This window comes from Cebidichthys violaceus, unplaced genomic scaffold (assembly GCF_023349555.1).
Source record: "Cebidichthys violaceus isolate CVI_PGR_0920_01 unplaced genomic scaffold, fCebVio1.0.p SCAF_6, whole genome shotgun sequence".
NCBI classification, from domain to species: domain Eukaryota; kingdom Metazoa; phylum Chordata; class Actinopteri; order Perciformes; family Stichaeidae; genus Cebidichthys; species Cebidichthys violaceus.
Genome location: NW_027176816.1, coordinates 18,274,743 through 18,346,831, shown reverse-complemented (window position 1 = coordinate 18,346,831; position 72,089 = coordinate 18,274,743). Strand labels below are relative to the sequence as shown.

Sequence of the window (72,089 nt, the reverse complement as noted above, 5' to 3'; positions counted from 1 at the left end):
TTGCAGTATACAATTTAAAAACCCCGGCTCTGCTGTGCCGTATCCATGGAGATTAATTAGATTCATTGGGGCTCTCTCGTTGTCTCTCTAGACCCTCTATGTGTGTAGAGAAAATAAAAAAAGAGGTAGAGAGAAGAAGAAGAAGAAGAAGAAGAAGAAGAAGAAGAAGAAGAAGAAAAAAAAAAAGGCAAGCGAGAAAGTGGGAGAGACAGTCCAAACAACAGACAGGCAGATAAAAACGCAGCGGTTGCCATGTGACGGCGGCCATATAGAGCGGTGATGGCCGTGGTAATGCTACCTGGCATTCTGTTCAGTGATTTAATCAGCTCGCCCAGCCAGCCATAAATCATCATCAGGCCGAGTTCTAAAAGCTTAAAGGAGAAACACGGACAAACACCAGAACTCAACGTCACTGCTGAAGGAGAAGCTTGTTGCTTTGACTTCTGTGTTTGAAGTTAAACTCTGGTTTCACAATGGAACAATTGCATGGTCCAGTGTGTGGCGAGTGGTAGTCCTTCAGATTTGTCTGCAGGTTTTGAGACCTAGAATTTCAATACATTTTTTTCTGAAAGAAATCTGTGTATATATCCTAGATTGGTGCATTACTTGTGTGGGTGGGCGCTGAAAATAGTTTGTAACACCACTTTAGTTCCCGAAGGCCACACAGCCAGTTAACCAGCTGGGTGTTGCTACGTTGTTAGCCGTTGCTCAGTCCCATCTGTGATTTCAGCACCCCTCACGTTACTCCATGACTCCATATGTTACTCCGTGCCCAGGATTAAAACCATGGGATACTTCGCTGAACGCTGTGGGTTTACAGGATTCTACTTGTTGCTGTGAGTTTTGACAGTCTGGCCATTTGCCATCACTGGACCCATGAAAAAGAGACAGGTAGCTACACCATCCTTTCTATCACACAGGACAAGCACAGCGCAAGTGTGCCAGGAGCTGACATGACTCAACAGGAGTTGAAGTAACATCAACGTTTATTTTCTGAGACAACTCAAACAACACAGAGTAAAGCAGGGTTTACCAGGCCAATTTTACACAGCTAAATCCAGAGCATCCTGTCACTTCTGATTACTGTCTGGTACCTAGGCGTCAGTTTATGATTTTGTCTTATGGGTGCCCAAATTAAGTGAATACCACCAAGGCAGGACAGAGCGCCTAAAGCGGAGCCTCTTTCCTAAAGCGGAGCCTCTTTCCTAAAGCGGAGCTTCTTTCCTAAAGCTATGTCTAATTGTGATTGTATGTATATATGAGGTGTGCTCACAAGTCGTTCCATCTCTCCTGAAATTAATTCCACCAGCCTAGCCGTGGTAATCAAAGGAACTTGAACATTGGGTGGGAATCAGTGCTAACCGAAGTTGAAAAATAACCGCAATAACCGTAGAATCAATCTATACTTCCTTACACAAAAGGTGATGTCCGTTTGTCCGTATTGTTGTAAAAGTAAAAAATGCTTCACGGCATAATTTCATTCTATCTATCACTGCAAAGGTTTTGAGCAATTGCCACAGTAAGACTCTGGTTTCTGGTACATTATAGTGAAATGTATTCAAATCTCTCAAGCCAATTACTGAGGTGAAGTTTTAACAAAGCCATCTACACAGTTGCCAGAAAAAATTGTTGGTTTTACAAATCTCTGCAAACCACTGGATACATTGAATGCCGACATTTCTGAACCCAAAGTTTCACGATGCGTTTAATATCAGCCTCGTATCACGCTTGCAGAAACACGTAATGCCACATGGTTAACGTTGTGAAAATGATTGGTTAGGTTTAGGAGACAAAGTCATCATGGTTTGTGTTTAAATAATAATGTAACAATGTAATGTAGCACCAGTAACAATGTAACAATGTAATGTAACACCAGTAACAATGTAACTAGCGTAAATAAATAACAATCGCCTTTAGCGTACTTTCTTTCTTACATAGCGCTACGTAACAAGCGCAAAGTCAACGTCTACTTTTGGTTTCGTACAGGACACGGTCTGCGGTCTGCTGGGTGAAAGTCTTGTGTTTGTTTGATCCATCCACCATCCTTCCAACCCACCTATTGTGGACTTTCTTGCTTGTTCTCATACCACGTAACTTTCAATAACAGTCGCTCGATAAACTGTACTACATCACTTTCTCTGACGATAATTATCATCATGAACTCCCTAAATGTGTAGGGAATTCCCCCTCACTACTTCCAAAGTCCTCACCATCAGTCTGCTGTCTGTGTGTCAGCTCCTGGCACCTTGTGTCAGGCTTTGTTTGTGTTTATCAGTTTATGAAAGACTCACTGACGGGATGATGGGAACAACACGAGAAAATTGAATGTCAGCTGTGATTTGTAATTAAAAACCCAACCTAATGGCCATTTTGGCCGGTATCGCACTGGGCATGGAGATGAGATACTTTCCTTTTAATGCATCTGTGGACACTGTTAGCCTGTGTCTGACTGTTGTTTATGCCTTGCTTCATCTGTGACACAAGATAAGATGTCACAGTAGCTCACTTTCACTGCCAGACTTTAAGTATTTATTGTCATCATAATCACAATCATTCTGTCTTGTAGTGGTGAGATTTAGTGTTGTTGCTGTTAGGGTTTAAAAAAAAAGAGTAATTGTCATGAGTCAAAATTCTACTAGTACAACAAAAATAAATTTCGTTTTTTTAAGCATTTCTCTGCAGTGTAGTAACACTTAATAAATGGTTTATATACAGTATAACACCCTCTACTGTAGTTGTAAGCAAATAAAGCCATTGTTTTGTGTATCAATGTGTTATTATAATTTCTCCTATGAAGAATTCATAAGTGTTTAACAAGTAATAAATGTTTATTACACAGCGTAAGGATTTGTCCATGGGTGAAATTTCTTGATGCTTCATAGGATATTTTTCGTATTACTGAATCCTAAGGGGGAAAAGCATTATAGGGCTTCTTAGGTTAATACGTTCTTAAATCTGCTTACAACTAAAAAGTAGTGTGTTAACTTTTTATTAGGTGTAGTTTTGGGGAAGTTGAATTCAAATGGTACCATTTTTGTCTGTTTTATTCCTTTACCTCTGTAAATGTTACCGCTAAATGCCATTTCAAAGCCTTCTCCACACTTTCGGTAGCGAACATACCCCAAAGATCACACCTCCCAATCTATAGGCGCTCTGTTCATCCTGGCAGACCTTTGCCTCTACATGCATGCTATGTCAGAGAGACTTGAAATCCCTTGACAACCCCACTCAACAGGCATGCAAGCCACCCCTGCCTGCAGCACCCATCAGTCAAGTTCTCAAATGTACCTCTTTGAGGTAATGCCTCTTTGATCCTGATGAGGAAGAGGCGGCTACTGCGTGCCCAGATGCCTTTAGTAAAGCACATTTCAAGGGCTTATTAAATAATCTATGGCCTTCGTTGTATATTGTAAGGGTGCTGCACTGACTTGAACAGAACTTTTATCTAGCTGTATATCAGAAATATTGGTTTATGTGATGTTTGATTGCGTATAATAGGTGGATTCACCATTGGGCTCAATGAAATCATCGTCTCTGTCTATAAAGTAGCGTCCTCCAACTCCCCTTTAAGTACAGGACAGATGGCTCCTGTGTCAAGTAAGCTGTTTCAAGAAAGAAGGCAACGCACACAAACACACGCGTGCAAACAAACACACCTGCAGGTAGACTTGAACCGTAGGTCTTATCGGGTTGCCCCAGCTGTGATGCCAGACGCTGGCCTCCACTCGCCGTCTGTCTGCCGGAGTTAAACTGGGGGTGTTTAAAATTAGATTTAACATCGATCATTTCCCCAGCCTGAATGGGGCCCAATGTCAGGGGCTGGCAGGGCCCATCCCTCACCCACCGTCCGTCTGCCTCATCTCAACACACCATCAGTCAGGCCTGGGAGAGATTGAGGGAGGATTGGGGGGAGAGACAGAGAGAGAGAGAGAGAGAGAGAGAGAGGGAAAACAAGTGAGGGACGCAGTAGGTAGAGAGGTAGGAAAGAGGATAAGACGAAGGAAAGGAGACAGAGATAAGGAGCAGATGGTGGAATTGATCGGTGAAGGAGAGAGGGAAGGAATGAGTGATGGAGAGAAATGGAAGAGAGAGGTGGAGGAAAAAGAAGACATAAATAAAGTCGTCATGCTCTCATTCCACCTACAAGGTGGATCAATTTAGCATTCTATAATTATTTTAAGAAAACACTTATCCTTTGGAGCAAACGTAGGTTTGGGGACAGAGATTAAAACAATAACTTTTATTCATCATATGCCTGTGAATGGTTAGCAGAGATTATACAGCAGTCATAGAGATTGCAGGTTCCTACAGTGGTGTCATTTACATGACTTATTTGCATGGTAATTGTATTTTCATGCTACGTTTCCCTTTATGCAGTGTCACCACCGAGCAAGAGGAGGAAGGTGATCTGCATATTAACAAGTTACATGGTGGGTAATGGTGCCACAATGTTGGATACCAGAATAAGTGGGCTATATAATCTAAGTTATTGCTGTCCCTGTGGCGTACCTTTGTTTGAAGGAGAGTTAAAAGGTGCTTCAGTTGAGCAGGTGGAGGAAATGTGGTTAAAGACGTGTTCAATTTAATGTTACCTTGAAAATGTTCAGCTTCCAAAGCAGCACCAATGCTAAACAAGTCCAAAAAGCATTCCCTACAGAAGAGGTGAAGGAAATGAACCATTTTGACCTGTTCCTCACAATGCACCCCCAATCCTTGAACCAAACAAAGATGGCCATTGCCATTTATAGCTGCTTACTTAATGATGCCTTGTTTGTTAAGTTCATGGAACACGCGTGGAGAAATGGGATACAATTCTACTAACTGTAGCCTAAGCAAGAGGGATTTCTTTTTCAGTGGCAGTTTGGAAAAGTGTTTTGCGAATTAGGGATTGTGTCTTCAAAAATAAGGTACCGTGTTGGTGTTTTAAGATTTACTTAAAAAAAGAAAGATTTTTTGTGGAGAACAAAAGAGTAATTATTGGATCCGCATTCGGCAGGTCGCCAGAACCATGACTCCTAATAAACGCTAACGTAGCTCGATGTCAGCAGTTTACTGTTTGCTAACATGTATGCTAACACATTGCTTATAATGATTGTAGAAGCCCATTCTCTTTTTCTCCCTTATGTGTTTTTTTCTGCTGCCCTCTACAGGCTTGGAGTTTGCCAGCGGTGGATAAAAGTCTGGCCAAGAGAAAGCCAGGTGTTTCTGATTGGAGGCTCAACGTATAGCCTATATTTTATTTAAAGACCCTGGGATCTGAAATAAACATTTTGTGTTCAACTTTAAATGCATTCTTTGGACATTCCTCATGTCCTTTTTTTTGTTTTTGCTCAAAGTCAGTATTAATCTAGAGAAGTGCTCTCAATCACTCACCACAAGGGACAATATAATAATCAGTGTTTCAAACCAAAAATAGCTTGTAAAATAAATGATGTTTAATAATTAAGCATCATATGTCATGAATAGAGGGATAAAACAGTAAAGTAATAAAGAAATAAAAGCAGAACTGATAGGCAAAAACATTTTAGTCACATCTCTAATATCTGACTCTTTTCCAGGCGAGCAGTACATCCTTTTATGAAACACACAATAAAGTATTTTCAAGCATGACATTCACTCTGTAATGCCATCCATCCACCACACCCCACTTATGGCCTTGCAGCCATAATGCCCACTCATTGGGCTGTCGCTATTGCCATCAGCATCCTTGTTATGTTTGTGAAGCATAGACTTGCCAAATGCAAGCAACATTGATTTTTATATCCCTGCTCCCAACAAGGTTCATAATATCTTTAGTCTTCCTAGCTGGCCTTGCATCTTTACAGGGACAATATTTTTGAGTGAGTATGGTAATTAAGACGTTAACGTCTTTCTGAAATACATTTGATCAGCAGTATGATCAACTGTTTCCACTCCATAGAATAAATACCCGACCCTGTTTCTGTTCAGTTAATTCTTGAAGTGGCTTTCTCATTACTGTCTTGATGACTGTTCAATTAGAGTTGCCATCACTTTGAATTGAAAGTGAATTAGCTCAACGCTGCAGTCTCTGAAATGCAGTCAACTCTTTGTACAAAGGGGCCATTCAGGGCGTGAAAATGGGTTATACCTCAGGGATGAAATCATAGGGCTGTTACAATAATGGGAGACTAGACAGTGAATGTAAGATAATGTAGCGTGAATCTATGGGCTGCCAATGTGTACAGAATGGGCCAAAAAAATTAACTGTTTCTCTGCACATACTTTATGTATTATCTCTCTGCACACACTTACTAAAAACACAAAGTTGTTGTAGGTTCCATTTCTGCGCCAATTGTGTTGTTTAGCGTATATCTTATTTCCACTTGTGCAGTGCAAGTTCGGAGCAGGCCGATTGCTTGGTATTGCTGCTTGCAGTGTTCTCAAGTACAAGAGTGCTGTTCGCTTGTTTATTCAAAGTTTATTAATATTGAACGTGTCATGTGTTTTGACATGGCCCTATCTTGGGTCCCCAGCAATACACCCGCCAAGTGTGAGGTAGATCGCATAAACGTTTTTTGAGAAATACGAAGGACACGCCCAGATACAGACACAGAGACAGATGGACAGACAGAGATACATTGCTTTATAGTGAGATTGATAGCTACTAGTGCAACAGCACAACAGCACAACTCCGCACTTGACACTGCGCTTCCTTGGGTTCTTGGCAATATACCTGCCAAGTGTGAAGTAGATCAAATGAACGGTTGTCAAGAAGGCAAAATTGGCATCAATGTTAATAGAGTGGAGCGGTCCTGTGTGTTGTGATCTACAGTGAGGATTGGTCTATGTTTAGCCGTGCTCCCAGCATGGCTCTAGGGGTTGCAATGTCGGTCAGTAGGACATACTACCACTGTGGTCCAAACTGAAATGGATGACAGTTCATGGCGATCCATCCCATGGATGATCCATGGGATGGATCGCCATGAACTGTCATTTATGTTCCCCAGAGGTTGAAGCCGGCTCTTCCTACTGTGCAACCATGACCTTGGCTTGGCTTTTAGTGAAACATGTTGACAACTATTGGATGGATAGCCAAGACAGCTGGTGCCACCAGCAAATCAGTAATCCTGAGAAATGTTTTCAACATCTATTTCATGCAGTGGCATCAAATTTGGTACAGACATCATGGTGTCCTTAGAAATCCTACAGACTTTAGTGATGCCATGACTTTTCCTGTGGTCCTTTCCTTTTGTTAGCCTAAAATGTCTTATTTAGCATTCGGTTGTACTTAGCTCCACCCTCTCTTGTCACTTCTGGTTGCAAAAGGCCAAGATGACGATGGCCATATCGAAGATGGCGTCGATCAAAATGCGAACTGAAGGCTTCAAAACCACAGTCCATAAACCAATGTGTTCTGTCATGATGACTACGACCACTTCTTACATTATGGTCTATGCTAGCACCTTCATTGGGTTGTAACGTTAGCATGCTATTACACATTAGATGGTGAACATGGAAAACGCTAAGCCTGCCTAGCGTTAGCATTGTCATTGTATGCATGCACAGTAGTGTATGACAGAGGGCTCTCCTGTTTAATCATTTATAAGGCGTATGAGCTGTCTCTTACAATACCTCTCCTTTACATCCATCCAAACTAAGTTTATTTTCTCTTTTTTCCATCACCGTCTTCTTCCCTCTCGACCCCTCTGCGATACCCATCAATCCTTAACTGTTGAGGGACACACTCATTTCACAGGTCAATTAATTTTAATCAGAGTGTGTCAATTTAATCTGAGTTCAAACCACTAGACGGACACTTTGTAAAAATCTCATTAACCTTCCCATTTCCAATCTGCTCACTTCATCAGCAGGGCAGAGCAATGACTCAGTCATTTTAAAACCCACATTTTTTTTTCTGTAGGTAAACAAACTCCTGAATTTGGATAATGTCACAGGAAAAGAGACGCCAGGGAGGGGAAGCACACAACATCCTCTCACACCAAAAACGACACTGACATTGACTTATTGTCCTCACGTAGGTTTTTTAATAGCAATAACACTGGCAAGAAAATCAATGTGATCTCAAGATAAGGTTAAGGTTAAATGATTGCCGTGAGGATAAAGGATGACTGCAGCAGGAAGACAGTCAAATATAGGAAGCACTAAAAAGAAGACAATGCTATGTAAGATAATGTAAAAGAAGGTACTGTAGTTTAAACAGCAACAAATAATACAAGACATGTGTCTTCATCAGACAAACAAAGAGTAAAAAGGCTCACTACTAAGTCCACACTGCAGATAAAATGATCTTACAAGGTTTTCTTTCACTCCTACATGACACACATCAGATGTTTACTGATGGGATGTTTTCTGATTTCACTATATCATTCTGTAACTGTTATTAAAACTCTGTTTGCAATCCGGTCGAAAGACACACACACCCCTGTCATCCATCGCTGAGGTGGAGTAAGTAAAGAGTTTTAAGTTTCCGGTTACTTCTTTAGGAAACTTAAGATGGCAAAATGCCAAGTTGTTGTTAACTTTTAGAGAGGAGCAATAAAACAAACGTTGATACTTGATTGAACTTCATTCAGTGATATTGGTGACAAGAGGTGCCTGCGCAGAGCCCATGGAATCAAAGACAATACCCAATCGCCGTGTGATAAGAATTACAGAAGTACAGCTACCGTACCATCACCCTCCACCCACCACATATGATATAGTTTTGGTTTTTGTGTGTTTTTCTTAAGTAGCCAAATGGGACTACAAGCTGCATTTTGTTGCACAGCCCTGTTGAACAATGACAAAAAAAAAGTTATTTACCCAGCAGACAGCAAGCTCATAACTATAATTGGTATTTTTTTTTGGGGGGGGAGAGGGGGTGCTTACATTCACACTGAATTACAAGGGATACTTCTGAGTGTTTGAAAAATGTGCAATTACCAAAAGGAGACCAATTAAAGCAACAGCAATTTCTTTGCTTCAGCATAAAAAAAGGAACTTAAAAGCTGTGCTAATCAATAATTTTGTATGAACATTAAATGAAATGACTTTGTGTATTGTAGTAGTGCCAAACCACAGATACTTGTCAACTGACTCTGCAGTTCCCCTCAGTTCTTAAACATAAACTTTATTACATTTGTCATATAGCCTACGCATATGAAATGAGACCTTATTTAACCCAACCTAAGCATATAGGACCAGTGGGCTGCTGTGAAGTGCTCTACGAAGCAGTTTAACCTCTTTAAGCTCACTGTTTTGGTTTTGCTGCACAAAACGTCACTGTGTTGGTTCAAGCCATACGTATGAAAGCAGCAATTATACCAGAGCAGATGTGCACGTGTGCATAATTAGCTTATTATCATTAGCAAATTTGCAGATGGAACAACTATACAGTTGGTCCAATGCTGTGCTGTTAGTTATTCACAAGATCATATTGCAGCTTTCACTTAATGGTTCATTACATTTACACCAGACTAGAAAATGAAACTTGTACTGAAAAATATTGTTGATATATGCTGACTCTTTATGCACAAAGATTACATCTCATCAGTCGAGGGTACACACACCTCATTAAGCCTGGCTCTCATTGCGACTCCGGCTTAGTGCTTTTTATTCTAGAGGTTTCAATGTGCTTGACAGACCAAAGCAAGCGCACCCGACCACTATGGCCAGTATTCATTATTTGGACTTGGGTGTCGTGACAAGCTTGATAAGATGCAAGCTCATTTGCATGAGGGGCCAAGACACACTTCAGAAACCACAGAGCCGTGCAGGCCAGCCGCTATAGTGAACACTGGCCTTTCATCTCCATCTCCATCTCCATCTCCATCTCCTTTACTCTCATATTCTCTTTCTTCACACAGGCACACACTCACACTGCCAGGCACAAAAGAATAATAGGCACGCACTGCAAAAAAGATGTTTGGTTGGCAAGAGATTTTATTTGCTATCAAAGCTCATCAGCTTCTTTTTTAAGATGGTTTCAGTCAACTCACTCTACTGCAGAGCAGCATGATGTGAATTGTTTCAGGACAAAAGGGGGAAAAAAAGAGAAATTGTCTCAGAGTTTTTTTTGTTTGGAGACTTTATGATTATTCCCTGTAATAGGTCATTTGAAGTGAAACCAGAGGAATTCAAGAGAAGGAGAAGCATTGTAGTTTCACGAAAAAATACCCATGGGCGAGGGTGATCATTCTCGCTACAAAATATAAGCCCTCACCAAGCTTGTAATTTTTACAGTGCGGGAAGGACACGATCGCTCACGAACACACACACACACACACAAACACACCCACACACTCCTGCTCTCTTTATCTCTCTCAGTCTTTCACATAAAAACACCCTCTGGCCTCTTTAGTATTCTGATGTGGTTCGTGATTCTCTGTCAACATTTGACTTCACAGGCGGTGGGGATCAGACTCGTACGGGGAGAGGCCAACCGCCTGTGGCGCGCCACTGCAGAGGACTGAAGGTGGGGCTGACACGGACAGAGAGACGGACTGACAGAATGACATACAGACAGATGCCGACTCTGCCGTCCTTACATCTGGAGTTGCATAATCTTTGACCTTAAACGAAGCTGGGTAATCAACAAGCAATCGGTTGAACTGCAGCATGAGTTCCTGACCCCCTGTCTCCTGTCTCCTTGAGCTGCAGTGGCTTGTAACTGTCCGATTGTGTCACGAGAAAGACGAACAAGCTCGCTAATCAGAGCAGAGGCCTGCAAGTGTAGTGCGGCCATGTTGTGCTACTCGGCAGTAACTGTTTTACTTATAGCCCCTTTAACATTCATCTCACATCCAGTTTGCTTCTGGATATGATTCAGCTGGAGTACATTTACGCCTGACATTAAAATGCGACTGCGGTATACACGGGGAAATTGGATTTCTCTTTCCCGCGCCCAAATGCAGATTGTGTCCTTTACGTCCTTCAAAGCTGACAGTAAACATCTCATCTTGCTTGTTGTTCACCCACAAGTGTCCCATATTTTACTAGTATTTTACAATCGGCGTTCCCTGTTGGCAGTTTGATTTGTTTTATTTCTGTCTTGGGTTGGCTTTATGTGGATTGGAGTTGCTTTACATTAACTATTTAGGCCACCTCAGGGTGTCTGGCAAGCGGAGGTGACATTCTGCACATGCACACACCCACGCTTATAGAGAAATGAATCAAAGACGCTGGTGCAGTAGTATCCAGACAGCAATAAAGCTGATCGAATGCTAAATATCTCAACACACATGTTTACTAATGGCTCAAACCTCTAGTGGAGGGTGACTGAACGACGAGAGCTCTGCTTCCTCCTCGTCTGCTACTCAAGTGTCCTCGAGCAAGGTACTTCAGTCTGTCTGGTGCAGGTTCGTATCCCTGTTGTGGTCATGCCTTCGAGGTGGATTTGGAATACTCAAACACTGTTTTTTCCCCAGTGCAAGCTCCCAGCTGTTAGCTCAGTGCTGACATCTCACATCTGTTTTCATTAGCCCAACCCACACTTCTATTAAGTCATAATGCATTCAGAGTAAAGGTGGGGGGGGGCATAGAATTCAGTTGTTGAGCGTCACCTGCTGCAGGAACAAATCCTAAAACCTGGTTCCCTTGTCTCGAAGTGTGTTTTTTTTATTGTTTTTTTTTCAGTTGGATGCCTGAAATAGGGTCAAGCCTAAGAGCTTTTAACTGGTCCCCGCAAGGTTAACCATTGTGGGCTTGACTTTTTGTTAGGGTTAGGTTAGGTTATGGTGACCAGACGTCGCATTTTGTCAGTGATTGTATCGGTTTCAAGCTGGGTGTCCAGAGTCCTGACAAATATCTGTTGTGAAGCACTAAAATGAGCTTTTTTTTCAGCGGTCACTGCCAAATTGTCCCAGTTTTCATCACAATCAAGATAAAAAATAATACTATACTTGTTTACATTGACGTTTATCATGTTATGTCCCTAATCAATATAAAAAAATAAACCATAAGAGAAAGTCTGTCCCCACTGCGACTCTATTTCACAGAACTTCTGTATGCTAACGGTTAGCTGACATGCTGAAGAGAAAGTCTGTCCCCACTGCCAGCACCTTTGTGTTTGACCCAAAAATGTAGAAGTCCTGGTCGGCAATAAGCCAGGCTAGCGGTTTCCCCGCTGCTTCCAGTTTTTATGCTAAGCTAAGATAAGCGCCTGCTGCCTCTAGCTTAACGTCTAGTGTACGGACATGAGTGTGGTATCAATCTTCTCATATCTTTCAACATTAAGGTACTCAGCATGTTTCCCAAGTTGTCCAACTATTCCTTTAACGTTAGGGTAAGCCACCGAGAACTTGTGCAATGTCCTCCAACTCATGCAACAATCAACACCTGAGCACATTGCTGCTCTGGTAGTGTTGCAGGCATCAACTGTCATACCTCTTTTGATCACTTTGTGTCTGTCGCATTTCCTGACGTTGACAAGGGTCAGAATTCAGCTAAATATGAAATATTTGAGTTCAAAGTGAATCATTTGTTCATGTGTCGTGTTGTCTCTCACTCTAAATTGCTCTCTGTACTTGACAGAGCTCTGATACTTTTCAAATTGTCTCATCCTTTTCCTTGTAGACAACCTGCATTGGCACTGGGGCTTTCCCAAATGATTAGAGCACATGTACAGACTTGGGTAGATTGCCCCTGGTCTCAGCTGGATAGATAGGTGATTCTGTTCACACACCCTGAAAAACAAAGTCTGCTTCCCTCTTCCTCTAATTGGCAAAAATGAATCTTTCAACCCGAAGCTTAGTGTTGTAATGTTGTGTGGCACTAACGCATAATTCAAATTTCTTTCCGAACAGCTAATCCCGCTATCAGATCTCTGTATTGTGTGAATTTGATTACGTGTGTGGAAATGTTTGAATGAGGGAATGATAAAGAGAATCTGAATGGGAATAAGTGATGTGTACAACTTTCTGTGTGCTCCCAAACAATTGTATATGCATGTGAATTTTCGTGTGTGTGTGTGTGTGTGTGTGTGTGTGTGTGTGTGTGTGTGTGTGTGTGTGCTAATGTCATTCAAGACAAGCAAAGCTTCAGGGACTTGATCCTGCATGTGAGCGCTAAGAAGGAGCGATGGAGGGATTTATCCAAAGGGATTTTCTTCTTCGTTGTTGAGAATAATTCATTAAAAATGTGAGATACTGAAACATTTGGTTTTCAAGCATCCCTTGTGTTTTGAGTTTACCTCTCAAAGCCGCCAGGAAAGGCTAGGAAGAAGAAGACCACGGTCAATTAAATGGATGTAAATAATGCAAAAATATGTTTTAAACAAATCAGCTTTGGAAATGTTTTATGAGGGAGGAAATTAACTCGACAAATTTCTCAGACCTCAAGGATACACACAGTGTGGTTTGGTGAGTAACACTGAATATAAACTTAACTTTTGTTTTTTGCAAGATCTCAACAGAGCACTTTTAAAATGTGCAATGTGTAATAAATGTCCATACTTTTTGTTGTTTAAAACCCTAAAAACTATTATGAACAGACCAATGTTCCTTATTAATTGATGGCAGATTGCACAAATAGTGCTTTTTGCTACTTGTTTTTCGCCGAAAAACAAGTTCTAGTTTGTCTGTGAATATGACAATATTGATATTGATTATTTGCAGCTTAAAGCATATCTAATAGTCCAACTGCAATAAAACAAGCACAAAGCAATAAACATGATGATACCAACCTCCATTTCTCGTCTGTCTTTGTGTCAGACTGCTGTTTGCAGTATTCACTTGTGAATTCTGAGTTCCTTGAGACCATAAAAAATCCTGAGATGCTTTAAATCTGGTTTCCACTTACTATAAGTGGGGGGGGGGGGGGGGGGGGGGGTAGATTGATTGATTTAATTAATTTTCATGCCCTTAAGGAGCTGCTAATCCACCTAAAACACAGTTTCATTGGAGAGTTTTTGTATGAAAACACACAAAATTGTGTTTCAGAGGATTTTCTGTCCGCACACATTGTGTGTGTGCAGGCTGCTCTTATAAGCTACCCCTGGTCCGCTATCACCCAAAGGCGTGGGCCACCACCACCGCGCGTGGCACACCACAGCCATCATATTCATAATGGAGATAAAATTAATTTGCTCTCCCCTCCTCTATCTCTGCCTTCCACTCTCCACCTCCTCTATCTCCTGTTCTCCTTCTCTCCCCTCCTACGCTGCTCCTAAATACATTTATCTCTTGAGTCTAATATGTGCTCTGCCTCTTGCCACCTTCTCTCTCTCTCTCTCTCTCTCTCTCTCTCTCTCTCTCTCTCTCTCTCTCTCTCTCTCTCTCTCTCTCTCTCGCTCCCTCTTTTTTTTCCTCTTTCCTGTTTCTCTACAATGTTACAGCATGCCGGGCAGCAGCCTCCAGCCTCTATCTGTGTCAGGTTTGTGTATGCCAGACAATGGAGAGGAAAGCCTTTAGACTCTTACTGGCTTCCTTGAAAGCATTTACAGAAAAAATCCTTTTTTGCTTATCAGGAGAGCACCATGCTAACACACATCCACCCATTCATTAGTTCTATCACATTGTGTTAGCACAATGCAAACAAGGCAAATTTACCTTATGCAACCTATGCAAATGAGCGCTTGCGAATCAGTTGATGTTAACATTTAAGTTACAGGACGAGCAGAAGGAGAGTGGGAAAATGAATTTGGAGTCTGAGTTGGAGTCCTTTAAAGTCCTTAAATGAGCCAACTTCTCCTGTTTTTTTTCCACAGCAGGCGGGTCACTGAAAATCTAGAACCTTTCTAAGCTGCAGCTGCGACAATGCACATTAGTCGAAATTGTAATGCTGCTTTGACGTTGGGAATTGCCCTCAGAATGACTCAACCAATTAAAGTGACAACTCGGAAGTGCTTATGCTCTAATCTGCTTTTACCACACTGAAGACACGCGGTGAGTGGGTTCAAGTTCCCCAGCACACCAAATATTGCATACACAAATAACAACCGCCGTCCAACCCCGTCAAAGCGTGACATATACTGTATAAAGGGGACTAACACAGTGGCATTGACAGATGTGACTCAAAGTACCTGTTTGTGTTCTCCTTCTTTTGTGATGTACACTGCACAGAGGGAGAGACAACTATTTGGGGTAGCTTGTCTCCTCATGTGCTGAAACTAATGCTAGCATCCCCTGAGTTTGTTGATTGCTACCCATGTGTTGTCCACATACATCAGCCGATCCCTTGTCTGTCCATGGCGGATCACAACCAGACACGTCGTCACTCAAGAGGTTCTATCTATCTATCTATCTATCTATCTATCTATCTATCTATCTATCTATCTATCTATCTACATGTCCATCCATCCATCTATCCATCAATACATCCATCAGTCCATTCACCCACCCATCAAGTACAGCAAAGGTACATACAATACACGTAAAAACAACACACTGTTAAGAAAAAATAAATTGAATTGAATTGGATATCCGGTCCAGTCATGAAGTCATGAAATAAATATATCTGAATCTTGAAACGCTGCTTTGTATCAGGATCATATCTTGAAATTCAACTCTTTTGTCAAAATGCTTCAATGTTGATGATTAAATATGAGAGAAAGTTATTATATGGCAATTTAAATGTTTCATATTAGTTTAATTTGTTAACTCCCTATTGTCAGCAAGCTGTTTTCAAGCAGTAAAAGAAAACTGAACAGAATGAGAGGAAAAGTTACAGAGAAACATGAAGCCATCACCAAAGCCTGAGGAGACAAGAAATATTTAACAACTAAAGAAATGAAATGTTTTCAAACGTGGAGTGGGTTTTAACCGAGGCTCTGTTTGTAAATGAGGAAGCAAAGTTCACATTCACAGCGCTGCTCCTCTTCCTGGAATGAACCACAGCTTGATAACACCTCCTTCTTCCTCCTGCTCTCAAACACAGCCGGCTCCACTCTGTCCACAGATTTCCTGGTTCCCTCCCCTTCAGATCTACAGTTTTAAAGATGGGTGTAACCAACATGGTGGTGAAGCGATAGAGCTGACAGGCTCCATTCACTGAACAAACACATGTAGTTCAGATCAGAAGTCAAAGCAGAGTCGCTTCTAGTGAAGTGAAACTCACACAGTCATTGTTACGGAGAGGTAAAATGGCGCAGAAAGGAGTTCAGCTGGATCGGGAAACCTTCTCTTGTTCCATCTGTCTGGATCTACTGAAGGATCCGGTGACTACTCCCTGTGGACACAGCTACTGCATGAACTGTATTAAAAGCTTCTGGGATGAAGAGGATGTGAAGAAACTCCACAGCTGCCCTCAGTGTAGGCAGACCTTCACACCGAGGCCTGTCCTGCTGAAAAACACCATGTTAGCAGTTTTAGTGGAGGAGCTGAAGAAGACTGGACTCCAAGCTGCTCCTGCTGATCACTGCTATGCTGGACCTGAAGATGTGTTCTGTGATGTCTGCACTGGGAGGAAACGGAAAGCCATTAAGTCCTGTCTCGTCTGTCTGGCCTCTTATTGTGAGGAACACCTCCAGCCTCATTATGAACCCACTGCCTTTGAAAAACACAAGCTGGTGGACCCCTCCAAGAAGCTCCAGGAGAACATCTGCTCTCGTCACGATGAGGTGATGAAGATGTTCTGCCGTACTGATCAGCAGTGTATCTGTTACGTCTGCTCTGTGGATGAACACAAAGGCCACGACACAGTCACAGCTGCAGCAGAAAGGACTGAGAGGCAGAGAGAGCTGGAGGTGAGTCGACTAAACATCCAGCAGAGAATCCAGGACAGAGAGAAAGACGTGAAGCTGCTTCAACAGGAGGTGGAGGCCGTCAATCGCTCTGCGGACGAAGCTGTGAAGGACAACGAGAAAATCTTCACCGAGCTGATCCGTCTCATGGAGAAAAGAAGCTCTGATGTGAAGCAGCAGGTCAGATCCCAGCAGAAAAGCGAAGTGAGTCGAGTCAAAGAGCTTCAGGAGAAGCTGGAGCAGGAGATCTCTGAGCTGAAGAGGAAAGACGCTGAGCTGAAGCTGCTCTCGCACACAGAGGATCACAACCAGTTTCTACACAACTACCCCTCACTGTCACCACTCAGAGAATCTACAGACTCGTCCGCCATCGATATCCGTCCTCTGCGCTACTTTGAGGACGTGACGGCGGCTGTGTCAGAAGTCAGAGATAAACTACAGGACGTTCTGAGAGACAAGTGGACAAACGTCTCACTGGCGGTGACTGAAGCGGACGTCTTACTGTCACATTCACAAGCAGAGCCCAAGACCAGAGCTGAGTTCTTAAGATATTCAAGTGAAATCACACTGGATCCAAACACAGCACAGACACAACTGTTATTATCTGAGGGAAACAGAAAAGCAACAGTAGTGACACAGCCACAGTCTTATTCTAGTCACCCAGACAGATTCACTAGATGTTGTCAGGTCCTGAGTAGAGAGAGTCTGACTGGACGTGGTTACTGGGAGGTGGAGTGTAGCGGAAAAGAAGTTCATGTAGCAGTTGTATACAAGAATATCATCAGAACAGCGTTCTGGAATGAATGTGGATTTGGATTGAATGACAAATCTTGGGCGTTATGTTGTGTCAAAAACAGTTTTACATTTTGGTACAACAATATCCAAACTCCCGTCTCTGGTCCTCAGTCCTCCAGAGTAGGAGTGTACCTGGATCACAGAGCAGGTATTCTGTCCTTCTACAGCGTCTCTGAAACCATGACTCTCCTCCACAGAGTCCAGACCACATTCACTCAGCCTCTCTATGCTGGACTTAGGTTTTGTTATCATGGAGACACTGCTGAGCTCTGTAAACTCAAATAGTCAGAAGTGATTGAAGGAACAGCAAATTAATTTCTGTGTTTTAATTCTTAAACTCATTTTGTGTCCATCATTGTTGCTGAGAGCTGATTTTTCATTATGGGCGGTACTTTGACGTCTTCTCATTATTGTTCTGTAAATGTTTGAGTTTCTTTAGGTGGAGCTCTGCTCATGATGATCTTTGTTTACCTGAACTGATATTTCTCTTCTTGAAAATGTAAACTGCTCTGAGGCTTAAATGTTTGCTGAACATTTGTATTGATGCATTTGTTTGTTGTTTCTCTTCCACTGCATGGCTCTTAAAGAGAGGAATCACCAGAGCTTCTGGTGAAACAAATTGATTATGAGGATGAAGTGAATGTGTTCATGAAATCATTGAACAAGAGTCATTTAACAGACTTTACTGATGGGATGTGAACAAACTGAAGGTTTACATGATGAATAAATTATTCCTTGTACCAAGAATGAACAAAGTCTTTTCTTCTTGTCTTATTTACCGGGTTTCATACAAAGCTGATTTAGAACATGTGAAACTAATATGAGAGTATAAGTGAGTCAGTTTTCCTCCTGAAACACCACAAAGTATGTAAGTTCATGTTTAGAGCAGAAGAACATTTGTCAGTCTCTGTCCTTTAAACTGTCCTCACTTATATCACCTGTTGCTTCTTGCAACCAACATTCTGTTTGTTCATGAGACATGAAAAAAAAAATTAAATCGTCAATTAATTTGGCCAAGTTTGGGTGTGAAGAAGTTTTATTGAGTCCTGCTCACACACATGAGAGAACAGATACTGTAGTTTTGGACTTGAGCTCATGTCATTTATTATGTTGATTTTCATGTCACGTTGGTTCAGTGTTTATATGTCACCTTGTCTTACTTCCTGTCTCCAGTTATCTGATAGCGTACTTTCGCAGCAAAATGATTGTGCGATATTCTTTAGTACAAGCGGTTAATTACATCTAAACATTCAAAAACTCACACCCCTCTCCCTCTTGTAGCGACTTTTTTCTCTGAATCCAACAGTTGTTTACACGTTGTTCAGTTCTGCTAGCGTTAGCTGCCGTATACTTTAGCTTAGCAGCAAACTGTAATGTCCCCCCCGGCAAGAGTGACTGTGCAAAGGAAGCATTAGTCCAATGGTCTAATTAAGCTAATGGGCAAAAATATTTAGAATACATGTAGTGTATTTTATGAAAAATCATTAAATTATAAAATAGCTATAACTTTGTGATTCTGTCTAGGCCAGCAGAGAAGGCGTTGCTGGCCCTGGCGGCCCACCACTGGCATGTATATACAACACATGTTGCAAATGTTGAAAATACAATTTCACTGGATTGTAAGAAATCTTGAGCTGCAAAAATGATGAGAAAGGTTTTCTCCATTAAAGTCTTCTCTCCACGCTCAACCACTAAAGGAGTCATTGGTGCCATTTTTGATTTTAGATGGTTTTGACTCGTCTGTCGGAATAAATTCTGTTTGTTTTTTTTGTTACTTTCAATATTTTCCTAATCGAATGGTTACCTAGCGAGGAGGATGGCACATAGTTGATAGAGAGGCCATCATGACCCGAACAACTTGTTGAATCTCCACTGTTGTGGAAATCGAGATAAGAAATTTATCTTGAACTGTGTGTTGGCGGCTGCTGATGTGATTCATAACTCAAATCATATCTAAGGGGAGAGAAAATCATTTGATTGCACCACTTTACTTAGCGAGGGGAAATGATAAAGCCAATCGCTCCTCATCATCTATCGCTCCTTCTCTTTCAATGATGGCATTGCCACTCTGGATTTTGAGCACACTTATGTTGGCCTCCGCAGCATGATACAATCACACTGACCTCATGCGATTTAATGCAATCAGCCCTCACAGCTTGTGTGAAATTGCATTGTTCTCTTTCAAAGGAGAAGGAGTAGGATTCTGTGGAAACGATCACACAGCGTCGCCCCGGAATAATTCTGCAGGGAAATGATGAGGCGATGTCATTTAGCAGACGGTTGTGTATGAAAAGCTTTTGGCTCCTTTAGGGATTGTGGAATGTGTTAATCATTGTGTAGAGCAAAAAGGATTTGTAATAATGGAGGCTTCAAGGCAGCTGCAGCAGTTGAGGAAATTCAGAGTTGATTCCGAGGTTCCTGGTTGACTGTATTTGACACGTTTACATGAAAATATAAAAACATAAACTGGGTTTTAAAAATGCATTATGCCACTGTCAGCTGTAATCACCTAAATAAACATCCTGCTCCCCCATCACGGCCTGACATTATGAATTTAATGTATTCATGGTCATATTTCCTCACATGCTTTGAGCTTTTACTGGCTCAGGGTTGTCCTCCACATCACTTTTCAGTTTCAAAAAAACGATCCATTCTTTGTCACTCCATTGGAGGGAACAGTGGCAAAACGTGTTTGTCTCTACCGCATGATGTGTTGGTGGTTGGCATGGTGATAGTCAAGCATCCTTGGTCGTTGAAATTATGCTTTGCTTGAAGTACTGTTTTTATATATGTGAATTGTTGAGCATAATTAGAAATAAATATAACTGGCTTTGTTAATTATCCCCCAACTATTCTTAAAATTGAGAATAGCCGATTGAAAGTATGTCTTGTTGATCATAGTTTGATATTTTGGAAAATAAGCTCATCTAATGATATGCAGAGAGTTAGAAGAGAAGCCTGCAGCTCTGGAAACAGGTAAACAGCTAGACTTGCTCTTTCTAAAGGTAAAAAAAAACCACTGGAAAATTGTGGCATCTAGCTGTTGCTGTTTCAGTTGCTCTTTAACAAAGTTCAGATATTATATTGTATGTTTCTGTTTTAATTGTATCTAATGAAATGCAGACTTCCCTGTGTGCCGGTTTACAACACATTTAACCAAACAAAGGCTTATTCATGGGTTATTACATGATGTCTTGCTGCAGTCGTTGTCTTTTGCTACACGGGCTTCTCCACGTCTGATAACCACGTGTTTCATCATCATGGTTTGAATGCAGCTTACTGGATCTGCACTGTCAGCAACACTTAACATTAAACCGTGCCTTGCTGTACACAAAACCTGTGATAAATGCTTTTGTTAGCTCACCATCAAGACTCGTTTTTAGCATCACAACATATCATTTTGAAAATATTGGTCTGATTTAATCCAAATTATGCTGTCAACTTCATAAAAAGATGTTAGGCTGAAGCTGCCTCCCTGTCTCTAGACTCGGTATTTTTCACCCCTCTCGCTCTCTTTTACTCTTTCACTCCGTGTCTCTCAGTTTCCTTTGAACAAGTGCTTCTTTCCCTCGTGTTCCCCGAGACGTCAAGCTTGGCTGCTTGGCAGTGGCTTCCCTTTTAAATGTTGTTTCTGTTGCTCCGCCGTCACAGATCACTGGCCAGAGACTGGAGTGGCAATGGAGGGCTTCCACACCATGCACCGCTCATACGGATCCCAATGATGCTCATTGAGAAGGTGATTTTCTGCCTGTCTGGAACAATAAGACAGCTTGGCATGTAAAGCTCTCCTGCAAAGAATACAGCAAAATTGAGCCCTCAAGAGTGGGATTTTATTATGTGAGGTCTGATGAGGAAACGGTCATGTCTAATTTTACCATGTATCATTAAGGGGATTTATTTCAGGATTGGCGAATGAGGATGAAAGGATTTTGTTGCAGGAAAGACAGTTTTGCATTTGTGTCAGGTTATATTACTTTGAGAACAACATGTTTGTGACACTATAATTGACAGTATCATTTCTGAAACGGTACATGTGGAGCTGTAACATGTTACAAAGATCACACAAACATTAAACAGCTGTACTACTGTTTATTGCAGTTGTCTTTGAAACTGTCAATCGAAACAGTTTAAACTTCACGAAAATGATATTTATCGCACAGCTGTATTGTATTATGTTTTACGTTTATTCATTTCCCTTGTACTAATTATTATTCACACCCCTCCAGTCAGAACACTTGTAAATATATAAACACACATGTCACAAATAGTATGAATCCCTTCAACGATATGAGGACCCTCTGCCCTGTCTGCTAGTATCCTGCTCTTGTTTTTGTCAGGGATCATTAGAGACGTGACACACATCTGGGCACATCTGTTCCACCTGTTATGGGGATTTGACCCACTGACTCGTGGCTTGTGCAACACGGAACTACTGCAGTAAATAAATTGCTTTGTTGTTGTCCATGCTCGTGTGTCTCCTCCTGTCACAGACCAAGACCCGAGTTGTGACAGCTGTTATCCTCTGAGGCAAAACCGGACTGGAAAATCTCTCAATCCAGTCTGCCACCACATGACGCATGAATAAACTACGCTGTTATTTGTTCACAGATATTTCAGGATAAGGAAATCCGATTTTAAATCTTGCTTGAAGCACTTCTGTGCATTTAAGCTTTCAACAAAATAGATAATGTGACATTGTATTATTTTATTATTGAAAAAATATATTAAAAAGTGACTGACCAAATATTTTTCCCAGATTTACAGAAACAAAAGTGAATGGTTCATCATGAGTTGAAATCATGGCTGTATCATATCATGGGTATCAGGCTTCTTGTCAGGCAATGTTTACGGCAGTCACAAGCTACGACAGTGAAAACAGGCGTTTTACGGCAAGCGTGTGTACGTCTGGAGAGCTTGTTGTTAGCCGAATAGCTAACTGCCGAAGTGCAACTTACGCTCTTGTTTCTTTCAAGAGCTTGAGCAAAACATTCTTACGTTTAGGTTTTTAACCCGGGGACATGGATGTCGGAGAGCTTCTGAACTATCAGGTAGCCATTTTATTCCGCTCACCAATGAGCAACTGGAATCTAGCTAGCTTTAACTTCTATCATTCTTGGGCTGCTAGCATTGCTAGCAGTTACTGATGGCCGCTAGCGGGCTTCAGTTCAGTCTCGTTATCTACTTTGTTGTGTCTGTTTAAGTCAGTTTGTTAACTGCCAGGGACTTAACGTATGCTAGCTTTGTGTAGCGCTGCGTGATAGCAGACCAACCTTTTTGTTTATCGATAAATAACGTTAGCGGTTAGCGTGGACAGGTTGCTGTGTGGATGTGGTGAATGAATGGAGGAGGCTACGACACTAACTGACACTTCAGCTTGCTACAGTTGGCCAAACTAGTTTACACACAGACGCAGATAGACTAACACGTAACGAAATGCATCTGCTCACACCGACTCAGATGGCATTACGTCCTCTTGTAGGAGAGATCAAACTTGTTCGTAAAGTTGTCGTTTTCTCAGAGCAGTTGCTATCAACGGATCGACTGCTGCTGTGTGGAAAGTGTAATTTACATATGGGAGTACCTGTCTACTTTTTAAGTTCCTCAACGTTTACTTGAGCTACACCTTGGTCGTCTCGAGACCTTAACAACATCCCTCTTTGTATTCATTAGCCACCAAACAGACCAAATTCTTGTGTACGATCATTAACATTTGTCCATCTCCTCTCACCTGGCAGCCTGATAGAGGAGCAAAGCGTCCCAGGGGGGCGGATGGAGGAGCAGCAGGAGGAAACGAGGACTCCAGAGGAGGGAAGCAGCAGAAAGGGCTGAGTGCCAGGGAGCTGGCCAGATACCGGGAAGCAGCCGGAATGGAAGGAGGGGGCGAAATGAGGGACACCGAGGAGCTGACTGGGGACAAGAAGAGGATCCTGGAGAAACTGATGGACCAGGATGAAGAAGAACCTGAGGTGGGTACAATTATTTATATGATTATTACACAATTGTTCCATTTGTTTCTCTGCAAAGTGCCATGTTTTTTTGTTTTAAATGATAGCTCCTCTGTTGTCCATCGTTTTAAACAGTGTATTTCAGTGTTTAAGTGCAGCACAGTGTGTTCCAGGCATTACTAGTGTCCTTCACTGTCGGCTCCCAAAAAATGAACATGCGCACACATTATTTACATTATTTCCCCTCAGATTATCCACAGGTTCAAATTTAAGGATGGGTCGTTTAGGCCCCGAGTCCACGTCGCTCATCAGTGTTCACTTGTTACAAGTTGACTACAGCACTAGAACAGTGAACGATCTGTGGATCAGGACCGGGAAAGTTTCTTTGTGGTTATTTCAGGTGAAAAAGAACCCGTTGTCAGTACCGCTGTTGACACGTTATTTTAGTCCATTAGAAAACTGAACATCTATTATCATGTTCAAATTTTTCCGACACAGCAGCCTTTTCAGTTGTCAAGAGCCACTGAGAGCAAAGTGCTGCACTGTTCCGTAATGTCAGACAATTGTGATTTCCTAACCAGTCATTATCTCTCCAACACTTTAGAGGCTTTTAAGCCATCAGGCGGTCAAACGACGCATATTCTCCTTCCAGTGAAATGCTTTCACGCCCCCCCCCCGATGGTAGAAAAGTTCTGGCTACTCTGCTCCACTCTCATAATTAGGGTGACCCTAACTGTCTCAGCACCAACCAGGCGGTATTGAAATTATTATCATTATTATTTCTAGAAATGTATTGCATTGTTGAGCTGCTGGAGCTGAGAGCTATGATATTCTATGTAACATGTGGAGACAACAAGTCTCCGGAACGTTTATCGTAAACCCAACACGAAGTGGACCATTTTGAATTTTACGGCATTTTTTTCCACTTTTTACGCCGCTGCACTTGAACTCCTCCTCCAGATTTGATCAGATCGACTTCAGATTTTGTCAGGACAATCGGACCACCTTTACGATGAAAAGTTATAATAATCTTTGATTTTTCGTCTAACTTCACAACTCAGAAACCGTTTGTCGCAGGCTCTTGCTGGAGGCGTCATTGCGTTTAGCAGAGTTCCTGTTTCATTGTGTCTGGTCGCGTCAACAGGCGTCCTGCCAATAAACGGCGTGAGAGGAGGTGCCAGGGCCCGCTCATTGTTGCTTGCAGCTTTAATGTCTCGCTGTTGTTCTTGCAGCAGTTTCCTCAGTTAAAGGCTCTTTTTTTCCCCCTTCCTCTTCGTCTTCCCCATTAATTCTTTTCCTCCCTTCTCCTTCCTTTATGTTCTAATGAAACAGGCCGAGCCGGTGGACGAGAGTTCAGTGAAGAAAATGATCCTGACCTTTGAGAAAAGGTCCTACAAAAATCAGGAACTGAGGATTAAGTTTCCGGACAACCCAGAGAAGTAAGCTCATTACTGACTGTTCACAATGTTTTGCTGTCATGTTTGTATACGAGGACGTCATTCAAACTCATTTCAATTACTGATATTCTGTATGTGAATTAAGCCAAATTTCCTGTGGACTCACCAAAGCTTATCACAATTTCTCAAATGCTTCAACACATTTTCTGCCTAAATAGTGCCTCACTATCCCCAAAATGTATTAAAACAAAAACAGCAGTCAAGCACTTATAATAACCAAAATTCCTCTACTGCACTTTAAGAATAATGGTAACTTAGAATGCTAACATGATTACCAAAATGTCTCGCTTCTTAAACCAGGTTCATGGAGACGGAGCTGGATCTGAACGACATTATCCAGGAAATGCACGTCATCGCAACAATGCCAGACCTCTACCACCTGCTGGTGGAGCTTAACGCCGTCCACTCCCTGCTGGGCCTCCTCAGTCATGAAAACACTGATATCCTTTCACTTCTGAATGAAACTATATATATATATATATATATATATCTATATATATATATATGTTTTACCTCTTTACAAAGATTTTCACCTTCAGTAGGAGTGAAAAGGTTTGGGGCTAAGAGCCACATATGGATTAGGAGAATCAGAGAGTGTGAGAGACGGACTAGCACATTGTTGATGTATGTCTTCTCGTGGTATTTGTTTACAGTGCAAAGAAATAGGGAATATTACCAGCCTCATCCTATAATTATGATATAATAATTAACTTTCATTATAACCATACCAAATACTAAATTTAACTCAGCAAGCTGTCTTTTCCCCACTTATCAGCAGCTGAGTTGCGATGAGGTACTGCAGTGAGTAGAGGCTGAGGAGTCAGCAGGACGTCAAGTGGAATGGAAAACTAGCAACAAAAGGCGTTTTGAGAAAGTGTGAGTCGCCGCAAACCACGAGAGGAGCTTGAGCATGCCGCCATAACTGGCCCCCCCAAAATATTAAGCAGTTTGCTGCAGCAGAATGCGAGATTAGCCGTGGACAGACACAGAGGTGGACACTCACTCACTCACTCACTCACTCACTCACTCACTCACTCACTCATGGACGCACAAACACATGCGACCGATCCCAAATAAAACACAAAACTCCCGAAAGACATTTTGGCCAGAATTAATGATGGCTGAATTATATTTAGCAGCTCTGATAGGATCATTATCCAACTGATCTGTCAGTGGTTGCATTGCATTGTGGTTAATTGAGGCTTGACTAGTAAGAAGAGTTCAGCTCTATTTTTTTTTTTTCCCTTATTTTTAACTGTCCATGGCGAGTCTGACAGTGTTCTCGGTGTCCAATGCTAGATTGGTGATCTTCAAACACAGCTCTGTAGTCCTTAGCCTGAGCCACATGTTGCCATAGCAGTGGTGGACCTGCTGCAGGAGCTGACGGATATCGACACACTGCAGGAGAGCGAGGAAGGTGCCGAGGTACTCATAGACGCTCTGGTGAGTTGAGTATTTATTTACATCCGTCTTTAATGGTGTTCGTGTAGCCGCTGAAATGTGGCCTGAATGCTTAAGCTTCTGGCCTCTGGCATCCAAACAAGGCAGAGGGGGTTAATTAAGAGCATAGATCGGCCCAATGGAATTGAACTGCAAAGTCAACAGCTTGGGTCCATGTTTACTTCCTGTCAGCTGATGTCATTCACATACACTGCTGCTCTACTTTCCTTCTGGTTAGATCACTAGCAGATTATTAGATGTAGAGTTATGTTTAACTTTCGAAGCATACTGTAATTTAACTGGGGCACAAGGGAGGAAAAAAAGTCATTTCAAAGTGTAATGTCAACCATATAATTATAGCTACTCCTCTCACACGTTTCAGTTATCTAAAGCTTTTCTCTGTCACCCTCCAGCTGTGTCTGTTGGCATCAGCTCTATGTTTAGCATCTTCTATCGCTGTCTCTCCTGCTCTACTGTACATTTAGATCTCACTCTCTCTCTCTCTTTTTTTTTTTCTTTTGTCGCCGAGTCTGTCTCGCTGTCAACGAACCGGGGAGGATCTTTGATACCCCACTCTGTGAGCTGACATTTAGAGCGACACAGACAAAGGTCAACCTACAATAATGTGCTGATATTCCTCTAACGGAGGAAAGAACCGCTCCTTCGCCGCCGTCACCGTGACACTTAATCAAAGAATCCTTTTGAACGTGTCACAGTTTGTGCCAGGCGACATCCCAGTGGCCTTCGTCAGGGTAGTTGTTTCTCGCTACAATGAATGACCTGTTTTCTCTGATGAGGGTCTTCGAGTTGTCTAACTACATATATTAATCTTTAATATATATAACCAGTGGTTGGCTTCCTTTAAGGCATTGCGGAGCCTTTCTTTAGAGCTTAGAAATAGAGAGAATTAACTTTAACTTTAAGATGTGACCTGCAAAATTGAGGGTGAATGATCCTGTATTTGTTCATATCCCAATATATATATATTGCATAGAAAATTACAATGTAAGTTTTTTCCCGTGCAGTGCCTAGTTGGCAGCTGTTTGGCTCCAAACCGTTTGTCACCGGTTCCACAAACACATTCAGATCTATTATAGGATAGTTTAATATACTATGTGCTTGAGGATGCAGACAAAACTCAGCATGATGTCATTAGCTCAATAGACCATCTGACATAATTAGATTAGCTTTGTCGTGTCGGCATGAGTTGATGGTTGAAATAATATGTCATTTTTAAGGATTGTGATTATGCAACACATAATGCAGCTGTAGCCCATTTGCAACACAAGAGTAAAGCTGACAAACAAAACCGAACGAAAACCGTTGTGCATTCCTGTAGTGCATTTTTTTGGGGGGATATTTGCATCACAACGAATGTGAACCGCAGCTACAAAACCGATATTTCCCGGCACATAATATGGCCCGACATCTTAACATAAACAATTAGACATCAAGAAAACATTGTCCATCAACTTTGACTGTGTTTGAGCACCAAACACAAGAGTCCACATCCTTGTCGTCCTGCGCTCCGTCCTGCTGTCCGCTGGTTTCGCCTGAAGTCTTATTTTATCCATCTTATTATTCTGCGACCGGACATCAGACAGCCAGGAGCATGCTGGGTAGTGGAGTAGCCTTATGTTCCAGTGGCGTTAGCTTAGCTCCCATCTAGGCTCTTCTCTCTCTCTCCTCCCTGGACCAGTTTGGTGGCGTTTGGTCCGGCAGGTCTGGCTGGTTGGTCGGCCGTCTCAAAGTCCGCTGCACTTAATGCCCACGCTTCCTTTTCTGATGTTAATGAATGTATTCTGCTATATGCCATTAGTGCTCCAGTAATAAATGCAAAAAAACCCCAAAATGTAGCAAAAATCATGGGAGCTCCCCACATGTACAAGCTCTGTTGTTGCCCTTTTCTACTAAAAGGTAATAATGTCTTAAGAACATATATCACTCAGCACATCATTTTGGTTTTAGTTGGCTTGCTGGCTGGTTAGTATCTGATACTGTCGGGACAATCGGATGAAGGACACAGGTCTTGACGGAACTACTGCAGCGTGTGCAATGTGAGAATTGTCCTGAGACAGTGTGATAGTGGGCGGGACAGTAGCTCAGGTGGGTCCGCGGCGCTCGCATGGTATAAATGCAGTCCGTGTACCACGCAATGGAGCACCCCCACAGACCGCACTCCTCTTTACGCTCGCTTCCAAGGGAAGCGGGTTCGGGGCAGCGAGGCTTGGTTGAACCCATTTCTCTCTTCCCCCTTTTGCTGTAAGCTCCAGCTCCTCTGTCCTCGCTGCCAGAAGGCCAGGTGCTATCCTTGATAAGATGAATCAAAGTGATCCACGGCGGGTCTCCGGTGGCTCATAAATCGGTGTCAACTGTCCTCTTCTTTCATCTGTGATAGTACTTTTATCCAGCCGGGCGGCACCCCGCGAGCTCCTCTTACTTTAGAGTCTCCAATCTTGACTTGACTGATGACACTTGGACATGTTCAGAGAAGCTCAGACAGGAGCCGAGCTTCTTCTGCCAGGACTGAGGCTCAGGAGAGAACATTTGCTTTTCCATCCCTGCCGATGCTTTGTTCTTAAACATCACATCCTGTTGCAAAATATAAGACTCGCTTGATAGACGAGATGAGGAGAGAAGGTAACAGTGTTTGGGTTGAGGGATGTCGGGTACATTTCATGTTAATACAGGAAGAGCTTTGGAAGAGCACAAATGTGTCAGAAGCCAGACTTGAACTTTGATCTTTTCTGTGTGTGCAGTTGGAGGGTCAGGTGGTGGCCTTACTGGTGCAGAATATGGAGCGGCTGGATGAGCAGGTGAAGGAGGAGGCCGATGGCATCTACAACACACTGGGTAAGGAAATGTTCTGTCGCCATCAACATAAACAAATATCCTATGTAGTTTTTTATCCTCTTGCCATGTACTGGATTTATTTTGGACAAAAGCAACATAATGTCATGTTGTGTCTTTGGAAGCAAAGTAGTTTCATATCCTGGAAACCAGTTGGCTGGACTGAGGTGCAGTAAAGATATTATGGTCTGTACGCGGTACATTTTTAAGCTATTAGGCTTTTATAAATATTTGCTAGATTTTTTTTACAGTGTCTTCGAACAACCAGCGATCTTTCAACCCAGGAGGCCGCTGTTCGTTCCCCATGTGAAGCGAGAAGTCGATGTTGATTTATTTGTCACGTAATGTAGTTACAGCTCTTTCTTGGCTATTTAAACCCAAACGACGTCATTTCCCTAAACCTATCTGGTGCATGCTAGTCCCACTGGGTAGCTAGCGGTTCCAGCTAACGCTCACCCTCAGACTTTTTAGCTCCGTCATCACTTTTGCTGTCGTTTGCACCGTTAGCTCCTGTCTGCTGGCTCAGCATTTCGCCATGTTGAGAGCCGTGTGGAGGCAATTCCTCAATCATGGATGTGCTCCGAATTTGGAATCTATATAATCTACACACACACACACACACACACACACACACACACACACACACACACACACACACACACACACACACACACGCGCGCATTTGAGCAGCAAAAACGAGCCGGCCGCATTCCTACGAGCAGCATGACCACAAATGAACTAAACCGGAAGACGCCCTCAGTGCCTCCATATTTATATTCGGAACGCGCGGAACAAATATTTGGAACAAATCTGTGGGCAAAATTCACCGCTCACTGCAGGTGCTGCAGAGACTCTTCTCTTTGGTTCTGTACGACACCTGATCATAAAGACACACTTGCGTAAAGATAGCTGCTCATTAGCATATATTCACAGTAAGAGTGATTAATCACCCTTGTCGTGTTAAGTGCTGAAACATGACAAGCCCCCCCCCCAGAGGGAGGGATGCCTTTTTAAGGTGTGTAGCGCTTTGGGCAGTGCAGCGACAGGAAGTCCTCCTGTTCTTGTGTTTGACATTAGTCAAACTACCTTTTATTGTACCCTTTAAGCTCCGACGGCTGGTCCTCCTGCTGCCTGCGTCTCCATTTCACTGTTTTGGTGGCGTGTGAACTGCGAACTCTTAGTTGGGGAGAATCACAATGGGTGTTTGTGGCAGCACTAAATGTAGACAGGAGGGCCAGCAGGGGGCACAGGCCAGCGGATAGTTTGAGAAGTCACGGCCTCGGCATGAATTCCACTTTTGTGCCTCTCAGCTCTTTTATGTGTTGAATGAGTCTACTGAGAGGACTCTTTTCTTTTTTTTCTTTTTTTTTTTTTTTTTTTCTTCTTCGTTGCCAGATTGAGGCCGAGTGTCAGGAGGGCTGTTTAGGTGTGCGTATTCGGCTCTGTGTGCGAGTGTGGCTTATATCGAAAGAGCAGTGCTTGTGCAGCTTCTATTCAAGTTTGTGTGTGTGTGTGTGTGTGTGTGTGTGTGTGTGTGTGTGTGTGTGTGTGTGTGTGTGTGTGTGTGTGTGTGTGTGTGTGTGTGTGTGTGTGTGTGTGTGTGTGTGTGTGTGTGTGTGTGTGTTGTGTGCATGTTATCAAGGGAGCTCTCCAAGCTTGAATACGCCTTTTGTCTGCCTTGGCTGCTCTCTGCTGTGAGCCTGCTGTCCACCAGGACGCTGTCTGTCTGCTCCGTTTGAATCACTGATAAAGGCCCTTCCTCTCTCTCTCTCCCTCGGCGCCTCTCCCTCTCTCCGTCCTCTCCTCTGTTTCTTTCTCTCATCAGCTCTCTATCAACCGCCGCCCCTCTCTCCAAATGTTGCTCTTTTTGTACATTTTTGCTTTTTATTCCCTTCCAACTTTCTACCATGTTTGTTGTGCCGTTGTCACATTCCCTCATTCCCTCAGCTTTCCATCCCTTGTCTTTGACTTGTCTTCCCGCCCGTTTGCCTCCCTTCTGCTCTTCCTCTCCCTTTATTTGCCTCCCCTCCAGCCCCTTAGTTTTTCTTCTTCTCCTTCCCTCTTCTTCATTACCGCAGTCTCTCTCTCTCTCCCTCTCTCTCTCTGTCTCTCTCTCTGTCTCTCTCTCTCTCTGCTGCTGCAGTCTGCTCTGATAGAGATATAACGTGGCAGAGACAGCTTTCTGATATAGATAGATCATATTAGAAGTAGCTGGGACCCCAGACGGAACCTCTATAAAAAGATGACTGTTGTATTTCATAGTTCTTCCTCTTCAAAGTGTGCTTGCATAGCATCTGTGTATATGTTAACTGGTGATTGACTTGTGACGTTGATTAAAGACAATACCAACATAGCAGAAAATACGAGTCGAAGAATGTATTTGTCTTCGGATTAGTCTGCTTTTGGGTCATTTTACTTTCCATCTCTCATGCTGACAATTCCACAACACACATCACCCCAGGTTATACTTCTTACATGCAACCTGTCGAGCATGTGTGACAGGCATAGACTAATGTACAGAAAACAGGCCTTTAAACACCAGAGGCGTGACCAATATACGACACGAAAATTCAAAATACTTGCCTGCGAATACTACATGTCTAGGGCTTTTATTGTGAAAGGTAAGAACGGAAGGCGTGGATCTGGTGTTCTCTAGCCTACCTCTAATGCTGTGTCCACTTCTCTTTATACATCCATGGCGCTGTCTTTGTCAAGGTTGAAAGGAATAATAAAGGTTGACATTTTTTGTTCAGACTACAGAGCCCACGCGTTATCATTTCATAAATATAGGTGCAACCGAGCGCCAACCGCCGGTTTCGCCGGAGTGAAGCCGATGCGGAAGTGTCAACCAAGTTCCAATATTTTTTTTGCTTTTTTGCCTCGTAATATACAAACAACAGTTCAATAAAAGTTCATGTCTATGCATTAATGGCACAGGGAAAACCACCTCCGGTGTGTAAAATCCTTTAGTCTGACACCTAACCAGTAGTGTCTGAGTAGTTTTCTGTTCAATACCTCAGCCGAGGATATATGCTGACACCGATCTGTTATCGGTGCTCTTTTTTTTTTTTTTTCTCCCAGATAGTGGAAACACATTTTATGATGACATTGAGAAATGAAATTTCTTTAGTGGGGATCAGTCATGTCACGGCGATACCCTGCCCACTTAATGAGATCAGTGTCGGTGCCAATATGGATCCGCCGTTTCAGATTGGTGCAGCCAGACTTATTTGATCTCTGTCAGGAAATGTCTCGGTGACAGCGCCGTCCACGTAGCTGGTAAGTTTATATTGACTCGCTCAGGGCAGACGCCGAAACATGGAGCGTTGAATTTTGATTTTCTGATGTCACATCTTCCTCAGCGATCACGGAAAACATGGCCGAGTTCAGACCGGGCCTGTGCACCGAGGCGGCTCAGCAGGGACTCATGCAGTGGCTGCTCAAGAGAATCAAGGTGAGGATGTGGCAGACAATATAGAACGATAAGTCAATAATCGCTTAGGCGATTGACTGGAAATTAATCTGCAAATATTGAGAATCTCTTCATTGCCTTAAGTCATTATTAAAGAACAAAAACAATGTTGTTATACTAATTTATTATAGATCAAAATAATATTTAATCTACTAAATTGGATGTTTTTTAAGTTTTGGAATGTTTGTCGGAATAAACAATAAATTCTGTGGATGATCTTGGGTTATAGGAAATATGTATGTGTTTTCTGATCTAGATTGATAGATTAAGAAAATAATCACCCTTGTTCTTTTCATCACCTTTACTGCTAAACCCTCTATTCTAGGCAAGGCAAGTTTATTTGTAGAGCACATTTCAACAGCAAGACAATTCAAAGTGCTTCACATAAAACCATTAAAAGCATCGAAACATATTGCAAAAGGAAAAGGAGATTTAAAAGCAATTAAGAACATTCATTGAAACATTAAAAACAGTCATTAAAACACTAAAAAGCTAAAAACAGAATAATAGTTGCAGTGCAGTTTAAGAAATGAAATACAGTAGTAAAATGCAGGAAATTGATTAATATCCTTGAATGTGGTTCAATCAAAGGCAGCAGCAAACAGAAAAGTCTTCAGTCTGGATTTAAAGGAGCTGAGGGTCTCAGCAGACCTGCAGCTTTCTGGGACTTTGTTCCAGATATGTGGAGCAGAAGAACTGAACGCTGCTTCTCCATGTTTAGTTCTGACTCTGGGAACAGAAAGTAGACCGGTCCCAGACCACCTCAGGGGTCGGGATGGTTCATAAGGTAGCAGCAGATCACAGATGTATTTTGGCCCTAAACCATTCAGTGCTTTATAAACCAACAGCAGGATTTTAAAGTCAACTCTTTGCTGGACAGGAAGCCAGTGCAAAGACCTCAGAACTGGAGTGATGTGATCCACTTTCTCGGTCTTAGTGAGGACTCGAGCTGCAGCGTTATGAATCAGCTGCAGCGTTCTGACTGACTTTTTACAGAGACCTGTGAACACACCGTTACTGTAGTCCAGTCTACTGAAGATAAATGGACAAGTTTTTCCAAGTCCTGTTGAGACATAAGTCCTCTCATCCTTGATATGTTCTTCAGGTGATAGGAGGCTGGTTTTGTGATTGTCTTGATGTGGCTGTTCAGGTTGAGGTCTGAATCCATAACTACACCTGGTTTCTGGCTCGGTTTGTGGTTTTTAACATCACTGATTGAAGCTGAGTGCTGATTTTCAATCGTTCATCCTTGGTACCAAAAACAATTACTTTCGTTTTATCTTTGTTTAATTGAAGAACATTCTGGCACATCCAGTTGTTGATTTGTTCAGTGCATTTAGCCAGTCCCTGTATGGGATTATAGTCCCCTGGTGATATAGGTATGTAGATTTGTGTGTCGTCTGCATAATTGCACACTTTGTTGTTTTCCATAATTTGAGCTAATCTGAGCTTCTACAACAAATTACAAGTCGTATTCAGTCGGGTTTCTTTTAAAACATTGTACTATAGCTACATTTACTCAGTAATTTGCGAAGCAAACACATTTTCAACTTCGTCAGGAATAATGAAATGTTTGGAAAGGTTGCATTTTGTTTAGCTAATGTTAGTCAGGTTGCAGATAACTTGTAAAAAAACATGTGATCCAGAAGTTAAAAGATTTAAAAGTAGAAGTTGTTATTGCTTTACACCACCACCAAAATACAATGTATGTGGTTATGGTAAAAAAAGGATGCGTATGTAGTTGTAGAACACGAGGCTCTTTTCTTAAACTCTGGAGAACAGAGTTTCTTAAGATGAATTTGGTCTCTTTCCCTCTCAGGCAAAGATTCCGTTTGATGCTAACAAGTTGTACTGCAGTGAAATCCTGGCCATCTTGCTGCAAAACAATGACAGTAAGTGTGCCTCACTAAATGGTTTGTGGCTTTCAAACGATGTTCGTTTATCTTCCACTTCACCTCTCAGCCTCCTCAAGCAGACTCAAAATGCACGGCCCCTTCATTAGTTCTTCGCTTCCTCTTTTCTTTCCTTTTTCTTTCTACCCGTCTTGGATTATTCTTTTTCTCTTTCAACCTTTCCCTCTGTCTGTTCCTCCCCTCTTCCCTCTTTCCTCTTCGAGTCCTTTCCATCTCTCTCGTTCTACTACCACTCCTGGAACTGTCTCTCAATTCAATTTCCTCTTCCGGTCACTTCCTTTGTCCTTTCCTTCCTCTCTTTTTTCTTTTTGTCATTTTCTTCAATCACCCTTTGATTTCATGTTCCATTTCATGTTTCCATTAGTCTCCTTTCTCCCACTCCCTCCTCAGTCTTCCTGTCTCACTCCTCTTCTTCCTCTCTCCTTGTGTTTTCGTCTTCTCCACTTTTTCCCTCCCTCACTAAAACCCTTGTAAAGCCTCAGGTAGCCACAGGCCTATCAGGCCTTTGGATGGGTTCTCACTAATGGTACAAGTCGTATTGATATTCACTGGGAGTCGTGTCTCATTTTACACTCATTCTCTTCCTCTTCTGCCTTTATTCATCCTCCTGCCCTTCAAATACAAAATCAAATTTCACAAAAAAAGTTATTTTTTCCTCAAAGGAAACGCACTCGCATGAATAATGTTCCCTATTATATTACCGTCAGTGTCTTGAAGTAAGAATAAGGCGAATCACTCGGCTCCTATTAGGAAAATGACAATTTGGGAACGTCCTTGATGTGCTAATTTGAACGTAATTATCGTTTCCCGCTGTCAAATTCGACTTTAAACTCCACTCTGAAGGGTTTACGTTCTTCTGTAAAAAATATGAACCGGTGCTGCTGCGACTGAGAACAGCAGCTCAGCCTTACTGATTAATTATCCCTGAAGATTCACCACATTTTTCACATTACATTCTACTCTTTAAGTTCTGAACGCTTCACTGCCTAGAGGAAGTCACAAACGCAAAGCACAAAGTATTGTAAACGCGGGCGTACGTCACGCCTCTTCCTGATGTCAGTTTACAGGATTTCTGGGTTCTGACAACCTTAAATTTAAGACATTTGGGATTCACAGCCTTTTGAAGCCACTAGGAAGACGAATTGTGTTGTGCAACTTTAAAAAAAACTCATTTTAATACTCATGCCTGGATGGAATACCTTGTGTGGATATATATTTTTCAGTGCCCTCATTTTCTCTGAAGGTCCTTGGTAGCCGATGCGTTTGTCATTGTTCATGCTCAGTGAATGAAGTGCTTCTGTCATTCCCTACCTCTATCTCCTTTCCTTTTTTTCTTTCCTTCATGCATCCACTTCAACCTTTTTTTTCCCCTCTCAGTTTTCTCTCCTCTCTTCCGCTCCTTAAATGTCTGTTTTTTGTTGTTGTTTTTTTTGCAACCATCTCAATTTAGTCTCCCTGTTTTCCTGTTGCTCCATTTTTATCTCTTACTCCTCCTCCGTCTGCATTTCTTCTCTCCTCCACAGATACCAGAGAATTATTGGGAGAGATGGATGGCATTGATGTGTTACTGCAGCAACTATCTGTGAGTTTTTGCTTTTCCTCTCTATTTTTAGTGCGCGGTTTGCTTTAGCTCGCCGTCGTTTCTCAAACATGAGCATTTCTAGAGCAAAGATTTAACATGAGCAGTATAACGCCCAGTCCGACACTTTAACCCTACGTTCACCCTCACTATTAAAGCCACTCATTCAGATTCTAAGCAAAAATACAAATGAAAGCGAAAGTTCTCATTGACCAGCATTTTGATAGTGGCTGTGTGCATTTTCCTGAACTGTCTCCTTCTGTTCTCTTAATTATAGCACAACCCTGGCTAATGTTTCTGTCCAGGCTTATTGCTTCTCATCATTATAGGAGCTCATAGCGGCCACATTCCCAAACTGCTCTAATAAACCATTTCACATGCTGCCGCTGTGTTTTAAAGAATTTGTCTTTCTGCGTTTCCGTTCTAAACGCTCTTTTCCCTCGGTGCTCTCTTTCTTTCTCTCTCTCTCTCTCTCTCTCTCTCCTCGCCCTCCCTCCCTCTCTCTCAGGTGTTCAAGCGCCACAACCCGTCCACAGCCGAGGAGCAGGAGATGATGGAGAACCTCTTCGACGCTCTGTGTTCCTGCCTCATGCTGCCAGCCAATCGGGACCGCTTCCTCAGAGGGGAAGGGCTCCAGCTGATGAATCTCATGCTCAGGTGAGGCTCACGGTACTCGCTCCCAGGCGACTCTAATGTGGGAGCGTTGAGTGCACGTGTCCTTCCACATGAAGTGCACCGTCTACATCTTTGTTTCCGAGCTTGTCGTCTGTCTGCAGTCACCACACTGAAGTAACGTCCGCTCATTGTGACAGAACTTCCCCGTTTGCATTGTTTCAAATGTGCAGCAGGGAATACATTTGATGCACAGCTGACGTGATTTAGACAATCACTCGCTCACAGCTGATGAAACGCTGGTACCTACATTACTACATGGAGGTTAAGCCCTCATTGTCTCCGGTGTTTCTAACACAAGTGACGCAAATGAACTCAAACAATCCCGCGGTCACACAGGGCAAACATTCCCTTCACTTTTGGTGTGAACACACCGTACCACATACGTATAAATCCACCTTTTGTCTGTTCCTTGATTCTTTGTTCCCAACAGTTTTTGCTTTTGCACTATCCTTGGTGGACACTTTTTTTGCAGGCTATTGTTACAGTTAAAGAACACTGCTCAGCAAGTAGCGATGCTAAAATGGGCGCCTTTGTATACACTGATAACAGTGCTTGTCAGAGAGGTCCAAAACATTTAGGGATAATCGCAGGCTGTTTTGTTAGTGTTCGAAAAGCCAACATTCAGGCAAAGTTAAGTCAGAGGTAAGAGAAAATATTTGGTGCAATATCTCAGTTAATAGGTTTGTTTTTGCACAATCTTGCACGATGTATGAACGATGTTCCTGGTGTAATGTTAACCTCCTACAACACACTGGAGTGCTGCTGTAACAGAGTTTACAGCATATGGGTAATAAGTGCTTCGGGGATACTCTCAAAAAGCAAAATATACAGTACACACACACACACACACACACACACACACACACACACACACACACACACACACACACAGTGCTTCCTGTGATGGGAAAATTTGAACACTCATAACAGTTTGTGGCTCAGCACAGAACAGCACGTCTCTCTGCTGTGTTGCCGGGCGAGACCGCCAGTCTAATCAATCAGCAGTTCAGCAGAGGTGTGACCTTACAGAGTCGTAAAGACACATTACACGCATTCATGAAACCTGCACGGCCTCGGTGCACCCCTCCGCTGATAATCACATCGTTGAACACGTATATTTAAGGCGGATCAATATCTCATTATTAGATGCAAAAAAAAAAAAAAAAAGAAGCTTTTCTGGTAAATCATCCACCAGGGAAGCGGAGCAAGAAGAAGCCAGAGGACAGAGGGGAAACGAACCAAGATCGGACTTTTAGAAACTACGTGTGAATTTGTAAGAATTCAAGATGAATTTCATTTCTGATACCTTTTTTTTAGAGATGCTTATTTAGAATATTTTCCGTGACTGATAGCCGACCTGTTAGCTGATGAGAGCTGCACTGGGTAGTCACCAGTGGGAGAGCAGCCATGACGTTGCGTGAAAACATTTGCAGCAACTTTTCCCAATTAAGTCTTCACGGCAGCGATCAGTTCAGCTGTGTGTCTGCCAGGCATACACTGTCAACGTTTTCACCGGTGGATTGCATGCATGGCGTATTGTATTAACGTAGCAGGGCTCACTTAAGATGGGCTGACCTTTTTAAGGTGGACCAACTGTTCTCAGTTTTAGTGACAAGCGACTCTAATGTTGAACTGATGGCATTAATCGGTCAGAATTCTTGTTAAACGGTTCATTATTAACATCCATAATTCCTATCATTTTGCCCAATACTTGCATGGTCTTTACCGCCATGTTGCAATGCAGCTACCAGCGCTTCATCAACCATGGCCAAAATAACCGCTATGGCTGTACGTTTGGGATCAGTCCCAGTTAGGTTGTAAAACCAAACGCCGTTGTGTCTGGGTTTAAAACGGATGCAGAAATAACAACATGATAACGCCGATTTGCATAAAGTCTGACTTCATGCTTTGTCAGAACTGTCCTCAAAAACAACAAGCAAACGTCTTTTAAAATGCTTGTTTTCTGAATTGAGTTTGGATCTATCGGTGCTACGCTAGGCTAACATTGTAGCTGCTCCATCAACACTCAAAATGGATGAATATGAGGTAATGAGTGCATTACAAACTGGAGGTGTGATGTTTGAACGGTTTGAACTTTTGCCAGTCAGAGAAAGATGGTCTCAAGAAAGATGCTATTATTGCGTTGCATTGTGGGAAATATAGGATCCAGGACTTTTTAGAGCTTGACCCATACCAGAGACTAAAAGTCGATATATTTGAACCGTTCTTTTTTTTAACCTTTTCTCTTGTGAGCAATACTAAATCACAGCTCCACATTTTCTCACCATATCCTTCATCAGTTTTAACATTCGGTTTCATTAGTTTTCAGCTCTTGCTTTCTAACGAAGACAAAATGCAGCCCAAAAAATTAATAAAAAAAAAAATAAAAACAAGAGAGCAACATGATACCAAAAAAAAAAAAAAAAAAAATCATCTCCACTCACTGAGACACATTTATTGGTTTTCCATCAAAAACTCCATTTCAATTCCTACCAATCCTCTTCAGCCTTGTGCTCCATACAGATTTCACACCTGGTGTCTTGATGAATTCCCAGCAGAGTTAAATGTTTGACAGACTAGACACATAAAACTGTGATTGTTACAGATGTCTGAGAACCGTATCTACAGCTCACGGTGAACATTTTACAAAGTATCTCCAACATTTGTGAATGTACAGCTCCCCGACCTTTTTAAAGGGGGTATGTTGACACTTTCTGATGAGTCGGCACCGGTGATGCAGTCACGGAGGATTTGAGTCTAATCAAAAAAAGCCACTGCTGCCGTCGTGCCGGCACCCACTAGACATCGACGACGGCGTACATTGCGGCACCAGGACGCTGAGTTAAGTCACCTGTCTCCCAAACTGAATTGCCTAGTTTCCTTATGGAAAGTACACTGTGTATTTCCCCCCCCCCCCCCCCCCCTCCTCCTCCTCCTCCTCCAACTGGCCCATCCAGCCGTCCATCATATATAATGTGTCTGTCTGGAGAACCAGACTCAACTGCCTGAAATATGTGTCCCTCCTCTGAGATAAACACTGTCATCTGTCATTGGCGGGAATGGAGGAAGTGACACGGTGACAGACAGCTACATTTCCCAGGAGGAGGCGTGGAGTGTGGGGGGGGGGGGGGGGGGGGGGGGGGGGGGGGAGTGGGCGGTGTAGACAGAGCATGAAACAGTTGGTCCCTGTTATCCTGCCAATGCTTTGATGATGGAAAACCAATGTATATAATTATGATTTGTGTTTTTTGACAGAAAAAACATTTTTCTGTTTTGTTTTGTGGTAGTTTATTATCTCACTGAAGGTTTTCAGGATTTACGTGGAAACGAATGCTTGTTTTATCTTATTTAGAGTTGCTTTGTTTTCAAGGTTCGATTGTGATCATAATTAGAAATAAGTAGCAGAAGAACGTATACTCTGATTTTGTCATCGTTCACCTGTGAGTTGTGGGTAAGAGAACATGTTTGGACATTTTTCATATGTCCTCATATGCTGGACTCTGATGGGCTGAGAGCATCAACACTGCTCGTGAGATTTGATCATTAAAATAATCACCTGAACTCATAAAACCCATGAACAAAACAACTTAATACACAACAGCTTTCTTATCTTACATACCTTTTGTTAGGGCACCTCATTGCAAATATGCATGTTCTTCATATCTATTGTATTGAAACAATAAGTAACTCTGACTTGGGCATTGTCTCCTCTCTCTCTGCTGCAGAGAAAAGAAAGTGTCTCGAACCAGTGCGATGAAGGTCCTGGACCATGGGATGATTGGACCGGAGGGAGCAGATAACTCTCATAAGTTCGTGGACATCCTGGGCTTGCGGACCATCTTTCCCCTTTTCATGAAAACCCCCAAGAAGATGAAGAAAACCGCCGCTTCAGAGAAGGAGCATGAAGGTCAGTCGCTAATTAGAACAAGCCGACACGAGCAGACGCGATTTCTTCATGACAACCGGCTGCAAAAAACGTGTCACTCTGTTGTGACCTGTTGGAGTAGTGGGGCCAAGCAGTGAAAGCTGCGGTGTGACATCATCGCAGTGTTTATAATTAAATGCCATCGGCAGCAATTACATGTGATAACAAACGGATCGAGGAAATAATCCAAAAAGAAATAAAGCTAACAGGGTAACAATCAATGGCTTCCACACAAACACTAAGAATCTGATTTGGAATGTGGATTTTATTAGGATACATCTGGATTGCGGACTAGTTCAAGTACTGCAAATTGGCAGCGTTTGATTAAATAGTAAAATGCACTCATGCCTTTAGAGGGTGTGAATCTTTTTTTTTTTTTTGATTCTTGGGGTCACGACTCGATTCAAAATTGAATGTCGATTCAGCGCATCGGGGTGCTAACTATCTACTCCATCCCTCTGTGTGCTCATCAAGGAGGTGTGGCGTGAACGCAGAGTAATATGTGTGTAAGATAGTGGAGTTTTTATATTCAATGAAATAGTTAAATCAACCGATTGCAATAATGTAAACAGACGTAGGCAGGAAGTAACATTTCTACATGCTAGTGCAGAGATCTGCACCTTTCTATTAAATGTGTGTTTTCTGGTCAAAAGGTACAAATGACCCTCAGTAGCGAAATCGAGGTTACTTTGTAGCAAACATTTTTTTTAGAAGTTGTGAATCTAATCAGAATCTCAGAGGATAAGAATCTGGATTTTTATCATGAATTTATGTATTTATTTGTTTTCCCACTGCTAATGCTTAGCTAAGCTTTAAGCTATTCCATACACTCTACACACTTTTGCTTGCACATGAAGCTAAGCAGCATGTAAAGGTCAGTGAAATATATTTTCCCCACATTTTTTAACATTGATCTCACAGAAAAAAAATCTGTTCTTAGTCATGCAGTTTGTTTTTTTTGTATTCCACAACATGTACAGATTGAAAGGCTCCATGCGACATGTTGTTATTTGTCCTGTACAGAAACCTTTTGTTCGCTGACTGTGCTAATTTAAATGACTGCACTAATCGCCGCCGGTCCGTTTCTCCTCCTCCTGGTTCTCTGCAACATGCAGTCACACCCGTCTCACGCAGACACACTCCATCCTAATCTGCTCGTGTATCACGGTCCGCTGCCTCTTCGGCCTGTCAGTTTACACTATCAATCCAATCTTGATTGATTTTTATTTTTTTTTTTCCTTGCCTGCTCTCTCTGAACGTCTCTTGTCTCCGGGGTGAGAAATGGGAAGAGCAAACGAGAGCCAGTGAGAGAGAAACGGAAAGGATGTCCACGTGATTGAAAGAAAAAGAGGTAGAAACCCCTAAACGTGGAACTCTCTCTCCCTCCCTCCCTCCCTCCCTCCCTCCCTCTCTCTCTCTCTCCCTCCCTCCCTCCCTCCCTCCCTCCCTCCCTCTCTCTCTCTCTCCCTCCCTCCCTCCCTCCCTCCCTCCCTCCCTCTCTCTCTCTCTCCCTCTCTCCCTCCCTCCCTCCCTCCCTCCCTCCCTCCCTCCCTCTCTCTCTCTCTCCCTCCCTCCCTCCCTCCCTCTCTCTCTCTCTCTCTCTCTCTCTCTCTCTCTCTCTCTCTCTCTCTCTCTCTCTCCGTCTGTATTAATTAAGTTTGATTCATCCGACGGGGCTTCCCAGCCCTGCAGCGGAGAACAAATTGTCTTCCATTGTGTCGCATCCCACCCAGGGACCAGATGAATTAACCTTTGACCCCCCCCCCCTTGAGCAGCAGAGTAGGGAAGATAACCCGTCCTAACCGCTAAAGCTTCCCCCCCCCACCCCCCTCGTGTGTTGAAGCCGCCGACAAGGAGGACACGCACTTAAAAGACGGGCTTTAAAAAGAGATGTGGAAATCCATCCCCCAGGACCTCTCTCTCTGTGAGGTTTGGCACGTGTAGCCTAGCTTTGTGCGTGTTTCTCAACTAAAACCGTATCTTGAGAGGCACAATATGGTGATGTATGATGAGTGGGTTTTTTTGGAGAGGTGTTTATCGGAACGATGCTGGCGTCCGCTGCTGTGTTTGTTGACACCTTCTGCTTGCAAAGGCAGTTTAGGATGCTTCAAAGCCAACTATGTAAACTTGACTGTAATTTCCTCATAAATATAGACTAATTCTTTACCGGCAAATATGTCCCAAGACATCTCGGAGCCCAGTTTCTGCAGACGGCTTGGCGTCTTGTCACCTGCAAATCACTAAACGAGGCATACTGTCTGTTCTACGATGTTCACTTTAATACGTCTTTATGAAATCCTCATGTTCCATCTAAGACCACGCTCTCTGCATAATGTCTCCAAGCCAAGAGCAGAATTCTACACACAGACATAGATGTCTGAGACAGTGCAACTTTGTTGATTCATAATCATGAACTAGAAGATTATGAAAATGAGTTAGGTCATCATACTGCTTTTAAAACGCTCACACCCCCTCTGTGGAGGTCAGATAGAAGTGGCATGTTAATATTTTTACCCTAAAGTCTTAACCATTGTAAGACTTTTATTCTTCTTCGGGTCCCAAAACACAAATTTGAAATTAAAACAGTTACATGAAATGTCAATATGGAAATTCTAAACTCAAGGTTCTTTTTGGTGAACATGAAACCAGAGAAGTGAGTCTGAAGTTTGAGTGATGCCATCAAGTATAAAGTCTGGAGCTGCTCCATAGGAAATGAATGGAGACCGATTCATACCAAATGAGCTCTATGTGTTGTGGTGTTCTTAGTTGTGAAACAGAACATGTAGCTATATACTCCGAACATTCCCCTGGGTACACTCGGTGCCATAAATAACACCTTCCCAGATTTAATACTTGATGACATCACACTTTTGAGTTTTAGCACTATAGGGATTTTGGAGTTTTTGAGGTATTATAAGATAACCCTGTATTAGTCTCACAGTAGGGAAATTAGAAGTAAACAAGAGGCATCAGCAAAAAAACAAACAAGATATGATAAAAAGGTAATTGAACACTAATGATACTATAAATATTTAACATATTTTTGGACCGTCTTATACCATAGGAATAATATATATATATATATATATATTAATAATAATAATAATATATTAATTTTTAATATTTTTAATATTGACTTCAAATGGAAAAAAGAGGAATGATGGATTTCCCATCATTCCTCCGTTGATGAGTCTCACAGCTGTAGGCGGGATGAGACGCCCGTCATAATATCCGGCGTATTGAGTGAACCCCTCCTTCTCAGGCGACTAATTGAAAATGCTTTGAATCGAGTGGTTCTCCAAAATAACACAATGACACTGAAGATTAATTAACCATCGGCGGCTTCAAACAAAACTAATTAGGAGGCAGAGACCTCTCCGTCCTCCTACACTTAGCGCCGGCTCTCTCTCCCGCTCACTCCGCGGCGCTCTCCGTCACAAAACCTCGTCGCGTAGATTGATCCCCGTGAAATCCTGTCTGAAATTGACACGCCGCAAATGGCCGGGGATTGCCGGGGCCACGTTGGCATACAGAGCGGCATAATTAATAGAGACAAATCGTAAGTGGATAGAAAAGAAGACGAACAACAACAACAACAACAAGAAATTGCATTCCTCCGTCCGTCAACATTGCTGTCACGACACTGCCGTTCACCTTGGTTTTAGGGTGTCAGTTTATTGTTGTCCGCGCTCCGTCATTACCACTTGAAAACGAGGTTTCGCGTGATGGAAATTGGTGGCAGCCGGTTGTTATATTTAGGCGGCTAATGATGCGAGCAAGCGCGAGAGTGGGAGCGGGAGTAAACAGCTCATTTACACGGCGAGGCACAATAGTCATGGCTCTAAAGAGTGCTTCTTTTCATGTGCTGAGAGAGAGAGAGAGAGAGAGAGAGAGAGAGAGAGAGAGAGAGAGAGAGAGAGAGAGAGAGAGAGACTGAGAGAGTGAGAGAGAGAGAGAGAGAGAGAGAGAAGTTGATATGTTTTTTGAATGCCACGCAAACAACTTAGTGGAGCGAACGCCCTCGCCGTGACCCTCGTTTTCTAATGAAAGCACTCCGAGGTAACGAGTGAGGCATGCTAGCAGCAACAGGAATACCGTCACATTCTGTGGCCGTGTAGTGGTGAAGTATGCAGTGAGGGGGGGGGGATGGATAGAAGAGGCTCTTTATTAAAACTGTTCACCCCCTCAAATGATGACAATTCCATTACGAAGATAAAAGATGGAATTTGATCAGTCAATTACTTCATCACCAGTATCCATCCTCTGATATTAACAAGTGGAGATTTAGAGAACTACACAGCTGGAGTATATGAGACCAGATAAGTGTGTGTTCTAGAGAGACGGGTCTATCTGGATTCATTGATCAAACTTGCGTCAGGCGTTTCAGTCAAAAAGCAGAGACTCACACGGAGCCCTCATTTGATCGTCTCCCCTCCCAGCGCCTTCGGCTCAGATTGAGATCAGAAACATTTTACGCGATTCAAGTTTGATTGTAATCTGTGTTGTCAGAGTCACGCTGCGTAATCCTATTATTAGCGTATTTCAGAGGGAGAGATTTGCCTTTTAGATCCCTGTGTGAAAAATCAAATTAGCATCTTCACGTTTGGTCTTTCCCACTGGTGGGGATTGATCGCGTTCTATCTCTGCAAATTCACACTCTGACGAAATACACTGCGGTATATTTAGTGGTACATGAAAGCTTTTACACTTAAATATTCTGTGCTCAACATTTAGAGATAATTTAATTAATGAGCTTTAAGTATTACGGAAAAGGGTTTTAAGTCCAACTGAAATTGGATTGTACATATCTAGTCTGAGACCAGTCAGAAACCCAAGAGGGAGATTTATAATTGATATTTTTTGGTTTCATGACAGCGCGCGCTAGTTTTGCTTTAATTTGAGAGAATACCGTTCTGATATCCGTCTACGAAAATGGAGACCTTTTCTTTTAATTAGAGTTGTTCCAATACCAGTATCAGGAATGCCTCCAAAACAGCCCAGGAAGTTAGATCGGGCATCGGCAAGTACGCGAGTCTATGCACCGACACAATTTCACATTATTGTATCGTTTATCGGGTCATTTATGCCACACGGGAACATCAACAACACGTTGTCGTCCGCACCGCACATGTGCAAACTGTGGACTCTATTTATTCCCTGAGAAGGGTGTGGTTGTGAGCATCAATTCTCTTTAAATCGGCGGGAGGAGAACTAGTTAACATTAGCCGTTAGCAGGAGAACTAGTTAACATTAGCCGTTAGCAGGAGAACTAGTTAACATTAGCCGTTAGCAGCCGGTGGGCCGCACAGTCCTGCTTGGCTAAATAACGGAGCTAACAACTATCAACAAGGTTCCATTGAGTTCCATTACGGTGCATTCATGGTCAGTTGAGAAGAAAATAGGATCGGGTGAAGGTAAATTACAATTATGATTAAATATATGTTTTATACGTAATTAAAACATTATCATGTGTTCAAATGTAGTTTTGTTATGATTTCTCACTACAGAAAGGCATGACTAATTCTCAGCTGGACCTAAATAGCTCAAACCTTTTGATATCATTTTGAAAGTGGAACTTGTTTTGTACATTGAACAAAAGAAATGTGCGAAATTTTTTCCATCTGTTGTCCCAGAATATCTCTCGGAGAAACGATAAAAGCGACCATACTGTTTAATTTGGTCCGGACTGGTGCACAGCATGTGGCGCTTCATTTAGTGAACAGTGCTGGAAAGTGAATGACTAAATATGTAGTCACTTGTTCAGCGTTCTACGAGAATTCAGTCCAACCTGGAGAGCTGCCCCTGTGGCTCTTTTCACCACAATAACTTTTCAAGTATTCAGGAACTTTTCTCTCTCTTTCTCAAAACTGGTGCGGAAGCTGACAGCAAAGCCTAAACCAACCAATGACCTTCATCACTGCAGCTTCCGCCACTATTTGTTCCTAAACTTTCAGAAAGTACTTTTTTTTTCGCCACATTGAACTATTTGTACAGGTACTAAATATTTCCCTGGTTCCTCTGGTCTAGCTTTAGTTCCAGAGTTCTTACAAGGTCCTCCGTCCCCAGGGAAAGTTCCAGAAGCAGAAATGTCCTCCAGGCAGTACCTTTTTTTGTAGCCCAGGAGCTATTAGGGGGAAGTTTGTTGCGCTAAACGTAGCATATTGATCAAACACGATGTCTGAGTGTAAGTAAGCAGTGGGTGTCCCTAGTATCCCTATAGAGACTAAGCATGCGTTAAAAAGAGCAACATAAAGAAACAGATGGTCTAAATGTCGGTACATTTAAAGCCTATAAATAAAACACTCCTTTATTCTGCCTGTTGTACACTGCCGGTGTACTCTGTACTACTGTTATTTGCATTGACTTTGCTTATCTACGCTAAATGATACATTGTGATGAACATAACGATAATGTGTACTCCATATACAGCTGCTATGTGTCCCAGAGTTCCTTCCTGGTCCTGGTCAGTGAAAGCTGTCTCTAAACACCCCTGAGAGGTTTGCGTGGTGCTGGAAGGCTGATTGCTCTCCCCGGGGCGCAGTTAGTCCGCTCTCCCGGCGTAACCACCACCGGTCTGTTCTCTTCTTGTTATTCAGAACTACGCAGCGCTTCCTTCAGCTGTCAGTCAATCCGTGAAATCGAGGCCACTCAGGGTTATTTGCATGTTAACTTAGTGCTCCGGATCCCCCGGAGGTAAAGACGTGGCAGGCGGCTGAATGATTAGTGGAGAATGAGTGAACGCCAGCGTTCGGACGTGCGTAGTGCAATCTGAATGCAAATGTCCCTCAATCAAAAGGTAGTTCCAGGTTTTAAGGACTCAAGGATAATTGATCGTCATTATGCAACTCGGGGCTGCACGACGAAATGCAGCACACAAGAAAAACACGACGGAACAGAAACGGCAGCATCCCTGTAGGTATCTTAACATACATGTTTCAGGTAAACATTGTCACTCACCTTTGACGAGGGGATGGGTGGGTGTTTCTGCATTTCCTTTTGGAGGTGCCAATTCCAACAACACCATGTATCTTTTACCATGAAATGCTCTCTGTGTGAATTATACCTTCCACGTTTCTTCGTGGCCCCCTTTTCTGTCCAGGTGTCCACAGCTGGTCAGTCGCCTCAAACTCATGAAGTTACATTTTCAGCTGTTGTTGTCCAACACTCAGAAGAGCGATTGTCAGATCACACAACAAGGCCAAAACTTTTAGTTGTGAACCCAACTTAACGTTAAATCGATTATTATTCCATTTGCGAAAGTTGTGGATAATACCTGGTACGTTTTTTTTGGTACCAGCTCGGACTTTTTCACTCAGTTTCACGTAGAGCAGGGGTCACTAATAGGCGGACCGCGGTCCGGACCCGGACCCAGACGCTGTCCTATCCGGACCCGGACGTATAACTGATGGATAATTGAGAATTATACATTTTGGCGGAGGGCTTCTATTTGAACCTGCGCAGCTTTTCTAGCCTTTACGGCACTTTGCACGAGGAGATTTTCTCAATCGGAACCTTTTGGAATTTTAATTGAATAGTATGGGGGGGGGATCAGCTGATCATCTACACCGAGGACCTGGTACCAAATGTGAGCTGAGTCGAGCCGAACCATGCAGTGGATATGAGTTATGTGTGTGACAGCACTGTGCAACAAATTGGTCTTGCTTGCTTGTTTTGAATGTAAACTCATGTATTTGATTATTACTGTTTTGTCATGGCCCTCGTAGATATTTTGAGGTAGATGTTGCTCGTATCAAAGGGAGATGATGTAAATTCTTCCTTTTTTTTTTTTTTAACATTTAAGTGTGAAGCAAAGCATGTAAATGAAGTATTGATTGGACACCTTTCTAAAAGGCTCTTTTACGCAGCCCTGCCCTCCATCTTGCACCCACGATGTAATCCTGCCTCCACCCCTTCACGGATCTCAGCGGAGAGTTTTAAACTCTTTGGGATTGAACGTTCCGCAGCCGGCGATCAATAGCCTCCCCGGCAGGGAGCGGAGGTGCCGACACCAATTAACACTCGGGTCAAGCTGATAAAGTAGCGTCCTTTCGGAAATGGCCGTTAGCCTCCTTGTCATTGTGTACAGGAAATAAGGTTGCGTTCATTAACATAAGGGGACATAGGACTGGAACTACCTGGTGTACAACCAGAACACACCGTTATAACTGCATGTAATACCAGTCAGACCAATCAGACAGTCAGACAGTAAAACTGTGATTCACAGTTTACAGTCTTTGTAATATTCATCAGCAGCATTTACTCTGACGGACACAATCAAACAAACACTGTAGCTGTTTAAGGGCGTTCTGAGGGACTACAAGGCTGAATCTACATGCTAGCAGCTCTGTGAATCTGTACTAATGCACAGGTGCTTTGAGCTAAATGCTAAAGTTAGCATGCCGTTGCGCTCCCAGTGACAATGTTGACGAGCTGATGTTCAGCTGCTATAATGTTTATCTTGTTAAGAAATCTTACTTTAGCGTGTTGGCATGCTAACATTTGCTAAGAACTAAAGTGCAGCAGTGGCTGATGGGAGGTGATGCAGGTGTTTGGTCATGAACCAGAGTAAAAAAAAAAAGTTTGAGCTGATGAAGGAGCTGCACAAAACTCGTTTTACAAGCAGAACATGAATATACAAAAAATATCAGCCTGCTGGTAGCGCTTTAAGAAAAGATCTCCAGAGTCGGTAGGCTTCGTCCTCTGGGGACCATCACACTTCATGGCAATCCAGTTGTTTAAATATTTGAGGGTCATGTTGAGGGGTTTCCGTTTAAGTAGAACGGAAGAGTTTCAAGAGCAGTAATTCCATTTAGTTCAGCTGTGGGTAGGATGCATGTTCCAATGGGCCTTCTTTCGTCTCCAGTGTGTTTTTCTATTGTCTTTCGTTGCCTTTTTGTGCTGCCAGTCATCTTCATGATGTTGATGGCGATGTGTTAGTTCTGTACGATTTGTGTGACAGCCTTGCGTTGCCTCAGCCTTCGAGTCTTGTGAGAAAGGGGCGCTGCGGGTCGTAAGGAAATGCACAAAGGGAGCTGACAGCGAACGCGACCCCTTTTTAAAAGCAGCAGAAATGGGATTGATTCTTGCACTCTTGTTGCTTAGCAACTGCAAAGCCTCGATGAGAGAGGATATTGACCTCTTGTTGATAAAGTCCAATTACATTTTCTCCCCACTCTGTGTATCCAGAGATTTTTTACAGTGTCATATTCTGCCCTCCCCCTTCCCCTCCCCCTCCCCTCTGTGTTCATTCACTATAATAGCTAAATATTACACTACGATTGTCCTCTATGGTGCAGCCTGTGAGCAAGAAGGCCTTTGAATGAGATTACTCATCTTGCATAGCATGAATTGGGTTAACAATGGCACTCAATGGGACTTACTAGTTTTCGTCGCTGATGTGGTCAATTAGCATATTTTTAGACCCCCCCCCCCCCTCGCTAAATGGCCCCAGAGCGACCAAAGACACATTTCTAATGGGAGAAATGTAATTCAGCCACAGCCAGAACTGTTCCGCATGTTTCAGCATGCCCTAAAAAAAAAAAATGGAAATTGATTTCTAAATTTCATTAACATTTCCTCCTCCTCTCTTTCTGTGTGCGGTCTCTCTGTATCCATGCTTAGCCGTAAATGCAAATCATCATGTGCTAATCGATTCCTCTCTGTCTTCATTTCTATCTCTGTGGGCGTGAACGGTCAGTCTTTTTGAGTTCACTGGTTTTAACCGAGGAGCGTAACAGCAGCCCGTGTGCTAGTTGAAGCACACGCACCGGTCGGGTTTACCGAAAAAACACAATGAGCTCTTTCACGAGTTAAAGCGTAGGACAAGGTGTTCTCAACCGCTGCTAATTGAGGCCCGCTTCTGATGGCTAAAAAGAAAATAGTCAGAGGAGCGCTAATTTCATAAAGCCGCATAAGTGTTTTGACACATATACACTATGAAGCTTTGTCCTCACGTCTCGCTTTACTTCCCGTAGAACACGTCTGCTCCATCATCGCCTCCATGCTGAGAAATCTCAAGTCCCAACAGAGAAGCCGACTCCTCAACAAGTTCACAGAGAACGACTGTGAGAAGGTAAGCTTCCTCCGTCTTCTGACCATTCTGCTCTTCTATCTTTCACTTTTCTATCTGCTGCGTTTTGATTGCCAGCAGATCATTTCATGAGGAATGCCTCAGCGTCGCTGTTTGTGTGTCATACATTCTGTTTTGGTGGAACCTTTCCATGGAAATGAATGGGAAATAACGGGAATAGAATGGGGAATATAGGGGTTATATGAATACCAGGTCATGCAGATGGACACTAACCTTTCAGCATATTATAAGCAGACGTAATCATTTCATTTCTGCCAAACAAATTCATTCATTTGTCAAATACATACAGCAAGGTAATGGGGAAATGTACTTTGAGAATTTGGGCCAACAATGAGGGCTGTGTGCAAACGTAGGGTTTGAATTGAAACACAAGTTTATAAAATGATTTTACTTTCTGTCTTGAGACGCTTTGGATGAGGACAAACGTTGTTGACAGTTGTGGCTTTGTTTGCTCATGATGGCAGACAGCTGTCTTATCAAATCTGATTACAGTCCTGACTCTTGATAAATGATACTTTCAGGATGTCTCTCGAGTTTATGAAAATGTAAAGTTATTTAAGTCTTTATATACGTTTCATTATGCTGCACAAACACAGGGTTATTTTATAAGAAGACATTAATCCTGTTTTGGATGTCAATCAGGCAGCTTGTCTTCATATTTTCCCGTCTGTTTTTAAGACGCAAAAGTCGATGCCTTGACTTTTATGATCAAATGGATGTTAAAGGAAATCCGAATGTTGCAAATGATGCCGTTACCTTCAGTGTTTATTCACTTGTTGCCCTTTGGCCAGACCTCGCCGTCTTCTTGTACGCGTTCATCGAGACCACTTACGTTGTATAAGCAGGCTTCTAATGACATATGATGATAAAAAAAATATGTTTATCATAAAATGACTCTTTCTGAGTGTGCATCATTCTAATCCTATTATCTGAGGAAAGAGGTCGACATTTGCACGTCAGGTTGAATACGTTGAGGTCACTTAGTCGGTGACTGCACCGCTCTGAACCTGTCTGAGCTCTGCCACACGTCACAGAACTTGACGAAGCGATTGAAATATCATGCCGGACCCCACAGCTGTCGTTTCTCCCACAATTCCCTGCAAAAGAAGTGCTTCATATTCGGCGCGCTGCTCCAGGCCTTTTTAATAGGACGCGTGACCTTTGATGTAGAAAACGGCCTGTCACGCAAATCAAACGTGGACGTCTTCTTCCCCGCTAAGCCGTCTTCATTTCCGTCATCCACACCCTCGGTTATTTGTTCGTTATTCTGGGATGCTTGATGTCTCTGACTATATGGTAATACAACAAATTAGATTCTTAAAAATTGTATCCGTGCCTCGTCTTGATAAACCCTCCCCTCTTAAACCGTGAATGATTCTTGTGAATATTTTTCTTGTTGTCTCGTTGCTTTCTCTCACTCTTTCTCTCTGCCTCCGTTTCATTCTCTCTCTCTCTCTCTCTCTCTCTCTCTCTCTCTCTCTCTCTCTCTCTCTCTCCAGGTTGATCGACTGATGGAGATGCATTTTAAGTACCTGGAGGCTGTTCAACAGGCCGACAAGAGGATCGAAGGAGAAAAACATGTAAGCATCACTCCTTTTCCTTCCAACCCTCCCTCCCTCCACCTCCTGGTGCTGTCTCGTTTACACTGGCTTTATATCGGGCGGCTTGTTGGATGAACCTCAGTCGGAACACTGAGGTTTTCAGATTTGCTTTGTTGACTTCAAAGAGTGGTGATGTTCTGCAGTATGTTTCTTGGTATTTTAGACTCTGAACTGATCGTAGCCTGAGAGGTCTTTGCCCAAACCTGATCTGAAACCGACCTAAACCAGCCATAGACCAGATCAGACCTGTAAAATCAGTGCCGCTTCAGTAATGGCAGGACTAATAATGTCCCAACGTCATTCATCATCGGCATCAATCGGTTCCTTTCAAAAAAAGTCACCCCACATTTAGTTTCAATGGACCTTTCCCTAAGCCCCACCCCCCCGCCGCTACTCCGTCAAGCTGTCGGAGCTGACATGGAGCCCACACTGTCACTAACTAGCAAACGGTCAATTCCTCCATCACCATTTTAATGATTTTAATGAGCAGCTCCAGTCCTCGCAGCTGACTCCTCACATACAGCCCTTCCTCCTCTTGCGGGATGTTTGCACATTTGCAGTTCCGAAAGTGTCTCCTCTTCAATCAATATTCCAAATTCAGCAGCAGAAAACACTTTCTTTTCGCACTTTTCTTGACTGTCAAAACACGTTGGCATCAGATTTTAGTCCGAGTCACTTCATGCAAATCAGAAGGAAGCGTGGCTGAGCTCATTTACGCTCGGACCGAAAACGGCGCCGTGTGAAATGATTCGTGCGTTGAACTTGTGTTTAAAAAGGGAGGTAGACGACAGAGTCAAGCTGCTCCTGCAACAATATGTCTCCACATACTTGATTGACAGGCAGAAGTCGAGCCTTAAATCACTTCAACACTTGAATATGGTGATGCTCGGCTCCACCGGATCGGGAGGTTTAGATCTACAGGCGGCGGTCAGTGTTGTCGTCATCAGGAGCTTTGTTCTCATTTTTAATGAGGGGTCCTGGTCCCCGCTGTATCAGTGGGTGGAAACGTCCACTGAAGTCATTTAGTCTGCTATTGAGTCACACGGTCTCTCAAGCAGTGTTTCATTAAAACAAAAGCATAGAGGCCATAACACTCTCAGTTGACTACAAACTGTGCAATGAGCATTAATAATTACAATTACCTTCCATTAGAATTGTCTACTGACAGAAACATCTGACAATCATGGTTGTAAAAAATATAAATCACGTTAAAGATGTTCAGATATCCAAACGCAAGTCTCCGTTATAAAGGGTCGGTAGGTGTGATCAAGAGGGCGTCTCTTCATGGCAGATAAGATGTGCAGTTCCACACCGTGTCACATCCAAAGACACGAGTGGAAGGGACCACAAACCCCCCCCCCCCCAAAAAAAAAACCATCACAGTCCTGCTGATAACAATATGACAGATTACAGAGGAATGGAAAGCTAGATAGCTGCGTGTGATGCGAGGGCCCTTTTGTGTGTGTGTGTGTGTGTGTGTGTGTGTGTGTGTGTGTGTGTGTGTGTGTGTGTGTGTGTGTGTGTGTGTGTGTGTGTGTGTGTGTGCGCGCATGTCAGTGTGTTGAGCTGGATGGAGGGATACAGATAGAAGATAAGTAACCAGGCAGGGAGGGAGAGAGGGGGGGAGGGAGAGAGAGAGAGAGAGAGAGATAGAGAGATAGGGGGGGAGGGAGGGAGAGATAGAGGGAGAGAGAGAGAGAATCCTGTGTTCGGAAAAGCAGGAAGACGAGAAATAATGCAGATGTAAATATCCGCACAGGAAGTGCAGTTAAAAGGAGAGTGGAGTGAAAAGGAGATGTAGAAGAAGGGAGGCCGGGTGAATTTGAGAGAGGGAGGGAGGGAGGGAGGTGTGGATGGAGACAGATGTGTGTGGGAGATCCCTATCTAAAGATGACAGAAGATTAATTTCTTAGACAGACATCGTGGTGGGATTGCCAAGAAAAGGCCAGACAGTTTGACATTTCCTCTCCCTCTCTCTCTCTCTCTTTCTTTTTTTTCTTTTTTTTCCTTTCTTCCCCGTCTTCTTCTGTTGCTCTCCGGCCTCCTCCTCCGGGATGGCGGAGGCGTGACTTTGTGATACCCCGGGTGATAAGAAACCCCGTCTGCGTGTGCCGCGCTGTGAGCCAGCATGACACTGACAAAAAGGTCTGTCTTCTCATCCTACCACAGGTTTAGTATTTTTTACTTGTCAGTGCTAAAACTATATTACGCCGAATAATCGCACACTGCATCGTGCTGCATTCACAGGTAGACGGACAACAGCCTTTCTTAACGACAGGAGAAAGTTCGTCAGAATGGCAAAACCAGACGCGCATGACGATATGACGGGACAAAATATATTGAATACATTTTTGTTTTGCGTCTACTATTTTCTGTAATTATTCTAGAAATGCACGTGGCTATAAAATGCGGCTTTCTCTTAATATTCTATTGCCAACTTGAACAACTTTTAGCTGTTTTTTTTATCCTGTTTTCCTGTTTCCATGTGAATACAGCAACAATTTGACGCGATGCGAGAGAAAGTCACGAGACACGAGTCATGTTGGGTCTTAAATGATACTGTAGCACATTAAAGATTGGGTTTCTCTCCCCAATGGCTTGAGCTGCGGTTTCATTCCTGCTGGTACAACTCTAATACTGTCAACACCCAGATGATACCGTAAGTCCTCGTGCGAATCGCAGCTTCTGCCGAACGTCGCCTCTCGTGTTAAATAAGGCGATAAAGACGCCAACCCAGTTCTGTCCGCCGCCTCAGCCCAATCGGCTGCCGTCAGCAGCGCTGTTTTATCTCTCTCTGCCCCGCCTTGTGGAGTCCCCCCCCCCCCCCCCTAGTTAAGCCTGTTTTTAAGGGGCGGTAAGCAAAATGTTTTTCCTCCGCAACATATTATCCACAGATTTCTCAGGAGAAGAGCAAAGTAAAAAAAAGCTGCTGCTGCTTTTTCCTCCTCGTCTCCAGCGCGGTCCCTTTTAATAAGCTGCTTATTTTCCTCCCACCTTGGTATCTCTCCTCGCTTTCTATCCTCCCGATTCTCTCCTCCTCCTCCTCCCTTAAAGCTGCGTTTTCCGTCCCTCTTTATTTCCGTGTCCTGTTTTTCTCCCCACATGTGGTCTCCTGTATTTTCATACGCGTCCTTTTTTCTTTTGCGTCCTTTCTTAATGCGTCTTTTAAGTGTCCTCCGTTTCTGTCGTTGCTTCCCGTCTTTCACGTCGTCTCCTCTGGCCTCCTTCCCTCCCCATCAATCCTTCACACCTTCTCCCTGTCCTTCCTCCCCTCTCCTTCCTCCCAGTTCTTCTCTCCCTCTTCCCCTCTAAAGCAACTGCTTTCACTCGTCCTCTTCCACCTCTTTTTCGTCCAAACCCTCCCTTCCTGCTCTCAGCTTGTTGGTAACAGCTCTCTGAGATTGATGAAACTCAGTAAAACATGGCCGAGGCCGACCTCAATACGGTAAAATGCCCGAGTGCACCTTCCTAGCGCCTAAGAACCCAGTCACTCGGTGTGTGTGTGTAGGGGAAGGTGTGTGTGTGTGTGTGTGTGTGTGTGTGTGTGTGTGTGTGTGTGTGTGTGTGTGTGTGTGTGTGTGTGTGTGTGTGTGTGTGTGTGTGTGTGTGTGTGTGTGTGTGTGTGTGTTTCCTCTGCTGGGCTGTAGCAAGAGTGTACAACAGAGATGGCCTGGTTTAGCAATGCTGACAGTAGGCATTTTAAGTCTGTGCTATGATGGAATTGGTTTTGCACCTTGATGGGATATATTTAGTTTTCTTAGAATAAATTCTCTCCCCTCTCTCTCTCTCTCGATGCCTTCAGTTTTCTTCAATTGAAGATTAAAAAAATCACCATTCAATCATTCGTTGAGGATGAAGGAGTGGAACACACAGCAGCGCTAAGAAACAAACGTACTGATCCTGCAGTGCAACCGTAGGCTGTATATAAGAAGTGGACCTGGTGACCATGAGGTCACCTATTGGTTTGTGGACTGCTGTTTTTATGGTCTGTTTGACTCTACATGGACCATCATTTACTGAATGAACATCATGCTGTATTGAAGAAGACTTGAGACCATAAACTCATGTTTACAACGTTCACTGAGGGAATAAATCAAGAGACAGGAAGTCATTTTCTCATAGACTTCTATACAACCTGACATCCTTTTGAAACCAGAGGAGTCGCCCCCTGATGGCCATTAGAAAGAATGCAACTTTAACTTCCGCATCTGCTTCACTTTTCACACTCAGAGACTACGTCCGCTTCTTTTATACAGTCCATGAGCGTAGCCAAGGCATTCGCGTAGTATTGTCCTCTCCTTAAAGAGCTGTAGAGCGGTTTATTTAATATACTGTATATTCTAGGACTTATGTTCACATGCAAAGCACGTTCTTTGCAACACAGGAGCCCCAGGAATACGTTGTCCTTTATTAAGGATCCCTTGACAAACAGCATCGAGGCTGCTAATTCTTGAGGGCATTGTGATTAGGGATCGTCTGATTGGATTTTCTCCAAAATGAAATCTGTTCACTGAAACTGATATAGGGAGCCTATTGAATCTGCTTATCAAATCTGAGTTAATTCCGATCCCTTATTGAATCCGTTTCGGTTTAGCGTTCAACTTTTGAAGAAACTAAAGTTATAAATAACTGCAACTTAAAAGTCGGCCATTGACTTGCATACCGAGGTCATTTTTCACCAGAGAAGATGTGTCACTCTTAATTGTGTCGTGGGCGCCACTCCCGGTTGTTCAGCGGTGTTATAGAGTGAAGCCTCTTCCCAAGTAGAGTACAGACACCAGCTGCAGGAAAAGGCGATTTAACCTGAAAACATACCAGTTTTATTTTCACCTGCCGTCAAGTAGCTCTCTGACCTTTGTGTCACTTATCCAAGCTTTCCAGTGTGGCGTCTTCACCACCTTCAGAAACTTGTAGTTTAGAAAGCTGTAGCGGCTCGTTAACCCCCAAACGGCCACAAGGGGGCAACAACGAGCCCGATCCACACTCGAAAACTAACTTTGACAAGCGACGCATTAAGTGAGATTAATGTTTCATTTAAAGTGAAGCAGCTGAACCAGCCGAAGCTAATTTTGCCCCCCCCCCCCCCCCCCCGGACCTACCTACAAGATCCAAGGTCCACCCACCACAGTTTACAAAACATCCTGTGGGAAACACTAATATATAGCGCAATATAAGCTGAGCTTTAATAGTGAAAGACTCTATATTGCAGACCCTTTCCTGTCCCTAATCTTGCATCCCACACGTTAAAGTAGGCGCCTATGGCTGCAGCGAGGTATTAATACGACATCCCCTGAGATAATTAACTGAGAAGTGCAGGCAAGTTTCTCCGCTCACAGAGACTGCAATCATGTGCATTTTGTATGTTTGAAACTGTTTTTGGAGGTTTTTTTTTTGTTTTTTTTATTATTTTTTTGCCATATGTTGGCGGTTTTGAAGGGAGCTGTCAGATTCCAGTAATAGGAATGAGTCCCCAGGTTTCCCACTGTCCAGCTGAGTTCAGCAGGGACCTGATGACGTGGTGTCCTCCTCCTCCTCCTCCTCCTCCCTCCTGGTAACACTGCTGTGTGTTTTTTTTGCTTCGCCCCACTTTGTGAACAAACTCTTAATTGATGTGCGCCCCAAAGCACAGGGCAGTTCTTTTTTTTCTTGGAGATTATCATAACTTGAAAATCAGCATGTTGCCTCCAGCGCTCTCGCAAAGTTCTGCTTTTTTTTGTTTGTTTTTTTTTCCCCCCTGAAAGTTTACCTCATTATCAACCTCTGTATGTCTCTTTTTTAATGAGGATGTCTAACCTCTATCTTACTGGTATTTGCTTTAGCCTCATAAAGAGCATTACGTCCCACACACACACACACACACACACACACACACAGACACACACACACACACACACACACACACACACACATACGGTCATAGTGGGTTTTTGCAAAGTGCTGACAAAGAAATCACTTTAATTCTGCATCCAAGCATCCCAATGGAAAAGAAAGCACAGGAATAACAACCAACCAACCAGCCACACACACACACACACACACACACACACACACACACACACACACACACACACACACACACACACACACACACACACGCTGCCTCATGCACAGCTAAACAAACACGTTCTCTCGTACACACAATCATAGAAAATTGGCACGCATTGGAACACACACGTAGATAAAAGGTCCTCGTTCAAAGACGCACGCATTTCTTATACACGTGTCACACACGGGCACAAACACACGGTTTCTAATATGCACACGCACAGCCTTCCATAAATCATACCACCCCACGTGCACGAGCACACGCGCCGCCGAGTTACAGTAAAGGGACTGGGACTGGAAATCGCTGCTTATTACTTTGTCTGTACTGTAGCCGTGCTGCCGGGCTCCCCCGAGGTTGCAGTAATTGACTTGTCCGATCCCCCCTTTCAACGCGTTATTCTTCCTTCCGCCGCTGCTTCTTGTCCGGTGTTTGCCAGAGGGACCGAGCTGCCACACAAAAGATATTGGCCGCCGTGTCAAAACTCACGGGTGGACAAAAAAAAAGAAAAAAGTCTGCCGCTGTAATGAATACAGCCCACGCGTCGGCTCCGGCTTTTTTTAATATCCTAAATGTCCGGCTCCACTGCTCACGGTGATGAATATTTAATGCACCTATCATCTGTTTAACCCCCCCCCCACACACACACACACACACACACACACTGTACACATTCTAAGGTCCAGCTTGATTCATCATATGCGTCGAACATCTTTGCTCGGTTCCATTATGGCGAGGCTCCCCGCGGGGGGGGGGGCTGCAGCAGCAATTGACTCGTCTAAGACCTCATTTGGAAATGTTTTACTTTCTTCCTTTTCCCTTGACGAGGCTACTCTAAAGTAGCTAAGAGGGTAAAGTTATTGCTGGTGTCGAGACTTACTAAAGTAAATGTCCCGCGGTTGGAGCATTTAAAAAACGCTTTGATGAGCACAAAAACTCCTCTTGAATCAGCAGTTTATTAAAACAAAAATCTAAGTCTAGCACCGGTTGATTCCCGGCTAGACGACATACCAGAGTGGCTTCATCCCTTCTGGCTCAATCAAACAGTATCTTCTGTCCCACTTTTAAGACTAACTGTAATTGTCACACTCACACACCAGGACGTTAGAAATACACTGCACATGTTTTGAGTCTGTATTCTGGTCGGAGCTGCTGAAGCACTTAGGACTGTATTAGTCTCTGCCAAGTTGATACCGAGGAGGCGTGTCCCCGTCCCCGTCCTTAGCTCGGCTTCCTCTTCCTCCTCTGTGATTCTGTCAACAACATGTTGCTCCCAGGCAGATTCTTTGTGTGCACTAAATACACTAAACCGTCTCTGACTGGATGTGACATAAAGGATTTATGAGACATCAGGAACATTCACTGGAGGTTAACCAGGTGAATCCAGCTGGAAGTTTATTATGGTTTCACTAATTATATCCTCAGTCATGAAGCGCATGTGTAGTAGACCATTAAACAAGGATCCTTTTTTTTTTGTCTTTTTATGAGTTTCCCCAACTCTTTTCTTTCTTTTTTTTGTCTTTTTTTTTTGTCTGACGTACCCCACATCGCTGTCACAGATGAACCCCAAATATGTTCATTTCAATTTATTCTTAGATTGGATGCTGAGGAGGGGTTATTGTTATATATTTATATATTTTTACATTTAATTGAATTGTCAATGTTTAGTTTGGTTTTGGCAAGTTTGCATCTTGCCACTTGGAATAGCAGAAGCTGGCTCTCAAATATACATAGGGGTGTGTGTGTGTGTGTGTGTGTGTGTGTGTGTGTGTGTGTGTGTGTGTGTGTGTGTGTGTATTGTGTCCTACTATTAAGGCCTACTTCCTGTCTATTGCATCTTAGCTGACTTGTGATATTTCTGTAACTTTGCCTCTATTGACTCTGAATAATGAGCAGAGTTGTCCTGGAAACTGAGATGATCTTTTATCTTTTTCCGACAGTAAAGAGAGGAAAGACGTTTTACAGTCAAGTAGCTTTGTTTGAAGTTTGGTTTGTTTTTTCGCTGCGTCTTTATTAATGCGCGCTAGTTGACAGCAACAAGGCCAAGCTTTGGGACTGTTTAACAACGCGATATCTCTCCTCGCTTTGTAATACAACAGAATGATTGGGCCAGTGTTTCTACCCAGAGGACACAGAGGAGAATGCTCTACATATTAAAGGATCTCGTTTTAATTATCTGCATTGTTTTGCATCTTTAATAAGCTACAGCTGACGTCGAACGGTAGGACTTTGTTTCTGAAGTTGTGTCTCTGCTTGTCTTCTCTTCTCCCGGGATGGAATCAGTGAAGCAGGATGGCGTCCTGCTTTTGGGACGCAGTGTCACAAATCGGAGACGTTGTTTTGTGTGTGTGTGTGTGTGTGTGTGTGTGTGTGTGTGTGTGTGTGTGTGTCCCGCTCAAAGGGTTTTCCCCACAGTGGTCTCGTACTGTAGCGCTCGGGAGTTGTCCTTTTGATTGAGGCGTGTTAATGAGCTGAACTTCACAGCTATAATTGGGTTTTACGGTGTAATTGATCTTTAAGGACAAGGCCTTTTGAAAGCTTTAATTTTCTCTGAGATGAAATCATTGGGATGTAAATGTCATGTGTGGTACCCTTTAGCTCCACGCTGAGAGCTATTTGTTTTCATTAGGAACGGTTTGAAAAGTTGCCCTTTTTCTTGATTTACTGTGTCACATAGTGAAGTATGTATTAGTTTTTTCTCTCTTACACTGCAACAGACAGAGACATATGTTAGTGCACCAATCAGAAATCAATGCTGAAATTTGACACGGTACATCTTCAGTATGTATGTTAAACTCTTTCTATAAACTAAACTGACGAGTTGAATTCTAGTCGGAAATGTTAATCCTTTAGATTAAGTACGAGGAAAAAGATGCCGCTTAAAGCAAATCATTTTAGAAGTATTTTTTGCTATATATGTTTAAATTCTCTTTACATAAGCGATCAATAAATAAAATGCTCTGACAAGAAAGACAAACCCCAAAAAGCCCGGCGAATCATTTGGTTCTGCCCTCATGGAACGATTGGGTGACCCACCTTTTGTTTTTTATTGTTTGATGAAACAATAGATCAGGGTTTAGGTTTGACCTCAGTTTGTCTCTCTTGTGTTTCTGTTGTTGGTTGAATACTTTTGAAAATCTAGCAAACTCTCACTTGTTTCTTCAAAGTTGCCTTCCAGCTTTACTGTTGCCCCGAGCCTTCGTTTGATTAGAATAGACGTCATCAGTTTCACTCCCCATTTTCCGTTCATAATGGAACGAACCAATCCCGATTTACCACTGCGGCCGATGGCTACAGCAACACATCAATGCTACGTGTCTTTTTGACCAGATTTGAACGTAGAGGACGTTAACGTGCTTCGTCTTCCTAACTGCAGTGAGTCTCATGTATGGCCTTCACACATTCAACACACTGTCTTTTGTGTTTCTGAACCACTCCAATGACTTACACTCCAGACTCCCCTCTCCCTTTCAGGTCTGCTTCTTAATCTCTAATGATGATTAATGTGGCCTGTGTGCTTATTGGCAGCACTGTGTTATCGGCATTCTGACAGGGTTGTTAAGACGGATAACTATGCAAGAGTGCGTATGCACGTCTGAGCGCCAAACCCACACACTTTTTTTGCAGCTTAGCCTCGAAATCAATTGATTTGTGTGTCTGGTCGATGGAGAAAATGGATTTGTGGGGGAAAAAAAGCTGAAAAACACCTAAATTAAACGTGGTGTTGGATTTTCTGTGTTCGTTGAATCTGTGTTTTAAGGGTGCAGAAAACAATAGAAGGCAAATGTGATTTATTCACCGTGTCATGCATGTAAATGAGCGTGTTTTATTTTTGCGTGTGTGTGTGTGTGTGTGTGTGTGTGTGTGTGTGTGTGTGTGTGTGTGTGTGTGTGTGTGTGTGTGTGTGTGTGTGTGTGTGTGTGTGTGTGCAGGAGATGGTTCGTCGAGGGGAGATCCTAGACGACGGCCTGGAGGATGAGTTCTACCTTCGCCGCCTGGACGCCGGACTGTTCGTCCTTCAGTTGATCTGCTATATTATGGTGGAGATCAGCAACTCGGGGATATCACAGGTACACACACACACACACACACACACACACACACACACAGATTCATTATTGTGAAGGCATTTGGTCAAACAAGCTATAAAAGTAGGCAGGAGTTGGATGTTGTTGTGTTTTGTGAGCGCCGGGTTTCACTGGGCTCCACTTAAATGAACACCACGGCACTGTGTGCTGCTGATTCTAAAGCTGCAGCGAATCCCAACTCACTCCATTCTTTTCAGGGAATAATCATGAGCCAGGGCAACCTTGTTAAATTCCTTGGTAGTAAACAGTTCAGGTGTTTGAGAACAGGCGTTGCTAGGAGACATCATAGCCCCGCATAGCTTGTAAACGTTGATGCCTTTTTAATAAGCCCACGTAACGTCACTATCCGCTGTCGATACTTGAGAGGACCCATCGTGTTTGTATTTCATTTTGAAATGACGTAATTACAATGTTGACCGAATACTGATTTCTTTGCGAAACTCATTTTAATTTTACAATATGTTCCTTCTCTGAATTTAGCTGCAGCAAAGGGTCCATCAAATTCTGAACCTGAGAGGAGGCTCTGTCAAAGTAGTGCGACACATCATGAGGGGTAAGTGACTTTGTTTTCTTAAATATAGCCATTTCTCAAATGAAATATTCTCATAACAGCAATAGGAACATACAAACTACCGTTGCCTGTGCTATCGTGGTTCCCTTGGTAAATGAAGCGGTTCGTGGCGTGGTCGTTCAGAACCGACCCGTGCTTGGCCCATTGACTCCGGGGAAGCGAAGAAGCGCTTGGTTTTAACGTTGGTACGTCCAGCAGCAGAAGTGAACTGCAATGAATGAGCCGCGGTCTGCTCAATGTCAGGCTCCCTGCAGAGCCCCGAAGCCCCGCCCCCGCTACACTGTTAGCTTTTCTATTTAAAGTTTATTAATATTTACATTATAATAGTGCCGCACATCAAAATTGCATCAGCACTGCACACCATTGGGACCCCAGAAATACAGCTGCAAAGTGTGGAGAAAATCGTGTGAACTGTTGTCGAGGTATGCGAAGGACACACAGACAAGTGTTGCTGTAGGTGTCTCAATCCAACAGGAGACACTCTTTTCACTCACTGATGAATGAACTTATGAACTGATGAATTCTTCTTTGCTCTTCTTCGTCCTCGCTCGTCTGCCGTCAAGGCAGATGTTTTCTACGAGGAATTATTCCCCTCCAAACTGCTGGTATTCAGCGGCATGATGATTTTGGTTGTCTGTTTGACTTAACACAGAATCGTGTGCTTGTGTAGATCTGGCCTCGGCCCAAAATCGCGAAACCCTCACCCCTGAGTGAAACGGGATGAAATAAGAACCTGTGTGTTTCGTCAGGGCAAAAATACACATAATACCTACAGTAGCTGCTCCAAAAACACTTCATATTACTTTCAGGGAAGCATTTTTATTGACAATTTAAATAAACATTTTTTTTCCAAGTGCCTCTCGCCCTGGCAAGGAAGCAACATTTCAGGGCAAAGTGTTGCTATAATCACCGCTCTGCTGCTGTGGTTGGTATTCGATAGGAAGCCCATGCTGTTCGCCTGCCAAAGTGGTTTGTGTTAGAATGAAATGCTATGAATAATGTCACTCTTCCTTATTCTTTTAAACAAAGTAAAAGGCCCAAGGAAACTTTTAAATTGTGATGTTTTCAAGTCACTGTTTTCTGCATATGAATCCATTGCATCCCTCTTTGCATGTGTACATTTGTACATCGACCCTAGTGAACAGTACCGCCTACGGGAGCAGAGGACAGAGGAAATGGGTAATAATGTGGCGCTCCTAAAGGTCGTAAAATATAAAATGCATGTGGAAAACAAATTTCATTTAATATATTATGGGAGCAATAAATAAACACAGTAAAATTCAGCATCTGCAATATCCAGGTAGAAGCACTCATTGCCTTTTTTTCACATTACCTGTGTACAGATGGGAAAACGAGATGCATCAATGCATCCCGCTGTGCCAATATGCATCCTAATCTAATCACACGGTCACATTGTCATTCATTCTTTATTTGTCCCCCGTCCCAAATACCTGTCCCGCCGCATTTAGTTTTTTTTTCCGTCTGGTTTTTCAAAGACGCTAGCAGGTGTGTTCTTTTCTTCCCCGGCGCGACATCCATCCTTCCTGTATCGTTGTCGGATGAAGCCCGAGGACGAGTCTCCGTTCACACACACCCTCCGGCTCTCCGTGGCATGTAGCACTGTAGATAGAGCCATCCGTCACGCATGGCGATGCCAGCGAGCGTGGCAGTTCTCCAGTCCTCTGTGTGTGTGTGTGTGTGTGTGTGTGTGTGTGTGTGTGTGTGTGAGTGGGGGAATTTGCTGGTGTGTTGCTTTTGTTTTCATTTGTATATTTGCATACACGTGTGCCTGGCTTGTCTGGGTAGTTTGCACAATATCTTTCTGTGGAACACCTTTGATGGAGTTCTTTTTTTTTAATTCGACACGAACGTCAACTTAGACTATTTTAGAGGGCAAAGGTCAAGGTCACCGTGACCTCATGCCCGTGCTTCAAACTACTTTTGTTTTCAAATTTGGCACGAACTTGCACAACGAAATTCAGTTGTAGCCCATTGTTAACACAGCAAACGCATGACAGACAAAACAGAAACAGTAGCGCACTCCTGTAGTGTAATGAATGTAAACAGCAGCAACAAAACCATAATTAAGAAAATGATGGTCTAGTTTACAATACAGTAGACATAAAGCGGAGTATGCTTTAGGGCGGGCTTATTGTGATTGACAGGTCACTGCCGCTACCAGAGATGTATACGGCGTCTCTACGTCACTCCTCCGCATTCCAAACATAGTAACCTCCGTTCATTGGCTGCAAAAAAACAACACGGCGACGGCCATAATCCAAGATGGCTTCTGCGAAATTGCAAAACTTGAGGCTTCAAAGCGACTAAAAACCGATGGGTGACGTCACATGACTACGTCCACTTCTTATATACAGTCTCCGGCCGTAACTCCTGCTACTTCTGAACATTTCACTCGGTATTGAAGGATGTAAACATGACAACCGTGAGGCGGTTGTTCTGGCTGCACACCAACACGTCCTTGCTTATTTTCATGTGCATACGTATTAACATATCTTTAAGAGAAGGTCTCTGCAGGTATGTGTGTGTGTGTGTGTGTGTGTGTGTGTGTGTGTGTGTGTTTGTGTGCGTTCAGTTTTCCTTTGCGTTTCATCTTTTATAATTTATTCATGTGGTGTGTGTGTGTGTGTGTGTGTGTGTGTGTGTTTTGCATGATCTTGATGAGACTTATTTATTTATTTGTCATAAAATGTGTTTGTGTTCATGTATGTGTTTTTTTACGAGCTGTGTGTGTGCACACACCTGCGCTGCATAAAGCAGTCAGTCTTAATGTGTGTGTGTGTGTGTGTGTGTGTGTGTGTGTGTGTGTGTGTGTGTGTGTGTGTGGGGGGGGGGGGGGGGGGGGGGCTCGTAGCGTGTGCCCTCACCCTTTCCATTAGGCCGCACCGTGGAGCCCTCTCCCATTTCAAGTGCCCCGCCCGGTCAATGTGAAACTGCAGAAAAAAGGTTAAGCGCATGCAGAGCGCGCCGGCTCGGCCGTCTTGACCTTAATGGCTTGTGCTCTCTGAATGAGAAGCAGCTACGCAGGAAGGACCACTCGGCACACTGGAAGGAAGAACATTGATTTCACTCCTGTTGAGAAGACCCGCTGTGAGCTTCAGAAACTTTTCGGCAGGAAAAGTTATTGTTTGAGCCGTGAAGGTTTTCCTCAGACCGATTGTACACGACAACACTGTATCTAGCCTTTTAGATAACTCTTATGGAGCCTTTTAAGAATAGGAATAGATGACATTCAGGGTCTACTTTCTGGTAGACTCGTTGCAGTCCACAGTCCTGGGCATGGGGATCCGCCCGAGTGACAAGCTAGCTCTCCTGTGCCTTAAGGTCATTATGCTCCTTCAGAACCAGCGGGTGACGTCCACTTCTTATATACAGTCTATGTTCAGAAGCAGTTTGTATGACGTGTCGTCTGACCTCGTTAGAAGGGAAAAGGTGTTCATAGCTTGTACCAAATGGCTGAAGTGAAACTTCAGCTGTCAGCAATAGGAGGAAGACATAATGTCATTTAAATATGGGGATAACAGCAGACATATAATACAGACGTTCACAGTTGCACTCAGAGAGAGAGAGAGAGAGAGAGAGGTTCAAAGCCTGGCACCTTTTCTCACCTGTCCAAACAGGTGAAGTAAGTTTGAATGTCAGATTGTCGATTTTGGTCAGGTTGTCGGTTACAGCCAAAGCGAAGCAAAATGTCACAGGCGGCTCCTGCCGTTCTGCTAGTTCTGTAGTTTGACAGGATAAACGACGCGTTGGGGCACCGGTCCCTGCCGAACACAGCAGTGAATGGTGTCCACACGGGATTCCCTGGTCCTTGTGATGAGGATGGGGCATCGGGTCGCTTTACGTTATATCGAAATATGCACGGATGCATATAACGGCAAAATTAATTTTCATTAGCCATGTAAACGGCTTATTAGGAATATTTTCGGAATAACCCTAGATAAATAAATAAATAAATAAATAAATCAAGAGAGAAGTAGAGTCATTGTCTCATAGACTTCTATACAACCAGACTTCTTTTTGCACTGGCTATTAGAAAGAATGCAAGTTTAGGGCACTTTAGCATCAGACAGACAGGTAGGTTGACCCCCTTGGTACAAAACACAGATCAGCATCTGAGCATGTGCAGTGGCATCTGCCCAACACTGAACTGCCCTCCAAAGATCAAAATGCGGTCATAGTAATGATTTATAAATTAGCCAAATGTGAGCGCATGGCTCTTTTATCAGCTGGCTACACACTTAAAAGTTAATGCTTGAAAACGAGCTATTTTCACCAAACAGCTAAACAGATGGCTGACTAAAAGTAGCCACGCAAATCATCACATTTTAGAGATATTGCAATAAGCGTTATTTCAGACACTTGCCCGTGTATTTGCCCGTTCCTTGTAGCCTCACACTTAAAGAATCTGAAAGCTTGAGATGCATAATACGACTTCACAGAACATGAAAAAAAGGCTTTGATTCATTTTTGTTGTTGTCAGTCTACATGACGACTTCTGAGGCATTTGAAAGCAGTATGGTCGTTACGTTAACGCACCGCAGGATGACATGAGCCATCTGGATCAGGCCAGTTTCACACTGGTGCTACGGTGTCCCGGCTCCATAACACTCTGAAGTCCTGCAGTGAGTCCCTGTCCTCGGCTGCTGCTGCTGCTGCTGCTGCTGCTGCTGCTGCAGAAGAGACTGCGGCCTGGAAATGATTCTCCTTGTACTCATGGCAGATCAGTCCCAGTCACTGACCTGAGTAATGGCGATGCTCAGCACTGTATTGTCCTCTGCCGCGTTGCCGTGGTGACAGAAGGAGAGAGCACCAGCATGCCAAAGAAAAGCTTCTGCGGAGAGTCGAAGAGTCACCGAAATCTCTGACCTTTCTGTCTGTGTGGCTGACTGCGCCGCCATTTATAGACACACACACACACACACACACACACACAGAGGCACAATGACAGACTGGCAATGAAAGAGGATGTAGGTTTTCATGTGTTCGCCGAGTCACTCTCTCCGTCTCCTTTTACCTGCTTTTCCTCAGTCAACCTTAAAATTCTTCCATTTTTTACTTCAGTAACATCTCTCACCTCTGTGAATCAAATGCAGATCCCTGTTGCTGCCATTCAAGGCACACACACACACACACACACACACACACACACACACACACACACACACACACACACACACACACACACACCTCCAGATAGTGGTCCAGCCGTACACTTCTTTAAAACTTTACTCCCAACTTCATGGTCTGGTTTTGCTCGACTCCCCTCAGAATACCCAATGATGGAGTGACCTCTGGACACGCTCTGTCTTCTGACCTGAACAAAGAAACCTCACATCTCAAGAAGCAGTTCACGTACAGCACTGCTCTGCAGATATCCCTCCACTGTAATCCTCCGTCACACTGTAATCCTCCGTCATACTGTAATCCTCCGTCATGCAGTGGTGGGAAGTAACACAGCACATATACTCAAGTACTGCACTTTTAGGTACTTTATACTCCACTACATGTCATAAGAGAAATATTTCTCTTTTTTTGATTACACTGCATTTATTTGACAGCCGTAGTTACTTTTCAGATTAAGTAATTAAGTAAGTACTATACAAAAAATAATAATAATCTTCATGATAAAGATTCAAGCAGTGGTTCCCGGCCTTTTTGCTCTGAGCCCTTTTACAAAGAGAGAGTCTGGTGTATGGGAGTTGTTTCACCGATGAGTGATTTGAACACATTTTCATAAAAAAAAAAAAGAAAAAAGTTTGAGTCCCTTTGAGGAACCTCTGGACTAAACTACAGAAACGTCATGAAGAGGTTAAAACTAGCTCCACTTGTAAGAGTTTTTTTTGCACCTTGACGTCATAACTCATAACACACTATTTCAGTCACAGACATGTTTCTGTGGAAAGCCAGGATAAAGGAATACTTCCACAACCAAAATGACAATTACTCACCCTGTTACTCTCAATTCTTGAAGAAAATTGTGTTTTTCTTTCATTTCACACTTACTGCATAAACAGTACTCACATGGCGTAAAACTGCTGATGGCAAAAAAATACAACCCTGGTTGTGATGGACTAGAATTATCTCTATTAATGTACAGCATGTTTGTGATATACTCATATAGACAAGCGGTGTGCTCCCACAAGACCTCTGTCCCATTACGTCTGTCCCTGTCCTTTTATTTACTATCTAATAACACAACAAAGAAGTTGTTGTCAGCTGTGCTGCGTCCTCCTAAACCCCCGCGGGCTGTTGTCAGGAAAAGCCCCCTTCATTCTCTTCTTTTCTGCAGTGTCTCCCGGAGAAAACTAGTCTTTTTCATCTCTCCGTCTCGACATCCCCGGGTTTAATGTGTAATCCCTGCCTTAGGAGGCTGGCTGGCTGGCAGAGAGAGAGAGAGAGAGAGAGAGAGAGAGAGAGAGAGAGAGAGAGAGAGAGAGAGAGAGAGAGAGAGATAGATGGCGGCGAATGCCTGGACTCCACCGGGGGACCGCGGCTTCCTCTTTCTGCGCATTAGACTCTCAAATCGACCGTCGGCCGGTTCTCGGAGGCCTCCGCCTGGGAGAGGCAGACGCACGAAATGAAGAAAATCGCTCAGAAGCACACGATGACGTACCGGCACTGCGCAGTACACCTGGACCGGTTACTGCTCACAGAGGACCTAGGGTGGATTTCAGTCCAGTTGCAGTACCGGGACCTTTCATGATACACAAGCTTTCTTCTTCTTTTTTTTTTAAAGGATATCTTCTAGTGTCCCTTTTTGTTACAAAGATGGGTGGACTAGAGACTGTCGAGACTACAGTAGTTCATTAATGCAAAGAATAGCTTCATTTCTGTCATTCACAAGTGAGGACAATGAGATCAAGTGAGAAAGGTTCGCTGAAGTTCCATCTCTTGACTTCTTCTGTGGGAGTATTTAGTATATTAAAGATATGTATATATATATATAGAAAGAGAGATCTGGGAAGGGAACTGGGAAAAAAGAGCAACCAGACCTTCATAGCTAGTCCTTTAATCATACATTTGTTCTTTTACACCAGGAGTAGAACCCAATAAGAATACCTTATTCAGACATGCAGCGGTTGTGTCAGTTCTCAAGGAAATATTTGCTGGTTTCAGCATCTCAAATGTGACCATTTGCCGCTTTTCTTTCTTTGATATAATTGTAAACTGAATCTATTTGGCTCCGTTCTTCAGCTGCTCACATATTTTGTTTGACTAGTTACCTTTGGTGATCTAGTAACTGGAACTCGTACCCAGAAAACCATCCTGCACCACGTGTTGTTTTCAAACTCACATTCATGCGTTCTTGTTCCCGGTGACCTCAGGAGTCAAACGGCAACGCCCGTCCCGTCAAGTTAACTAATCCTCTGACTCTCCTTCTTTTGCAGAGTACGCCGAGAGCATCGGAGATGGGAAGAGCGAAGAGTTCAAAGAGGCTGAGCGGAAGAGGATCATGGACCTTGTAGAAAATTTCTAATCTCGCTTTCTCTCTCTCTCTCACACACACACACACACACACACTATATTCTCACACTTGAGAATGTTTAAAAACTCGCTGGTCTGATTTGGACCAATGGTGACCGTGAGCCAGTCTAAGAACTAAAGTGTTCTTCTGTAACGGCCTCTGAGTGTGTTTACATGCACAGCAATACTGCAGCTACTGGACTGGACTGGTTTTCAAGGTTCAAAGAAACGTTTTTAAATAACCTGGTTTACTTTGCCTGCGTCTTTGGCATTTTTTTTTAATGAATTCAATGTATTTCATCTCAAAAGCACAATCTGTGTGTGCCAGTCGCGTGGTTAGGATGCAGTGTTTGCTGTGCACGTCACGCTGCTCACTGTAGGAAAAGTTTGAGTTGAGTTTGGAGAGCAGAATCCTCTCAGCGAACACGAGAAGCGCTCGGAGCTACAGCGGTGTTTGTTTTCCCTCCCGCGGTGTCGAACCCTGCGGAATAATTACGGACGGCTCTGCAAACTCAATATCGATCCCTCGGCTCTGCCGCTTCACCCTGTGCGTTTGTTTTGGATTCACGTGTAAAATATGTGGTTTCTTTTTTTTTTTCTAATAAAACCTTTGCTGATAAATATCCCGATTGCGTGTTTGGTTTGTTTGATTAATGTCACGGTTTAGGGAGCGAGATTGGCACAGCTCGCTGATAACCGTCTGTGCACACGCATCTCATTACGCCTTCGCTTGGTTACCGGCGCGCAGAAGCACAGATGGAGACAACAAACCCATGTCTGCAGCTTGCTTTGCAGAGACAGAGAGAGAGAGAGAGAGAGAGAGAGAGAGAGAGAGAGAGAGAGAGAGAGAGAGAGAGAGAGAGACTCCTTGCAGAAAGGCAGACCCGCTTCTTCTTCTTCATTTGTCTGAAGCCGCCCACTGCTGGATCCCGGAGCTCTCAGCCCACTGCTGTTTTGTCTTCGTGACGCTGTTCACACACATCTGTGCGGAGGTGTGTTATGGCAGAGCCGTGTACACAAACAGACCTACTGTATCATTCTGTGCACAAACACGTCACCGTATCGCTGCCGTCTTTATGCTTAGGAGCACATGAACATTCCTAATTACTTGTGCGTACTTGAATGTGCGAGAGACTTGCGGTGACCCACTTAAACGTACTGGCCCACTACTTTTTAGTCCGATGTGAATCTTGGCACACAGCAATGTCAAAGAAATGTGAACAATAGTGGAAGAAAAAGCATTTATCCAAATGTGTTTCAGATTATTTGGTTTCATCAGAGTGCAGCCGGCTTGAACATCAAGATAAGACTCATCCCCTGCTATCGTAAGCAAGCAGCCACTGGTGCAGAGCCCCATCAGATAGTTGGTGTTAAACAATAGGATCTATAATTTATTGATTGCAGTAAATTCCAACACATTGTCTTGGTGAAGCTGAAGGCTTACTTTTTTATAATTGCTTTCTCTACTTCTGGAATGTCCTTTAGGCTGATTGGTTGTTTGATTATTGTCAGTCTACTTCT

The 72,089-nt window shown here is 43.2% G+C and overlaps 2 protein-coding genes across 2 annotated transcripts; both read left to right on the top strand.

Moving 5' to 3' along the window:
- The first annotated feature begins 16,009 nt into the window (after positions 1-16,009).
- Positions 16,010-18,451, top strand: LOC137888994 (tripartite motif-containing protein 16-like). The gene has a single exon (XM_068732542.1). The coding sequence runs from the start codon at positions 16,040-16,042 to the stop codon at positions 17,717-17,719; it is 1,680 nt and encodes a 559-aa protein (XP_068588643.1). The 5' UTR covers positions 16,010-16,039; the 3' UTR covers positions 17,720-18,451.
- Positions 18,452-22,327: 3,876 nt separating this feature from the next.
- On the top strand, positions 22,328-71,197 carry ctnnbl1 (catenin, beta like 1). The gene is made up of 16 exons (XM_068732543.1): positions 22,328-22,482; positions 23,170-23,400; positions 24,712-24,818; positions 25,137-25,276; positions 26,182-26,279; positions 29,036-29,129; positions 32,489-32,580; positions 34,418-34,490; positions 36,035-36,093; positions 36,599-36,747; positions 40,491-40,672; positions 50,665-50,762; positions 52,280-52,360; positions 62,357-62,494; positions 62,993-63,065; positions 70,493-71,197. Exons 1-16 carry the CDS (start codon positions 22,453-22,455, stop codon positions 70,579-70,581), a joined length of 1,734 nt encoding a protein of 577 aa, XP_068588644.1. The 5' UTR covers positions 22,328-22,452; the 3' UTR covers positions 70,582-71,197.
- Positions 71,198-72,089: the final 892 nt, after the last annotated feature.

Bases quoted from the DNA above. Each gene is read 5' to 3' on its own strand.
- LOC137888994 (XM_068732542.1), top strand. From the start codon at position 16,040: ATGGCGCAGAAAGGAGTTCAGCTGGATCGGGAAACCTTCTCTTGTTCC.
- ctnnbl1 (XM_068732543.1), top strand. From the start codon at position 22,453: ATGGATGTCGGAGAGCTTCTGAACTATCAG. The intron at 23,401-24,711 runs GTGGGTACAATT...CTAATGAAACAG, and splicing joins AGGATGAAGAAGAACCTGAG to GCCGAGCCGGTGGACGAGAG. The intron at 52,361-62,356 runs GTAAGCATCACT...GTGTGTGTGCAG, and splicing joins GGATCGAAGGAGAAAAACAT to GAGATGGTTCGTCGAGGGGA.